The 72,089-nt window shown below is 42.5% G+C and overlaps 1 long non-coding RNA gene across 2 annotated transcripts; it reads left to right on the top strand.

Annotated features, from left to right (window-relative positions):
• Positions 1-35,579: 35,579 nt before the first annotated feature.
• On the top strand, positions 35,580-41,953 carry LOC110124312 (uncharacterized). Of its 2 annotated transcripts, XR_002309746.2 has the most exons (5): positions 35,580-35,839; positions 36,060-36,142; positions 39,593-39,726; positions 40,707-40,816; positions 41,081-41,953. It is a non-coding gene; the product is annotated as an uncharacterized lncRNA (long non-coding RNA). The 2 variants fall into 2 exon arrangements; XR_002309747.2 differs by lacking the exon at positions 39,593-39,726 and having other exon boundaries at positions 35,599-35,839.
• Positions 41,954-72,089: the final 30,136 nt, after the last annotated feature.

Below are 72,089 nucleotides of genomic sequence, written 5' to 3'. Positions count from 1 at the left end.
CAGCTCTGTCTGCGGGCAAAATTACCTAGAAATACATAGTGACCTCAACTGTTTGAGAAACTTGTTGCTAAGATGCAGATGGGACCGTAGAGATATGAACCGATTGTGGAGGGACCATCAGTGGACCATCAGTGGGAAATTATAAAAGAATGTTGAAGAACAGCTCAAACTATGAGATTATTTTCATAAGCATATATGGCCTAGAGGCCATTGATTGGTGTCACTCATTTTTTTTTAACATAAACTATAATCACAGTATATTGTGAATAATTTCCACATCTAGTTTCCTTAAAGAGTCGGAAGTTCAAGACATTAGTGATTTAATCTGAACACAGAAGCCTTGGATAATTTTTTTCTCTCCTGTTATTTCATAGTTGCCTTTTCCATATTTTATTTGAAAACAACTATTTTTAACAATCTAGCTTTGTAGTACTTTCTAGAGTACCAAAGAGTATTCAATTCAATTTTCATAGAAATAATTCTTTTGGGGGCTCATCTAGTATTGGTTTTTGTATTAGTTATTCAACTGATTTCAATTACAAGTTCAGCTATTGTAATCAAGATTGGGAGCATACACAATGAACTTTTTAGCATAAACAATTCAACTGGAGAGAAGATAGCAGAGCCCTGAACACTTGAATATATCACAGACATCAACCTGATTGTCTTTACAAGGAAATTGAGAGCATGGGTTTCTGGCAAGTCAGTTAAATGGAAGTTGATTAAGAATGGTTCTACTGTAGCAATTCATCTCTGCTGTATATAATGTGAGATACAAATATTTAGCTCCAAACACACTTTTATAAAGATCTGTTCTCAAAAGCATTCACAGATAATTATTTTGATTTTACTTAAAAAATGAAATGATTGAATTTAAGTAGTTCTCTAGTCTTCTAATGATTCACAAATCTTTATTTATTTTTTTCCTTATTCTGCTTTGTAAGCTTCTTTGAATCTTAGAAGTTAGCCTATGTATTAGGAAGCCAATACATGTGAAATTGGTTTCTTGTTTGAAGAATGCTCTCTTAAGCCTCTAATGTCACCCTCTGTGTGTGTTTGTGCATTTGTGTGTCTCTCTGCTCAGAGGACTTTGTCATAAAAGGCAGTTGTTAGGTGAGGACATTAACTAACATTTCACTCGTTAGGTGAAACAGACATTACATGGTCCTTGTTTCAACTGAGTGGCTTCTTTAATATTCTGGATAGTCTAATTTTTTTTTTCTCTTGGGTGAAAAAAGCATTGTTTTTATTGTTCATTCACTAAGTTGTGTTCAACTCTTTGGAACTCCATGGACTGCAGCATGCCAGACTTCACTATCCTTCACTGTCTTTCGCAGTTTGTTCAAATTCATGTCCATTGAGTCAGTAATGCTATCTAACCATCTCATCCTCTGCTTTCCATTTTGCCTTCAATCTTTCCCAGTATCCGGGTCTTTTCCAATGAGTTGGCTCTTTGCATCAGGTGACCAAAATTTTGAAGTTTCAGCTTCAGCATCAGTCCGTTCAAAGAAACAAGCATATCAACGTCTAAATGCACTGTGTTAGCTCATAGCTGACTAGTTCTTATCAAATGGTGCTCTGGTGTCATGCCATTGACATGGATTGATGGGTCTCAGAAGAAATACTGGCAAACTATTGTTGCATTTTTCATAGACACATTTTTGAGGACATAGTTCAATAAATTCAATAAGTCTTCTGTATGAGGGACTACATGTAAATTTCTTTACTATCCTAGTATGAGAAAAAAGCTGTGGTTATTTCAAAAGACCATCTCTATGTTTTTTTCCTATGATCAGGCACTCGGAGTCAGATCATTTACCCTCTGCTAATTACTGCAAAGGAGCTTAGCACATGTGTTCATCAGCTTCACTTTTTCAAAGCTATAGTTTTTCCAGTAGTCATGTCCAGATGTGAGAGTTGAGCCATAAAGAAGGCTGAACATGGAAGAAATAATCTTTTGAATTGTGGCACTGGAGAAGACTCTTGAGAGTCCTTTGGACAGCAAGATCAAGCCAGTCAATCTTAAAAGAAATCAACCCTGAATATTCATTGGAAGGACTGATGCTAAAGCCGAAGCTCCAATACTTTGGCCACCTTGTGCAAAGAGCCAGTTCATTGAAAAGATCCTGATGCTGGAAAAGACTGAAGGCAACAGGAGAAGGGGACGACAGAGTATGAGATGGTTGGATGGCATCATTGACTCAATGAACATGAGTTTGAATGAATTCCAGGCAGTGAAGGAGAGAGAAGCCTGGGATGCTGCAGCGCGTGATGTTGCAGAGTCAGACACGACTGAGCAGCTGAACAGAGGCATATTCAGCATATTTATTTTTAAAAACTTGCTACAACTTATTAACATTTTAATGCACATAACTTAAAGTCACTTTTGTAATGGACTAGAATGAAAATAAGCATGTGTCCTATTAACTCATGAGCTCTTTTTTTTCTCATTTTCATCTGCGTGTGTTTAGTTATTATTATCAGGTGCTCCTAAGGAAAAAGACCTGTTTTTCTGATGTTGGCAACTATGTTTCCTTATATCCACATGGTGCACATCTAAAAAAATGACCTTTCAGACATGCTTCTCACCTCGCTGAGAGGGAGGAAAGGAAAATATATTGAGAAAGTCGTAGTTGCAAAGCCCGGAGTATTGGTGTCATCAAAGGCTGCACAGCTTACAAAGTCTCTGAGGGCCCCAGGAGCCTGGCGTGGTGCCACCATCAGCCCTGTTATCCTGGGAGAAATTAAGTGCGTCTGACAAAATTTCCCATTCGAGTTACCCGCTCCTGGTGTTCCTGTGATAGGGATCCAGGCCTGGAGCCAACATCAGGGCCCTCAACATTCCGGTCATGTCTCTCGATAGAGTTCAGAAGTTCTGATGAGGGTCCTGTTTGCAATCTGCGGGCGTCCCCACTATGTACCACGTGTCATGCAAAGTGTCATCGGCATATTGTGGTTAATATTTTGCAAAGGAAACTTTTTTTGGATCATCAGCTATTAGAGGCTAGCTGAGGGATGAGCCCAAGGGCTTTCTATTTTAATGAAGCCTGCCTGGTTTTTATGCTCTATTTCCCACCACTTTCAAAATCATGAAGGCGCCAACACTGCCAGATGGGTCCGGCACTTGAAATAGGGAATTCTCCTCCAGAAGAATCTGAGTGGACGGACGATGCTACCAGGTGCGCTCCCAAGAGAGCAGACGTGGCCAGTGGGAATGACGGTGGGGTGGACATGCATTAAAACAGTTGACACTCTAAACACCTCGATTAGGCATTTCTGCCAGATGCTGTCCTCACAAAACTTTTTAGAAACACTGAATAAAGTGGAGAGATGGATCCTGTTGGACAGAGCATTTGTTGCAGTCCATCTGCTGATGGTTACCTGATTGATTGCATTATGGGCAGTGATGAGGCTATTGTCATTTAAGGTAAAAATGCCAAAAAAAAAAAAAAAGACAAATGAGCTCAGAGGAGGATGCAGCTGTCAGTTCAAACAGAGTTGTGTTTTGTCACCTTCTTCAGTGAAAAGGCAACTATTTGAAATGATCATGTGTGAAATGATCATTGAAATAGGAAAAAAGGTCTTCTGACTCACTGATTCCAAACCGCATTCCTACATTGATGTATGGAGCTTGGGACTATGAGAATTGGAAAAATTGAGCCTGGAGGTCCTGATGCAGTCACTGTATAGAATACTGGTTTGGGCGAGTTCCTGGGCTTCCCTGGTGGCTCAGATGGAAAAAATCCACCTGCAATTCTGAAGACCCAGGTTTGATCCCTGGATCAGGAAGATCCCTTGGAGAAGGGAATGGGTACCCACTCCAGTATTCTTGCCTGGAGAATTCCATGGACGGAAGAGTCTGCAGGGTTATAGTCCATGGGGTCACAAAGAGCTGAACATGACTGAGTGACTAACACTCTTACTTTCTTTGGGGACACATGGAGGTGTTGGCCAATGAGGACTGCGGGCTTCTTCTTTTCAGGTTGCTGTTTGCAAAGTAGGGATAGGAGATGGTGAACTTGGGCTCAACCGTCTGATGCGTCCAGCTGGCTTCCACAAACGTGGTGGGCAGGACCTGAGTGTAGAGTGAGTGAAATAACTCTGGAGCTCCCATGGAGTGAGGATGTGCATTCATACCTCAGAAAGTAAGGCCTTAAGTGGCCTCTCGGAGGGTTCCAGGATCTCCTGGCTGGAGACCCAGAGCAGGAGTTGGGTTCTCACACAGGCAGAACCCTTCAAAGGAGAGGAAGTGTGATGACTGGGTCACAAAGATGTTGGAAGCCAAAGAGCACATGTGCTATTTCACCAACACAAGGGATTTTTTTTTTAATGTTGAAAAGTTTTGATATCATCATCTTGAAGTGATTCTTTAAAGAAAAAAAAAGTTTGAATATTTCAATTTTCATCATTTTGCAATTTTAAATACAAATGAGTTTCAAACTGCATGGAATGAATGAGGTATTTTATGGAAAATGAAAATGGTTTATAATGCTATTCAGTTTATCCCTGAATGGAATCTTACAGATTGCCCCTAATTCTAATTTTTCCTTTTTTTTCCCCCCAGAGACTTAACATACCTACTTTTTAAACACCAAATTTCATAATAATTTTTTATCTTTTAATTTAAAGTCACACCTAAAGAAAAAAGACTTGAAAGATATATAATGCCTGGTAGTGATGATCTCTGGAAGGTAGAATGATGGGGGCCTGGTCACTCTTCTATATTTTTAAAATTATCTTCATGAAGCATGTATTGCTTTTATAATCAGAACTAACCAATGAATACTATTTACATTTTTTTCTAAATAAGAATTTTGTTGTTGTTCAGTTGCTCAGTAATGTCTGACTCTTTACCACCCCATGGACTGCCCCAGGCCAGGCCTCGCTGTCCATCACCAACTCCTGGAGTTTACTCAAACTTATGTCCACTGAGTCTGTGATGCCATCCAACCATCTCATCCTCTGTCATCCCCTCCTCCTCCTGCCTTCAGTCTTTTCCAGAATCAGGGTCTTTTCTACTGAGTCGGCTCTTTGCATCAGCTGGCCAAAGTATCGGAGCTTCAGCTTCAGCATCAGTCCTTCCATTGAATATTCAGGACTGATTTCTTTTAGAATATACTGGTTTGATCTCCTTGCTGTCCAATGGACTCTCAAGAGTCTTATCCAATACCACAGTCCAAAAGCATCCATTCTTCATCATTCGGCCTTCTTTATAGTCCAACTCTCACATTGGTACATGAGTACTGGTAAAACCATAGCCTTGACTAGACGGACCAAAATAAGAATACTCCACCAAATCTTTTTCAAGCCCATTAAGCTGTCTGCTTCCTTTAACGCACATAAACATCCTCACTGAAAACATATATATATACTAAGTCTTCAGAGTTTTGTAATTTATGTGTTTGTAAGTATAGGTGTTAGTTTCCATGTAACATTGGAGATCATATCACATCAGAATCATTGAGTAAAGTGCCTATTTCATTGCCTACATTGAAATGCCAAGGAGCAAAGTTAAATAAATTTCTGGCTTCCATCCCTTCTACATCTGTTTTTTTTTGTTTATATATATATGTATATAGTTTTGTAAATATATAAAAAGCTGAGAATAGATGTATATTACTCAGAATTTTGTATATAATTTGTATATAATTATGCATGTAATACACTTTTTAGCATTGCTCTTTGTATAGTCGCCTCACTAAGTATTGAAAGTGTCTTTCCAATTATTCTATTAATAAATCAATTATATATAGGATCAAAAGGGAGAAACCATTTAGGTAAAGTGTGTTAACTCTTCAAATGGTGATGAATACAGGCCCATAGTATTCTATAATTGGTCTCTGTACTAAACCTATCTTAATTAGGAATATTTTATTCCACTGTTGGGATACAGTTGGGAATTTCAGTAGCTGAACTACCTTCTTGATATTGAGAACATCTTCCATATGAAGCAGAAACACAGAACAAAAATGGTCTTCGGCTTGGTAACTGGCAATTTTGCTAGCAGTTGAAAAATGTGACTGTTATACTGAAGGGCTTTTAGTCATTCAAAATCATGAAGGCTTTTATAACTGAACCTGTTACTTAAATATCATTTTATAATCTTGTATTTTAAAAATTAAATGCTTAGTTCAGTTCAGTTCAGTCGCTCAGTCATGTCTGACTCTTTGCGACCCCCTGAATCGCAGCATGCCAGGCCTCCCTGTCCATCACCAACTCCCGGAGCTTACTCAAACTCATGCCCATCGAGTCGGTGATGCCATCCAGCCATCTCATCCTCTGTCGTCCCCTTCTCCTCCTGCCCGCAATCCCTCCCAGCGTCAGGGTCTTTTCCAATTAGTCAACTCTTCGCATAAGGTGGCCAAAGGACTGGAGTCTCAGCTTCAGCATCAGTCCTTCCAATGAACACCCAGGACTGATCTCCTTTAGGATGGACTGGTTGGACCTCCTTGCAGTCCAAGGGACTCTCAAGAGTCTTCTCCAACACCACAGTTCAAAAGCATCAATTTTTCGGCGCTCAGCTTTCTTCACAGTCCAACTCTCACATCCATACATGACCACTGGAAAAACCATAGCCTTGACCAGATGGACCTTTGTTGGCAAAGTAATGTCTCTGATTTTTAATATGCTCTCTAGGTTGGTCATAACTTTCCTTCCAAGGAGTAGGGGAAACAATTTTCTTCAATATATTGGAATGATATTATACTACAGGAGAAAGAAATATTAAGTGATATTTAGTCAGATCTCATTTTTTAATTTTAAGTAAAAGGTTGAGTTCTAAGCAAAAGGATAAAGAATTGCCAAAAAAAAAAAAAAATGAGTGCGTGATACACAGTTGAGGAAATTCAAGAAGATATTCAGAAATACATTTTTTTCAGGAAAAAAATTAATTTTATGATCAGTGGTTTTGGAGGGTGTTTAATAAAAAAATATTTCCCCCTCAAATCATGATGATATTGTTTGCTTTTCTTTTAGTTTCTAACTTTTTATTTAGATTATCATTTTTTTTTCCTCAAATTAGTTGGGTCTATAGTGTTGGGTGTGGAGATCGAGACATTTTTCCACTTCTAATTAATGGGCTACAATTAACTGTAAAGATCATTCTTTCCCAAATGGACTGCGGTGGACCTTTTGTCATAGATCTGGTGACTGTGTGCTTGGGACTCTTTTGTGCTCTCTGGTCTATTACAGTGGTCTGTGTATCTGTCCTCACCCACTACCACACCATACTGATGTCTGGGTTATATGTTCTCCAGGTTTACTCTTTATGAACATTGGCTTGGCATTGATCTTTCTTGTTTGTGTATAGATTTTAAAATTAAGTTGTTTTACAATTTCTGCAAAATAAACCTTCTAGGATTTTTATTGGAATTTCATTGAATCTTTGAATTAAAGGATAATTGAGTTTCTTAATGATATTGAGGTATCCAGTCCATCAACATGGTGTGCCTCTCAATTTATTTAAGTAATCTTTCATTTTCCTTAGTTATATTTTGATGTTATGAAATTTTAAAATTTTATTTAATTTTTCATTCTCTTGTAAGTGATATTTACAATTTTATTTTCAACATGTTTTCATTACTATATAGAAATAAAGTTGATTTTTATATATTGACCTTCTATTCACCAGCAGTGTTGTATACACTTGCTATTTTTGTTATTTTTTTAGTAGATATTTTTAGCTTTCTGCATGCATAAACATGTCATCTGTAAATAATGGCTTTTTTTTCTTTTTTAACTGTAATGGTGCCTTCTCCTTCTTTTTCTACTGGCCAGGATACAGTACAGTGTTCAGTGTTTTTCAGACATGTATATTATAAATATACACTTCTTGTCAATGACCTTTTGTTTTTACACTCACAGTGTTAAGTGGTGATGGTGGATATTCCTTTCTTGTTCCTGACCTAACAGAAGTTTCCAATATTTAACCATTAAGTTTGAAAGTTGTATGATTCTATTTGTAGACATCCTTTGGTGTAGATCACAGCAGTTTCTTTTTATTTCTAGTTTTCTGACTTTAAAAAAAAAAGACCTAAAATGGGTGTATAAATTGGGATTAATTAAAATTCAGAACTTGCATTGAATGTAAAAAAAGGCCATAGCCAAGAAGCATATATTTACAATATACATGTCTGAGAAAAGGCTTAAAGAAAAGACAGAGAGTCTAACTAAACTAAGCAAAGACAACTTGAAAGAATTTCCAGTAGCCAAAGCAGCTAGTATAAACTGAGGAACAACAAAAAAGTTTGTCTTAGATAATATCCAAATAATAATACATATCCTTGAGCCCATACTTCATAAAGAAATGATTCTGCAAAAAAAAAATGGAAAGGAACAGATTTTTCACAGAAGAATTGCAAGCGATATTCCTAGATCCTCCTCCTCCGGGAGGATGGGCTTAATCCCTCTTCTCTGATGCGGAGCGGACTTGGTTACTCACCCCCAGGAGTGGAGAACCCGGAGGCAAGGCAGTGCTGCGCAGAGGAGAAAGCACCTGGGCAGGCCCGCTCTGCAGGGCTGAGTTTTCACAGGGCTCTTATTTGCTCTCTGGGACGCTGCCATGAGATGACCTTTCACCTCTATGGGACTCTACTGAGAAAGTCACATCACAAATAAAGATAGAGCTAGATCATGCAAGATCTTTAAGGATGCAGTATAATTCTCAGTTTTGTTATAAAAAAAAAAAAAAAATCGGTGGAAAGGTATCCAGAAAAGAAAAAAGAGTTGAGATTTTTGCAGGCGCACAAGAAGCATAGAGGTCGGTCAGGGAGCCCTGAGCGGGGGAGCACGGAGGAACACGGCTGCAGGAGCCCACACGCAGGACTTCCTACAGACTCCAAGCGAGAGGTGATGCTGCAGATTCGTGCTCACAGGGGCTGGGAAAAAATGCTCCCATCGGGATCCATATGGAAGTGGAAAAGATCCCAATGTATTGTTTAAAATGATTATTTTTTAAATGCCAATTAGACATCAGGGGAGGGAGTAGTACTTTAAGGTCAAGTTTTTCCTCTGACTGTAAAAACCATTCCCTCCTAAGTAAGCAATGCTAATGCAGGAAGTCATTTCCTCAGCACACACTCCGTAATGAAGTGACTTCTGGATGGCATTGCTTGGCTGATTTATTGCTGCCACTAGTGATGGGAAGACTTCCACTGGAAGGCTTTTACAATTTATCAAGTTTTGTTGGCCTAAGGAAGGGTAATTACTCACCCGGGTTGATGTGATGTGTGAACCAATGCAAGCACTAGGGGACATGAACAATGACCAACCTTTTACTCAAACAAAATTAAACTGTAGCACATTTACTATAATGTAGAAGAGGCATTTAACAGTTTCCAGGGATGGCTGTGGGAAGATCCTAATCTTCAAATCCCCAAATACAATGTGACATATACATTTATCTTTCTATACACGTGACAGCCTGGAACTGGGGGCGGGGCATTAATTGGTCAAAGGATATGCTTTTGCAACTCAAATAAAATCACTCTCCAAAAACTGTAAGTCAATTCACGGCATGACTTTCAAAGTGACGCATGAATAATGAAAATCACAAAGGCTAACCAATGTATTTTTAAAATTTGTATGGTGATGTCAAGACTACCAAGCTGCTTTTTTGATCATAAGTTTTGTTATATGATTACACAACAATAAGACATGGGGATATTTAACCTGAATAAGAGAGGGTGATGAGTGCACATCTGTCCTCAAATAGTCAGATGTTGTCACGTGGAAGATGGAACATTTATTCTGTAATATTGCAGAGAGTAAAATAGAGAATGAGTGAGAAAGAAAAAGTAGATTTATCGTAAGTGGTATATCCCTAATATAATTATAGTTGTCTTATAGTAGACCATTTTTATTTTCTGTTTGTTTGCAAAGCAATGAGTTTCTCATCACTCAAAGTCTTCACACAGAAGCTGGGGTTAATGCTACAGACAAGCTAGCAGTGAGGACTACATGAGGTGCGGTTTGAGCTCAATTACCTAGGAAATGACTTAAGACTCTAAGCACTTGTGTTAGTTGCTAGATAAGATCAACAAGTCAGAATTCTAGTTTTAAGATTTCTATTTCTGGAACACAATGAAATTTATTGGAAAACCTTGTATCAGACTACGTATTTTAGGGGAAACAAAATACTTCCCTCAACCTCCTGAGCCCCATACACGGAAAAGAAGCGGCTTCTTTCACATGTACTGTATGTTTTCAAGTAGTCCTCCTTATCCCACCGACATAGGGGTCCTAGGTTGCTAAGAATTGAGGAGGGGATGCAATAAAGTGAAGTCAATGCAGTAAGTAGTTACCTCTGGGCCTCTGAGAGTCCTCTGACCTCTCTGACTTCCCCCTGGCAGGAGAAGTGGTTTCCCTTCCTTCCTGGGAACTGTCCTGTCCAAGTGCGTCTGTTCCAATCCTAGCTGCCCAGACCCCACCACTCTGGGGGTTTTTATCCCAGTAATTAGTTCAGGAATTGTTATGTGACCCAAGCTGACCCCAATCCAGCCACTTCTCTGAGATTTTCCTGACATGGAGCTGCGACTTGAATTCCCCTTCCCTCATGACCTCCTAAGCTGTGGCTTATCAGCTCAGTCACTGCAGGCCGTATTCCTTCTTCCGAGGAAACAGTCTACCTGGAGAGAAGAGAACATTCTAGACCCTCTCCATACTACCAAAGAGAAGTAGTTTTAAAACCAAGCTAGAGCTATTGTGACAGAGAAATGAGAGGTAATATCTACTGAAAAGATAACAAGAGCTCCTAAGAGCTCCAGGATGCAGGATAGTTCCAGGTCTAATGTCTTGGGATCTGAGGGTAAGGATTCAGTGATTATTGTGTCTAATCCAGCTTCTGTGTGCAGGTGGGCTCCGTCCTCTTTGAATTCAATATACTTTGTTGAGACCCTTTTATGTGTCAGGAACTGTGAACTGCAGAGATTAACACACAAAGGTAAGCCACATGAGTCCCTACTGTTCATGAACTTAGTGTTAGAGACACAATGTCAAATAACTAGGTAATCAAGAACGTTAAAATGCACTTCTGGGGTAGGGAGTAGACATTAAAGACACAGAGAAAGATCTAAGCCTATCTTGATGATCAGGGATTTATGCAATTTTGTGGTATATCTCAGGAAGCTTTGTATACACGTGGTTCATGAAAAAGTGATTTAACTTTAGTCCTGAATGAACAGGAAGAGCTAGCTTGGTAAAGGGGAAGGAAGCAGTTCCATTAGCTTAGAGGAAACAAGGTTAAAGCTGAGAGGCAATATTTAGGGAATATTTTATTTCCCAGGGAAATAAAGGCATACATTCACACAACAGCTCATCTACAATCCTCAACATAGCTTTATTCAGAACAGCCTCAAACTCGAAACAATAGAGATGCTTGTCAATGCATCAATGTCTAAACAAAATTTGTTATATCCAAAACATGCAATACTATTCAGAAAGTACATTTGTGGTTGCCAGGAGCTAAGGACAGAGGAGACAGGAAGGGGAGTGCATCAACATGAGGGATCCTTGTGATGATGAAAATGTTCTGTATCAACTCAGCTCTGTCCCATCCATATCTGCAAGATAGTACTATAGGGGAAACCAGGTAAAGAGTAAATGGAATTACCCTGTGTTATTTCTTACAACTGCGGGTGTATAGACAATTAAATAACAATTGAAAGTTCAATTAATAAAAGCCAGATGGCGACCTATTTGGTGGAAAACAAAAAATAGAATGTGTGCCAATGTGCTTACTTTATCAAGAGGAATGATGAAGTACAGGCAGGTAAATTAAGAAGTCACACGCACTCACAAATCTCTACCATTATTAGAATCTCTCAGCTGACAGAAGTAGAGGTGACAAAGGCCATAGTGGGTGTGGGGGGTTGTGTTACATCTCTTCCTTGAGTTGCGCTGAAATGAGCTTGAGATACTAGGCTAAACCTTGACTGACCTTATTCACAGTATGAATAGTTTCACACCCAAATGATTAATTTAAGGGTATCTCAGTCTCTTCCCTTCCCCTGCCAAAAAAAAAAAAAAAATTATTTCAGCAATAACCATTCTGTAAACAATTCTCCTTGCTAACTGACGCCTCAGTATCTACAAGATTTACATCTTAGGTTTGGCCTTAGGATAATATATATGAATTGATGGAAAATATTGCCTCTTATAGGACATTCCAAGAGTTAATAAAGCTTAGATATAAAGATACCTTATAGACAATAAAGGACTTCCTTGGTGGCTCAGATGGTAAAGCATCTGCCTACAATGTGGGAGACCTGGGTTCAATCCCTGGGTCAGGAAGATCCTCTGGAGAAGAAAATGGCAACCCACTCCAGTACTCTTGCCTGGAGAATGCCATGGCACAGAAGCCTGGTAGGCTACAGTCCATGGGGTCACAAAGAGTCGGACATGACTGAGCGACTGAACTTTCAACTTTATAGACAGTGAAAAAAGTGAACACAGGGAAGTACTTGTGTTGTGAAATGAAATGACAAGGTTTCAGCTTCTATGCAACATACTTTCATTCGTCAGCCGAGTGACTGTGAGCCTGAGCGATGTTGACCCTGGTTTTGTGAGATAATCCCTGAATCATCCAGATTGGCTACATTGCAAAGATTTGGGATAGTCTATTTGTTTTGGGGCTGCAAAAGCTACTTGCGGCTTCCCTGGTGGTGCAGACAGGAAAGAATCTGCCATGGAATATTACTCAGCCATTAAAAAGAATTCATTTGAATCAGTTCTAATGAGATGGATGAAACTGGAGCCCATCATACAGAGTGAAGTAAGCCAGAAAGATAAAAACATTACAGCATACTAACACGTATATATGGAATTTAGAAAGATGGTAATGATAACCCTATATGCAAAACAGAAAAAGAGACACAGATGTACAGAACAGACTTCTGGACTGTGTGGGAGAAGGCGAGGGTGGGATGTTTCAAGAGAACAGCATCAAAACATGTATATTATCTAGGGTGAAACAGATCACCAGCCCAGGTTGGATGCATGAGACAAGTGCTCAGACCTGGTGCACTGGGAAGATCCAGAGGGATCGGGTGGAGAGGGAGGTGGGAGGGGGGATCGGGATGGGGAACACATGTAAATCCATGGCTGATTCATGTCAATGTATGACAAAACCCACTACAATATTGTAAAGTAATTAGCCTCCAACTAATAAAAAAAAAAAAAAAAGAATCTGCCTGCAATGAGGGAGACCTGGGTTTGATCCCTGGGCTGGGAAGATCCCATGGAGAAGGGAAAGGCTACCTGTCAGTATTTTTGCCTGGAGAATCCTATGGACATAGAAGCCTGGTGGGTTCCAGTCCATGGGGTCACAAAGAGTTGGACATGACAGAGCTACTAACACAAGCTACTGTCTTTTCAATTTAACTTGACACAGACTTGGAGAGGAGGTGACTGAAGCATAGATCCTTGAGATGAGAGACATTTCAGTTTGTTTTCATGGTTCTAAAAATCACGCCACTTCCCTCTGCTTTCATTTTCATCTGAGCAAGGATAACAGTTTAGTAAATCCACAAACATATTTAAGCAACAGTATGTTGTTATGTTGAAGCTGAAAATAGAGATTGTTTTATTCAGGGTCAGATCCTGGTTTAACACAAATCTCCTCATTAATTCTTTGCTATGGAATTACAGGGAACCTTGTTAAATAGCCCTGGACACATCTGTATGGTTAATGTTCAGTGCTAACAGTAAGTCCGTACTTAGTTATTTACTGAATAATAGCTTCTGTATTCCCTGATTCTGTTCACAAATATTAAAAGATAATGGTTACATATTTATATTTCACTGGATTTAATTTGCTAGATTATTTGTCCCCCAGGAAATACTATAATTGTTATAATTATTATTTTCCAAATAATCGAATGCAAACATCTCAGGATTATTTAGTTGGAGACATGGAACTGAGAGTGGTTATTTAGAGAAAATCTACTTGTAATACAATTTGCAACTGCATTATGCCACTTGCTTTAAGCAAACGTGAGTAAATTGATTTGCAAGTAAAATAGTTAATAGAATTAATATTAGTGCCATTTTATATTGACTTATAAAATTCCAGTGGTGTTTCAGAGACCATTCTTGAGTACTAAAATTACTTATATATCTTGTTACTTAATGATGAAGAATTGTGGTAATTGGCTAAAAAAAATGTAAACTTGTAAATGACAGGGTCCTATAATTTAATTTTTAATTTCTAGAAAGGGCACACATAACTTTGAGCAACAGCATTTTTGCATAAAGTAAAAGTATTAGAACGTATCTTCATTTTATGTATTTTATATATACTTGCCCATGTTTTGTTCATGTTTTATCTTCTTGACCTTTTCATGTTGGCGTTTGAGAATAACATGTCTTGAATTTGCAAAAGTAGTTTTAACCATTGTCTAGCTGACGTGGGCCAGGTTCACACAGTAACACAAAATTCTTGAAACTGAAATTAGAAGACTGACATGTACCTTGGAAAACTGCACAGGTACATGTTTGTCTCTAGTTGTCTAGTTTGATACTGAGGGGGAACTTTACAATTAGAATTCAGGATCTGGTTTCAGGTCATAGAGAACTTTGTTTCAGTAAAGCTCCAAAAATAAGACGAAAACCCAAAAGTGGACCTCTGAGTGGACATTTTCACTTGTATTTAATTTGTGAATGTATTTTAATCTGTGTGCTGAGATTAGTATGCTATTTTGGATGTCTAAGGAAAGATACAGCATCAAGTCAGATCAAAAAGATAAGCTTATTCTATGCCAATTTTATAAACTAAAAGCACATGACAGCATTGTAAATCTGATACATTGACTTTTTAAAGCAAGTATGTTATGAGACACAAAGAGAGGACATAATAGATTATATAAAGTTAAAAGAAAAACAAACTTGTACTAAGGACCTAGTTTTTTAAAAATATTATTATTAATACTTAACCTAATCATTTTATGCCTCTCCCTGCATCCTGTCAAGAGGTATCCATTTTCTTGAATTTCATGTAATCGTTCCTTTATTTTTCTTATTGTTCTATTGCCATCTATGTATACATTTCTAAATAATAAATTCTGTTGAATGTGCCTGCTTTGAACTACCTGTAAATGGGATCTTACTACATGAATTCCTGTGTGACTTATTTTTCTCTACATATGTTCTGGAGATTTCTCCACAGTGATGTATATGGTTCTGGTTAATTTATTAATTTATTTTTTACTGCTTTGGAATATTCTACTAAAGAGATATTTTGCAACTGATTTGTCAGTTCTGCTACTGATAGGCATTCCAGTTATTTACCTCCTTTTCTTAAAAAGAATTCAGAGAACATTCTTATATAACTTCATGGTCACATGGGCAATATTTTCACTGGAGGAATATTTAGTCAAAAGCATGTTCAGTTTTTCAAGATAATCCCTTACTGTGTACCAATTTACATTCATGCATGTGTGCTTTCTCATTCTTCTATATCTTGTCCAACTTGATTTTATCAGACTTTAATTTTTGACAGTTTGTTGGAAGAGGAAGAGATTTAAATTTGGACTTCATTTCTATTTTCCTGATTCGTACTCTGGATGACTTTCATAGAATGCAGGCCACTCATATTCCACTTCAGAAAATACCTATTCATGTCCTTTTTGGGGGCTAATTTTTCCACTGGACTGTTTGTGTTTTTCTTATTGATTAGTGAAAATATTTTTTAATTCTATGAATGTCAGTTCTTTATTCATTTTAAGTGCTCAAAATATCCTCTCTTAATTTGTGGCTTGCCATTTTGCTTGATGGTATCTTTTAATGAATAAAAACTTTTTCATCCTAATGTAGTCAAAATTGTCAATTTTTCCTGTCTTTTGAAGGGGTCTTGCTTAAGAAACATTTTGCTACCTAAAGATTGTAAGACTCTCTCACATTTTTCCTAAAAATGTTCAGGGCAAACATCCTTGTTTTTCAAGTTGAAATAACTGTTTACTGCAGATGTCATCCATTTCCCACTCATCTGCCCTGTGCCCTCCAGGATGAATCTTTGCCACAGTGATGGGTTTGTTTCTGGGCATTCTGAATGTTTAAATCTGCTTTAGGGTTTATATCTGTTTTAATTAATCTTATTTAACGATTCATCTTTATGACTTTTTCTTTATTAAACATTTGTAATCTAATTAATATTACACTATAACATGCCTTAATATCTACTTGAGCAATTACTTCCATCTTATTCTTCTTCAAAAGTCCCTTGGTGATCCTTGGTCATTTGTCTTCCTTCTAAATTTTAGAAATACTTCATGAAGTTTGTGAAAACTCTGTTGGGAGATTTGTTTGAACTGCACTCAAATTATACACCTGTTTCCCCCTCAGTCAGTCTCTCCCATCAGGAAGCTTCCATAAGCCTCTTATCCTTATCCATCAGAGGGAAGACAGAGTGAAAACCACAATTACAGAAGTTATCAAACTGATCACATGGACCACAGCCTTGTCTAACTTAATGAAACTATGAGCCCTGCCATGTAGGGCCACCTAAGACAGATGGAGAATTCTGACAAAATGTGGTCCACTAGAGAAGGGAATGGCAAACCACTTCAGTATTCTTGCCTTCAGAACCACATGAATAGTTTGAAAAGGCAAAAAGGTGTGACACTGCATGATGACCTCCCCAGGTCAGTAGGTGCCCGATATACTACAGGAGAAGAGTGGAGAAATATCTCCAGAAAGGATGAAGAGACAGAGCTAAAGCAAAAACAACACCCAGCTATGACTGTGACTGGTGATGAGAGTGAAGTCAGATGCTGTAAAGAGTAATATTGTATAGGAACTTGGAATCTTAGGTCCATGAATCAAGGTAATTTGGAAGTGGTCAAACAGATGATGGCAAGAGTGATCATTGACATTATAGGAATCAGTGAACTAAAATGGACTTGATTTGGTGGATTTAATTCAGATGACCATTATATCTACTACTATGGGCAAGAATCCCTTAGAAGATATGGAGTACCTTCATAGTCAACTAAAGAGTCTGAAATGCAGTACTTGGATACAACTCAAAAATGACAAAATGATCTTTATTCATTTCCAAAGCAAAGAACCATTTAATGTTACAGTAATTCAAGTCTATGCCCTGACCAGTAATGCTGAAGAAGCTGAAGTTGAATGGTTCTATGAAGACATACAAGACCTTATAGAACTAACACCCCCAAACATATCCTTTTCATTATAGGGGACTGGAATGCAAAAGTAGGAAGTCAAGAGATACCTGGAGTAACAGGCAAATTTGGCCTTGGAGTGCAGAGTACAATTTTGCCAAGACAACACACTGGTCATAGCAAACACCCTCTTCTGACAACACAAGAGAAGACTCCACACATGGACATCACCAGATGGTCAATACCAAGATCAGATTAATTGTACTCTTTGTAGCCGAAGATGGAGAAGCTGTATACAGTCAGCAAAAATAAGACCAGGAGCTGACTGTGGCTCAGACCATGAACTCCTTATTGCCAAATTCAGACTGAAAGTAGGGAAAACCACTAGACCATTCAGGTATGACCTAAATCAAATCCCTTATGACTATAGAGTGGAAGTGACAAATAGATTCAAGGGATTAGATCTGAAAGACAGAGTGCCTGAAGAACTATTAATAGAAGTTTGTGACATTGTACAGGAGCCAGTGATCAAGACCATTTCCAAGAAAAAGAAATGAGAAAAGGCAAAATGGTTGTCTGAAGAGGCCTAACAAATAGCTGAGAAAAGAAGAGGAGCTAAAGGCAAAGGAGAAAATGAAAGATATACTCATCTGATTGCAGAGTTCCAAAGAATAGCAAGGAGAGATAAGAAAGCCTCCCTTAGTGATCAATGCAAACAACAAAAACAAAAACACAATAGAATGGGAAAGACTAGTGATCTCTTCAAGAAAATTAGAGATACCAAGGGAACATTTCATGCAAAGATGGGCTCAATAAAGAAGAGAAATGGTATGGACCTAACAGAAGCAGAAGATATTAAGAAGAGGTGGCAAGAGTACACAGAAGAACTGTACAAAAAAGATCTTCATGACACAGATAATCACGATGGTGTGATCACTCACTTAGAGCCAGACATCCTAGAATGTGAAGTCAAGTGGTCCTTAGGAAGCATCACCATGAACAAAACTAGTGGATGTGATGAGATTCCAAATGAGCTGTTTCAAATCCTCAAAGATGATGCTGTGAAAGTGCTGCACTCAATATGCCAACAAATTTGGAAAACTCAGCAGTGGCCACAGGACTGCAAAAGGTCAGTTTTCATTCCAATCCCAAAGAAAGGCAATGCCAAAGAATGTTCAAACTACTGCACAATTGCACTCATCTCACACGCTAGTAAAGTAATGCTCAAAATTCTCCAAGTGAGGCTTCAGCAGTACATGAACCATGAAATTCTGGAAGTTCAAGCTGGTTTTAAAAAAGGCAGAGGAACCAGAGGTCAAATTGCCCAACATCTGTTGGGTCATAGAAAAAGCAAGAGAGTTACAGAAAAATATCTACTTCTGCTTTACTGACAATGCAAAAGCCTTTGATTGTGTGGACCACAACAAACTCAGGAAAATTCTTAAAGAGATGGGAATACCAGACAACCTGACCTGCCTTCTGAGAAACCTGTATGCAGGTCAAGAAGCAACGGCTAGAACTGCACATGGAACGAGACTGGAAAATTGGGAAAGGGGCATGTCAAGATCTTCACCCTGCTTATTTAACTTGTATGCAGAGTACATCATGTGAAATGCTGGGCTGGATGAAGCACAAGTTGGAATCAAGATTGCCAGGAGAAATATCAATAACCTCAGATATGTAGAGGACACCAAACTTATGGCAGAAAGCTAGGAAGAACTAAAGAACCTCTTGATGAAAGTGAAAGAGGAGAGTGAAAAAGTTGGCTTAAAACACAACATTCAAAAAACTAAGATCATGGCATCTGGTCCCATCATTTCATGGCAAATAGATGGAGAAATAGTGGAAACAGTGAGAGATTTTTTTTTGGGGGGGGGTGGGTAGGGCTCCAAAATCACTGCAGATGGTGACTGCAGCCATGAAATTAAAAGACACTTGCTCCTTGGAAGAAAAGTTATGACAAACCTAGACAGGCTATTAAAAGCAAAGACACTATTTTGCCAACAAAGCCCATTTAGTGAAAGCTATGGTTTTTCTAGTAGTCGTGTATGGATCTGAGACTTAGACCATAAAAAAAGCTGAGCACTGAAGAATTGATGCTTTTGAACTGTGGTTTTGGAAGAGACTCTTGAGAGTCCCTTGGACTGCAAGGAGATCAAGCCACTCAATCCCAAAGGAAATCAGTCCTGAATATTCTTTGGAGGGACTGATGCTGAAGCTGAAATTTCAATACTTTGGCCACCTGATGTGAAGAACTGATTCATTTGAAAAGACCCCGATGCTGGGAAAGACTGAAGGCAGGAGAAGAAAGGGACAACAGAGCATAAGATGGTCATGACTCAATGATGAGCATGGTCATGACTCAATGGACATGAGTTTGAGCAAGCTCTGGGAGTTGGTGATGGACAGGGAAACCTGGCGTGCTGCAGTCCATGGGGTCGCAGAGTGGGGCATGACTGAGTCACTGAACTAAACTGATACATCAGTTTGTGCAGCATTAATTATATGTCCAATATTGAGTTTTCATTTTAAGATTGCCATATCTTTCATTTGAAAGTGAAAATGAAAGTTAGTCACTCAGTCGTGTCTGACACTTTGCAACTCCATGGACTGTAGCCCGCTAGGCTCCTCTGTCCGTGGAATCCTCCAGGCAAGAATACTGGAGTGGGTTGCCATTTCCTTCTCCAGAGGATCTTCATGACCCAGGCAGTGATTGAACCCAGGTTTCCTAGCACTGCAGGTGGTCTTTACTGTCTGAGACACTACAGTGGCCCATCTTTTATTTAGATTTTTTTAGTATTTGTTGTTAAATTTCTTATACATCTTTGATTTGACAGTATTGAAACTGAATGTTAATTTAAAAAAATTTTAGTTTATTCTAAAGTCCTATATGTTTTTCTTTTCTACTTAAAATATCTTCTTATTAATGATTTAAATAACTTTGCAGTTGTAGAATAGAAATGCAATTCTACCTTAGTGTATTGATTTTGTGTAGAGCAATTATGTCAAGTTCTCTTACTAGTTGTAGTAATTTCCCTATAGATTTCTTGAGACTACTGTAGACGATCATATTTGCTAAAAACAGCAATTTGGTTTATTAATTTTATCTTTAATTTCTTTATCTGTTTTGCTATATATTCCCTTATTTTTGCCTCAGTCTTAAGTAAAATGGTTGTAGCTTTTCATTCAATTGTCAAATATTCAGCCATAAATTAGCATTTGCCAGGAAACAAAACCAGCAAAACCCCGAGCGTGTATTAAACAAAAGTGAAGACAGAAAATAGCCACTCAGCATAATAAATAGCTAATATATATATGGTTGTAATAGTGACAGGTGTTATGGGGAAATAGTACAAAAAAAGGTGGGGAAGTTTTGGGGAGGTGTTGCAGTTTTCAATCAGGTGATCCATCAGGTAAATATCTGGAGTCAGGGCAATAACTGAGAAAGAAATTTCCAGAAAGAGGCAATGGTTCAGTTCAGTTCAGGCACTCAGTTGTGTCCAACTCTTTGTGATCTCCATGGACTGCAGCACGCCAGGCCTCCCTGTCCATCACCAACTCCCGGAGTTTTCTCAGACTCATGTCCATTGAGTCAGTGATGCCATCCAACCATCTCATCCTGTCATCCTCTTCTCCTCTCACCTTCAATCTTTCCCAGCATCAGGGTCTTTTCAAATGAGTCAGCTCTTCGCATGAGGTGGCCAGAGTATTGGAGTTTCAACTTCAACATCAGTCCTTCCAATGAACACCCAGGACTGATCTTCTCTAAAGGAGATGGACTGGTTGGATCAACGGTTAATCTTTTAGTTCAGAACATGCCAACATGGTGTTCAGACACATCACAGAAGCAAGGCAGCTCGTGCGGAAAGAGGAAGGCCAAGGCCTTGGGAGAGGTCAGAGAGGCTAGAGGCTGGACAATTCAGGGTCCGGGGTAATTTAGGGACTCGGGCTTCTAAAGGGCATAATGGGCATGGCTAGAAGGTCAGACAGACCAGGACCATGGCCTGCCATAAGCTTTAGAAAGACTACATGTATAATTGCTACTATATTTGGAACAGTTGGCTTGGCTGGAAAGAAGATGCAGGCTGTCCTCAGAAGCAACCCCAACACTCCAGGCGAGAGATGAACATGGCGCTGAAAAGATGGTAGTTAGAAGTCCAGTCCCTGAAATTTTTGGAGACAACAGTTAATGAGATTTCCTGATAGAATGTTAGATAAAGAGGCAGAGTAGAGTTTATTAACCACAGGAAGAACAGAGTTGCCAGCTGGCAAAGAGGAGATCAGGTTTGAAAGGAGCATCACATGTTTGATATCAGAACAGCTCTTTTGAGAGGCCTCTTAGACATAATTTACAGTGCCTCCTGAAGTTTCCTTAGGTTCTTTCCTCCTGCTAATACATAGGTAGGGCATTATAGGTGCCCACAGACTGTTACCCTCTTCACCATCTTAGGTCGTTTAATACTGAACACAAGTCTCAGGGAGGCAACTATCCCATGAAGGGGCTTTAAATCCTGGTCAAAAAGTACCCACATCCCACCATGTTACCCTTCACTATCACATCCCAGACTTTCTAGCTGAAGTCACCCTCCTTCTGCTTCACACGCATCTTTGAGAATGTCCTTTAGTGAGTCTACTGGTGACAAGTTCGATTTTGACTAGCTGGATATACTTTTATTTTTCCCTTCTTGAAAGACATAGGAATTTAGATTGACAGTTATTTTCTATCAGCACTGTGAAGAGGCCAGTTACTCTGACTTGTGACAACCACTCCAGTCCTTTTTCTTGGGATACCCCATGAACAGAGGAGACCAGTGGTCTCACTAAGCGTAGTGACCATGGGGTCACTAAGAATTGCACATAACTTAGCGACTAAACAACAACAGCAGCGTTTTCTGTTCTAACCATTGAGAAATCATTCATCAGCTTGGTGGCTAGTTCATTGTCTTCCCTCCTTGGCTGCTCCACAGTTTCACAAAAACAAGTATGGATTTTATGAATTTCATTTATGTTGACTGCAACTTAATAGGTTTCCTGGATATACATCACAACAACCCTGAAATTTTTCCACTGCTGTCATTATCTTTTAAATAGTGATTCTTAACCTTTCTTTATTTTCTTCTTCTGGAGTTCTAGTTGGATGAAATCAAAACTTTTTACTTTCTTTCCTGTGGCTCAATCTCCCTGTCATAGTCCTCATCTTTTTTTTCTCTCTGGCTACATTCTTTATCTGCCAGTTCACTAATTTGTCTTTTTTTTTACTTTCTTCAATTTTCTGTCTAATGTATTCATTTAATTTTAATATCACTTGTAGAAGATAAAGTTATGATGTTATTCTTTTGAAAATGTTCATGCTTTTAAATAAACTCTTGCTGCTTGTTTATATTTTCAGCTCTTATTTCTTTAAACATATGAGACAAAATTTATATTCTGATAATTCCCGTTTTTGGATTCTCTTTTGCTGTCTACAGTTTCAGCTGGCTCTCCTCCATGGTGTCTTTCTGTCTGAGTTTTATACTTATGCAAATGTCAGCTCTTTCCCCTGGATTTGCGTGTGTAAATGTCTCCTACCTTGTTGCACTCAGCTAGGATTTGGACTTACTTCTGCCAGTGGCCTGGTGTCCTGCCAACTTGTAACAACCTTAAATTCATTCTTCCTTTCTTTTCTTCCTTCCTTTCTTCCGCACAAATATTGTGACTTGGGGCTATAAATTGTGTGAAATTACAAATACTTTTCCCTCCAACCAGACAGTACCAAAATTGCAGTCAAGCAATCTCCCTTCTGGACCATGGTTCGATCCCTTGAGGGTCTCAGGTTTATGAGGAGAAGCAGCCTAGGAGACTCCTCACAATGGTCAGGCCTACGTTTTCATTCTTCCTTCATATCGAAGCAGAAATTCAAGGCCTCCAGGTTCCTGATGAAATCCCAGGCAAAGCCAACTTTGGTTCCTGCTTATTCCCCAGGTTTCTGCTTTCATTTTCATTCAGAGCTCTGCAGATTCCTTCTTCTATGCCAGTGCAACAGTGTGACTTGATATTATCATTATCTAGTTTCCAGTATTTCGTTTTATTAAAAAGATCGAAGTCATCCAGGGTACCTAGTCTACTAGAGATGGAAGTCCCTTTAAGCCTTTTGAGGAAATAATTTCCGAGTATCAGGCATTTAATAATAAAAGTCATAATGAATGATATAATTTTTAATACTGGCCTGAAATTAGCATTGAAATGTGTATTTTCATGGCTTACGGACTAAGAACTATCTACATCCCATCTTATTATATTTTGGCTTATTGATACACATCAATTTCTTTTAAAAATGATTTTTAGAGCCTTAAGCTGGAGAATCCAAGAAAAGTTGTTCTAGAATAACGGCACTTAAGAGGTAGAATTGTGGGTAGGAAGGGATCAAAACAGCTTTTACTTGTATTATTTCTCTTTGGATTTTGTTCTATAGTTGCATATAGATTATGCCTTTTAAACATCCAATAGACATGCAATTTTAAGCACTAACATTTTTCTAACAGCATTAGTATCTATATCTATCTAGACTATCAAACATCTATGAAGTACTTGATACTAGTACTTGATAAGAAAAGAGAAGATTCTAAGGATAACAGAAGTACTGGAAAGATAAGGTGTAGAAATTCGATCCAGTTTGTAAGAAAAACAGTCTTCTTGGTGGAGGATGACATAATGAAGAGAGAGGCTTCAATCCTTTTTTTTTAAAGTAAGGATATTTAGGAGGCAAATGTAATTTATGGCATAACCAGATCTAATGGACTGTCCTTTGAGCTTGCTGAGTGCCATGGACCCCTCTCTGAATCTCCCTGAGTCCCCCCGAAACATCTCCAATACAACATCTCATATATAAGAATAATGTTAAAACAGGGAGACTTTAAAAGCAAAGGGAAAAGAACGAGTTGTTGTGTGTTCACCACCTAGTGGGATAACATTCATTCCCCGGGTTGGGAAGATCTCCCCTGGAGAAGGAAATGGCAACGCATTCTAGTAGTTTTCTCTGGAGAATCCCATGAACAGAGGAGCCTGGCGGGCTACAGTCCATGGGTCACGAAAGAGTTGAACACGATAGTGATTAAAACAACAAAACCAACCTCATCTGCAATCTCCTAAGTGCGTCATGAAAGCAATATACACTGTGAAGAAATTTCTCCCCACGGCACACGAAGCTCTGCGCAATTAGGCCATTCCTTCGTGGCTCTGAGTTCCTCGGGGCACAGTGTTATGGGCTAGGACTGCTTTATTTATCACACCACTCTGTGTATGTTTATGGGGCCAAATAAATGTTAAATCATAATCATGGGGATTTTAATGTCTTCCTCAGAAGCATCCTCCATGAGTCACTGTGGGAGACAGTCTAGCAACCATTTCATTTTTCCCCAGTTTTGTATATTTTGAGCAGCCTAGAAGTTGTCTAGTCTGATAATAATCTAAATGTGTTTTACTTAATGCCAACATATATTTTTTTAAATTGGTAGAATGCCTTTCATGAGACTTGATGGGCTCTTAGTAATTTTTTTGTGATGCTGCCAACATGATCGATATTCCTTTAGTGTTCCTTTGCCATCCTTGGGTTGATACACATGCATGCACAGGGGAGGACACATTTTATATTTTGTGTGCATATAATTTATTTTATGAAATCTAAAACACACAGATGTTATTCATTTATTTCAGACCTGATACGACCTTGAGCACCAAACTCACGAGTGCACATGGGGAATAAATAGGTAAGCAAGTAAGCAAACAAACTAAATAGAAAGAAGGGCCAGCTCTTCTCTGCAGCAGAATGTCATGTGTCAATAGGAAAATGTGGAGACTATGGCAGACTTGGAAAGTTAACACCTTTTCAAATATCAAAATGAAATTTAGATCATGCATCACTCACCAATGGATGAGAAATATAGGAGGACATTTCAATGAGAAGCATCAAGTAAGTCCTTGCAACATTCTTTTTCATTTCCAAACAAGGTAACGATGCAGTGGAGACTCTGGACACCACACTGGTTGAGTGTCCGCAGCTGTCATCTCTGAGGGACAGACAGACGGAGGCCATGTGCCCCCAGGGACGAGGCCTTGAGAAGGACACAGTGCTCCTCTGTACTGTTCTAGCTGAGAACCAACATCCTGAGTCCAGTCCTGCAGAAACATCACACAACAATGAGAAGAATGTTCTGTTTAAAAGTGGAGAAGGGACACTGTAACAGAAAACTTCAATGTAAAACCAACACAAAACCATAAAGCAATTTTTCTATCAATTAAAAAAATAAAAAATTAAAAAATTAAAAAAAAAATTCAAGGTCATAAAAAAATGTCTGAGGAAATGATCTGGATGAAAAATGGTTGAAGACACCTAAATACAATAACTGACTTATGGCTGGATCCTCTCTTGGATGGAACAGTTTGAAGGACATTACTGGGTCAATTTCAAAAATTGGAGTAGGTTAGATAAAAGTGTTAAATCAGTGTTAATTTCCTAAAGTGGATAACTGCTGTGGTGTTGGAAGAGTTCCATCTTATCAATGTACACTTCAGGGTTTAGGGTAAAAATACTTTCTGCAAAAATTCATTTAGTCCGCTTTTTGTATCCTTTCATACATAAAATTACTATATATGTATATATAATTCATTTCTTCACTATTCGGCCTTCTAATTTCAATTTACAAAACCCCAGTTAAGTAAATATTAGCCTCTTAAGAAATGAAGAAAATATTTCTATCTAAAGGCCTTTTGGGGGGTGGGGGGCGTGGATATAGAGTTTTCTCACTTCCTTTTCCTAAAACATGCTACCACTAGAGCTGTAAAAATATTTTAACATTCACAGATTTTATTTTATTTTATTTTTTTTACAGTATGTCTGTATTTTGCTCCCTCCCTCCATTTTAATATTTCTCCTCTTGTGATTCGGAGCACAGAAGCTGTACCTGCCAACACCCAGGATGCTGTGAGGGCCTGGAGTGTCTCATGTTGGGGATGCCGGGGTCCCAGGCCAGTGGGGAGTCAGGAGAACCCAGTGTGTGAAGCAGGTTTTATCTGCATGAATAGAAAGCCAGAGCCCTGGCCATCCATGCAGACTCGCCTCCTCCCTCCTATTCATCCCTCCGTCCCGCGCCCTTGCCAAGGGCTCCTTTCTCTGACCCCGGCTTTCTCCGTTCCCCAGCATTCCGGGGACTTCATCCAGCGTGCATAACCCGGGCCCTTCAGTAACCGTGCAAACCCAGTGCAATGACGTCATGCCCTGGCACCTCTGACCCAGCGCCCTGTGGTTTCCGGCTGCGCCTCCGGCAGCATCACTGCCCACGGATGGACCCGAGCCTGGCTCCCCACCCGCCTTCTTCCTGAGGAGTCCCACGGAAAGGCGGTGCATGCCTGCCCAGCCCAAGCTCCTTTCCTCGCTGTTCATCCGCATGAAATCTCCCAGTCATCTGCAAAAGGAATGCTGAGAGGCTTTGTTGGCCTAAAGCACCGGAGAGGGAAGAAGATGACAACCGGTTTCAAGAAAAAAAAGAAGAGACTTTCCTAAGATGAAAAACTTCTGAGAACATTCACAGATGGTTGCTGTGAGCTCCCAGCATCTGGCCACAGCACTCCAGTGCACCAGGGCGGACAAAGCTGTTGATGTCATGCTTTAAAATAAAGTGACCCAAATGTAATTATTAAAGCTTATGAATTTATTTGTTCTGGGTCATTAACCCTTCAGTGGCTCAGGGGCTTTTTACATAAGGGCCATGAGGATTAGCACTCTCTGTTTAGAATACTCTGATTCTTCTCTAGAAGTAGGAAAAAATCACCAGACTAACGGCTTGCTTTAATCATTGTGCTCTGTTAAGAACCACTGGATACCTAATTTTTAAAGAATTAACTTAATTTTGCAGAAGAAGTAGAATCAAAGCAATACTGCACATCTCCTCAGCACTTGACCACTGGGGAGGTGATATTTTAAAAAGTCATATTGTAGTGGAAAAGCTCGTGGTTGTAGTGGAAAGGCTAGTGTTTTGGAAAAAGTCTTCTTTCTTTCTCCTTTGTTGGTTAAACAAAAGACCACGGTAGGAAGCAAGAGAGAGTGAGTGAGGGTGAAAGTCACTCAGTCGTGTCCGACTCTTTGTGACCCCGTGGACTATACAGTCCATGGAGTTCTCCAGGCCAGAATACTGGAGTGGGTAGCCTTTCCCTTCTCCATGGAAACAAGAAGGAAAAGTTTAAAAAGAAATATATTTAAAATTTTATTTGTGTACAGATGAGAAACTGTCTTAATTTTATCTCTTTAGAAACTTTCATCAAGTAAAAGAATGTAGAGAGTCAGGTGCTAAAATTAAGCTTTTTCCTAGAACAAATTTTCGATCTGAGAAGTTTGGTGAATTTATCAATTTAAAAGCAGTATCGAGGGAAGGTGTTTACTTCCATGAAATTCTGAGAACCCATGCCTAGAAGCGTGAAAAGAAAGAAAGTTGCTAGGTCATGTCTGACTCTATGCAACCCCATTGACTGTAGCCTGCCAGGCTCCACCATCCATGGAATTCTCCAGGCAAAAATACTGAAATGAGTCACTATTCCCTTCTCCAGGGGATCTTCCTGACTCAGGTATCGAACCTGGGTCTCCTGTATAGCAGGTGGACTCTACTATCTGAGCTACTTCTTAGTTATTAACAACCTTTCCTTTCCCTTTCTTGCTGCCTTTTGTACACGTAGGTGTACTCTGCTAAAATGCACAGAGAGTGACTCTCAGCTAAATTTAGGCTCTTTTTTCCATGCAGGTGGGGATCTACATTGTTGAATCTGTTGTTATTTTTCTCTTAAAATTTGTGTTGACACAATTTCAAATTAGTTCTTGAGACTACACATATTTAATGGCTTGTCTAATCTTGCTTTACAATCAAATGTGATAGATGAAATAATAAGCAACATTTAAGCATGTGAATGTATCTTTCACTGTTAGTATCTTTTGACTGCTTTTATGCTACAAGAAAACACAGAACGAAACCACAGATGAGAAATCTTTTGAGAATGAAATCTGACTCTCTTTGAGGGGACCATCTCAAGGCATGTTTCGGCTCTAGGGCAGCATTGTGCTCAGTGCTTCTCCTGTAACTGAGGATGGGATCATGCGGACTTCCAGAGTCTCTCTCTGGGTTTATCCTTGAAAATGCTGTGCCACACACTCTCTTCCTCATTCTCTTTCACTTATACTCATTTAAAAGTAATGTGGAGCATCTACCCTATTGTACCTGCCCTGCTAAGTACTAGGATACAGACCAGCAATGCCACCAGCCCCTGCTTTCAAAGGGTTCCAATCATGGAAGGGGAGAGACGACCATCTAGTGGATAATCCTGCATGCAGAGCCTGGAGCCTCTGGGCTGGGTCAGGACCCCAGACTGTGCCTCGTTGTGGAGAAAAGTCCTTCCAATCTCTGAGGACACACATCCCTGCCCTGTTAGCCTTGCACTTTACCCAAGAATGGACCTGTTCTGCAAGCTTCTAGTTCTGCTGAAATGATAGCTGTGAGTGCCTTGAATAGTATAACCATTACTTTACATTATGGATTTTGGTAGGGGAGTGTAAAAGTAGTTCCTAAAATTTAATTCCCTTGGCTGTTTCAAAAGATAAACTTTTCTCCTCAACTCCAGAATGATAGGTATCCAAGAGGTGACTGGTAATTTCAACCAGGAATAGAATTTAGGAAAGTTTATTGAAAATTTTGACCATAAAACACCATAACAAGAAGTTTGTAAAACAGTATTGTTTTTAAGGTTCTAATGGGTGAAATGTTTCAGCTAAATAAAAGGCCCACTTTACTCTTTTCCCAAAAATGGGGTATCGGATAAGGAATGGGCATAAGGCTTTCTTTTTATTACAGTGAAGCCGATATACTTGTTTATGGGTAAAAAGGACTTTGTGAAGAATTCTTAGGTTATACCTCATCATCCTGATCAAATTTGACAGTCCTGCCAGAAAGTCCAAAGTGAAGAACTAGAAATGTCTAGAGCAATCCTTCCCAGGATGTGCCTGGAATCATTTAGAGTACTTATTAAAAATGTCCATTACTGGACATCACTCCAGACTTACTACATCCGAATAGTATGTACATCCTTACTGCATCCCTGGAAGGGGCCGGGGAAACTGTTTTTGTCTGTGAGTCTGTTTCTAGTTCATAGGTATATTCATTTGTGTTGTATTTTGTTTTATTTTTTTCAAACACGTTATTTTGTTCCGGGCTATAGCAGATTAGAAACTATGTTTTTTAAACTTTTGCTTTGGAGATAATTGTAGATTCACAGGAAGTTGCAAGAAAAAGCACAGAGTGGTGTTGTATACCCTTCACCTGGCTTCCCCCAATGGGACATCGTGCATGACTGTGGTATGGTATGACAACCAGGCTGTATGCGTGAATTGTGTGCGTATGCATTTAGTTCTACACAGTTTCATTACATGAGCGGATCTGTGCAAGCATCAGTCAAGACACAGCACTGTTGCGTCGCCGTAAGACCTTCTCCTGCTGCCTGTAAGAGATACACGCCCCTCCCCTCCTCCTCACCCATCACGTCCCTAAACCCTGCGGTCACTAACCTGCTCCCCGTCTCTATAACTTTGTCATTTCAAGAATGTTCTATGGATGGAATCATGTGCTATGTAATCTCTTGGGATTTCCTTCTGTTTACTCAGCGTAATTCTCTGGAGTTCATTTAAGTCATCACTAGCATGAATAGTGCATTCTTTAATGCTGAGTAGGATTCCATGTGTGGATGACCACTGTTTGTTTAACCATTCACCTATTGAAGGACATCCGGGTTGTTTTCAGTTTGGGGTTGCTAGAAATAAAACTGCTATGACTCTTTGGTGCTTTTATTATATTTTATTATTATTATTGGTGTTCTATTTCAGTCATTCTGGGAGGTGTGTAGTGATATCATATTTGGTTTTAATTTGCATTTCCCTGATGCCTCATGATACTGAATGTCTTTTCATGTGCTTACTTTTCATTTAAATTCCTTCTTTTGTGAAATGTCTATTCAGGCTTTGTGTCCATGTTCTAATTAGAGTGTTTATTTACTGTTGAATTTGAAAGTTTTTTAATATATTCTAGTGAGGGGTCCTTTGTCAGATATGTGGTTTGGAAAACCTCCTTTAACCAGCTAGTAGCATGTCTTTTAGTTCTCTTAACAAGACTGTTGGTAGAACAAAAGTTTTAATTTTGATCAGGTATATTGCCTGTGTTTTCTTTTGACAACATGTGCTTCACGTGTCAAAACTAGTCACTTTTTATGTAGCCTTGGGTCCTATTTTTTTACTTTTGGGGTAGCTCTGTAATTTTTCATTTTACACTTAAGTTTATGATTCATTTTGTGTTCATTTTTGTATAAGATGTGAGGCTTACATTGAAGCTTCTTATTATTTTTTTGCCTATGGTTATCCAGTTGTTCCAGTAGGAGTTACTGACAAAACTAATCTTCTCTTGCGGTGTGGATCTATTTCTGATTTCTTTATTCTGTGTCTACCTCTCATGCTGATTGCTGTAACTGTTTCGTAAGTCTTTAAATTGAGTAGATTAATTCCTCCCATTTTTCTTTGGCAAAATTTGCCTTTGTCTTTTCATATAAATCTCATTTTATTTATTTAATTTCTTATTGAGGTATAGTTATACAATATTATATGAATTTCAGGTGTACAACATATTGACTCACAATTTAAAGGTTATATTCCATTTACAGTTATTATAAAATATTGGCTATATTGTCTGTATTGTACTATGTGTCCTTGTAGCTTATTTACTTTATACGTAATGGTGACCTCAAAGAGAAAATATGTGAAAATGCTTGTATATTTGTACATACACAGAAAATGATTAAATAAAAACAATAAAATCAGAATGAAGATTATGAAGAGATGAAAATTATGATGGGGAAAAACAGAAAATAAAGGTAGATATAGGTCACATAAAACAAGGACATTTAGTGAAATGAATAATGTTTATAATGTCCTTTTCTAAATATATAAAAAGGAAAACAAAACAAAACACTTTACCATTCCTGGTGGTATTTGCTTGAGTGTTGGTTAAGAGAAGCTCAAGCCTGGAACCTGCAGCTTCTTTGTAGTTGGTTGGGCAAGCTGGCCTAGTATCTTTTGACCAGACCACCACAAAATTAAAAACAAACAAGCAGATAAATAAAAATATAAGCAATCAAGTAAGTGTTCATTTTTAAAAAGAGACCATCCTAAAATGCCACATTCTCTTATGACCACACCGTTTCCTTTAGAAAGACACTTGGTTTAAATAAAGTCTAAAACTGTGGGACTTTTTGCCTGTTTTCAGTTCTTTTTCTAGTTTGACATGTCAGTGTCAGTGAACTCCCAGGTAACCAACAGGCTTCCTGTCCTAAAGCATGCTTTCTCTTTTCTTGCCAGCATCAGTGAGAGTTCCATCTGGATTGAGGATTGCTCTTCTTTCTTATTTTATTATCAAATTCCTACTCCTTTTTCAAGGCCTATATCAAAATCTTCTGTTTGGCACACAAATCTCTTTCTCTTTGAAATTCTAATTTTAGTTCTTTGGCCAGTACCTTTGTAGTCTACTTGAATCTGCTGTGAAACGTGCCCCAACTAGGGGATAATTCTTTAATTCCATGAGAGCCTCACACGTTTCCTGGCAGCCATGATACCCACGTATTTAGTGGGAAAGCGCTTAGTCAGCATTTTTTCCTCCTGACAATGTTAGTGATTACGGTAACCAGCCCTTCTCTTCATCTGCGTTCATTAGTGCTGTTTTCTGCTCCCCTAGTCCCCAAAACAGTTTTCCTGGGATTGCAAGTGGTGCTTTCAGCCTCATTGTTTCCAAATTTGGTGTAAGGAAATAGCGCATACCTTTCTTAAGCATGGGCTTCCCTGGTGGTTCAGCTGGTGAAGAATCTGCCCCCAGTGTGGGAGACTCAGGTTTGATCCCTGGGTTGGGAAGATACCCTGAAGAAAGGAATGGCAACCTACTCCAGTATTCTTGCCTGGAGAGAACCCCTGGACAGAGGAGCTTGGTGGGCTACAGTCCTTGGGATAGAAAAGAATCAGGCGTGACTGAGTGACTGAGCCCGCATCCACGAACCCACGAATTTCCCTCTGTGAGATTTAGAAGACTAGAGGGTAAAGAAATGTCACTTTCCTATTACTTTTTATCACACAGAGCAACATGTCACCAGAAAGCAATCAAAGAGAAAGCTGGCTGTGGACTTTTCTACATCATTTAAGCTGACCAATGGCAGGAGGTATGGTGCTTGCTGCCACTTGGCAATTTTAGATTATTTAAAAAGTGCAAACGGAATGCCATCTCTCTCTCTCTTGTTTTTACTTTCTTGAGCTGGTACACACAACCCTAGTATAATAAGGAACCCTAGAAGTCAGTGCGTGACCGCAGTCCCCAAGGAATCTCTGGTTGCAGCCCCAGTTGGAAGCTGCCCAATTATATTTTGAAACCTGGTTGATAGAACTAGTCAAGAGAACTCAGAAGGTGGGCACAGCTTGTTAATCTGGTTGTGTTCACTTCTTGGTGCTCTGAGCCCTGGAGTGTTAGCTCTTTCTGTGTATTTCTGAGTGAGTAAATCAAGAGAGGTGAGATCAGTTTTTCTGAAGCTTAAAGGAGTTTGATTTACAATGAGATCCTTTTTATGAGTGACAGTGTTATAGGAACTCTTTCCTGGGTTAATTCAGGTCCTCTGAGAAGCAAATGCCAAGAGAACATCACTTCTGCAGGAGATGAACATGAGAGTGTCTGTAAGGGGAGGGGAAGGGGCGGGAGAAGGTGAGGAGGCTTTAGACAGTGATGCCCTTCCGACATCTGCCAGAGGGGAGGGAGGAAGCAAAGTGGCTGGAGGAGCTTCAGACACAGGCAGTCTGCGACAGGCTCAGGGGCCGCTGGGAGTCCTGAGCAGAGGTCAAGTCCAAGGGGCGAGGAAGCCTGTGGTGGCAGAGATGCCCTCATCCTGGGGCCGGGCCGTGCCCTGTCACCGTCTGGGGGGTGGCCCAGGACATGTGACCTGGACAGTCACGAGGGCGGGTCTGAAGGTGGAAGACTGGAGGTAACTGTCAGCTCTGTTCCCGTGTTCCATCGACACTTGGTGGAGGGATGCCCCCCACTTCTTCGTGTGTGTCTGGGGGGTGCCTCTCACCGCTCCTGTGAGCTGCCCCTCCTGAGGGGACGCTTAGAAGAAGGGGCTTCCTGCGACCAAGAGCCTTGGCCTTGCGGTGGATCCTCGGTCTCACGGCCCCTCCGCCGTTGCCTCTCATCTCCCACCCCGCCGCCGAGCTGGCCCGTCTGCAGCCTCAGAGGCTGCATTCGTTTCCTGGGGAGCAAAGCCCCAGAACCGGGTCACCCGAAAGAACAGAAATCCCCTTGGGTTGTGGAGGCCAGAAGTCCAATACCAACATGGCGGTCGGTCAGTCTCCAATCTCCCACTTACTGCCTGTGTTTTTTTTTTCTTTTTCAGACACTCTTGATACCATAAGTGTGACTTCAGATCTTCCAAGAAGCAGATTTCAGAACAGAACCAGGCTTGCATAGTAGCCTACTAGGGCTGCCGTAAGAATACCACAGACTGCTGGCTTCAACAACAGCAACGGATCATTTCACCACGCTGAGGCCAGAGGTCCAAGGTCAAGGCTTCTACAGAGTTGGCTCCTCTGAGATCTGTTCCCATCCTCCGTCTCTGGTTTGTAGATGGCCCCCTCTCCGCTGTGCCTCTTTATATTAACTTCCCTCTGTGCCTGTCTGTCTCCAAATGGCCCACCTTTATAAGGACACCAGTCATACGGAGGTAGGGCCACCCTAACGACCTCATTTAACTTGATCACCTCTGCTGAAGTCCTGGGTTTGAATGCCCACACATGACTTGGAGGGAAGAATTCAGCCAATAACAGCGTGCAAGGAATTATGGGGAAATCCCTGCAAAGAACACAGAGAGAGGTACAGGACGAGCAGCCCAGGGGTAACTTCAGGTTGTGGTGAGGACTCCAGGCTCTCCAGGGACACAAGAGAAGAAGGGGTTGGTGGGAAGGACTTAGACTGCCAGGTGGTTGGCAGGGAGTCTAGGCCAGGCCTTGGGGCAGGCCCCTGAGCAGTCATGCCCCACTGTTAGCAGATGCCCCCAAACAATCTATCCCCTTTTGAGGGCTCTACCTTCTTTGACCAGCCTTTCAGCTTTTTTTTTTTTTGAGGGAGCGGACTCTGGGTCCGATAGATTGTGTCTTCTACAAATGGAGAACATACTGTTTAAACCACAGCTGATTAAATATTTGGGAAGTAGTAGAAGAGAAAATTAGAAGCAGTGACTACGGAGGACCCAGGGATTGGATGCAGGCTCACACAGATCAGGAGGCAGACATGGAACAGGAGCCCTGGGTGACCGGCTGGTCCCTTCACAACAAAACAGCCCAGTTTGCTGGCCTGGTTTTCATGGGAGCAAGAGTTTGGGTTTTCTAGGAGCTGCTTTCTTCAGATTGCTTAATATCTGCTTTTTGATTGAAGGGACATAAAGCATATCAGAGAAATGATGTATTTATTCTCTTGTGGGAGTTCAAGGTAACTATTCTCTGGGAGAAGAAAGCAGAGGAATGAAAGGCTCTTTCTATTCCCCACCGACTATTCTGAGTTGACCTCACACAACAGCACCTTAGAGTTTCTGTCTGCCGCTCTTTGACACCCAGGGACTCCAGAGCCTGGCGCATCCTCGAATGCATCAGCCTGTCTTTGGCTCTCTCTCCACTGGGTCACACATCATGTGAGACTTTTCCTTTCCTGTCTTTCTTTCTGAGAAAACTAGATGAAGTTTTGAAAGCATCCTCTACACCATATCATTGCGTAAGTTTTCAAAAGCATGACCTTATTTCTTGCAGAAGCTCTGTTATTCTACCTCTCCATTTCTCCATGCCCATCAGAAGCACAGATTTTCTTGTTTTTTAAGTTTTGGATGCAAAGGATTGCAGATCTCTCTCCCCAAAGCCCCTGCATACCTTCCTCCTCCTTGTCTGTCCTGTCGTGGCCCACACCACCCCTGGGGGGACACGCTGGCTTCCTCCCCGCTTTCACCCTTGCCCTCCCTTCCAAGCACTTTCTACTTTTTATGCCAAAACTGAAGTGTAGAAGCCCCAGTGTTGCCATGGCAGCCGTGTTGTCATGGGCCTTTGCTGGGGTTTGAGCTCTAAACTTTGAAAAAATAAAATGGCCTCAAAGAATCCAGAGGGAGACAGCAAGAGAGAGAAGGAAGAGAAAAATAAAGCAGGGCATCGGCCTGCGAGGGGGAGAGAGAGCAGGGGAAAGCAGGGCAGAACCCTGAAAATGCATTCGCGGTGACATCACTGCCTTTCCCATAGAGGCCATTGACTTGGGAGGCCCAGCGTCCATTCACTGTCCAAAGCCAGCTCTCTGGGGCCGGGGCGCCATCTCTCTCTTCCTGAATGCCTTTTTTGTTGGGAACAGTGGACTGCTTCTGAAGGGCTGCATAAATGACTGCGTAATTCACTGCCGTTGCCAGGAAGTCTGAGGCACTTGTGTGCTGACAATGGGGAACTTTATCTCCCGCCCCATGCTGGAACTTCCAGCTGTCGGTCTGAATTCTAATAAGGGCTTTGCTCCTGCCTCTGAGGTTATGGTAATATTTTATCCATCTTCTTTCGTGAAGACACAGTCATGGCCGCTACTGGGCACTGGAGGCCAGTCCTGAGGAGTGAGGTGTGCTGTGGGGGCGAAATCTGAATAAAAATAAGAGGCAGGAAGAAAGAAAGTAGCTCCCCTATTAGCTTGATGGTCTTGCTGCTTATGATGAGTTTTTAAACTGACTTAGAGGAGAGAAGATAAAAATTTCACACTGACCCATAAATCTCTGAGCCAGGAAGATCACTTTGGGGATTTTTTCAGGTTGTAAATGCTGCCTCTCTTGTCTCCTTTTCAGCAGAATCATCAACAGCTGAGTCGGGTGATGTGCTCAGAGTTTGCGTGAGGCCCTCGGGTTCCTCTTCACTTCCGTATTTGCAGGTAAATGACTTTATGTTTTAGCAAGTTCCTGTTTCAGGCATTCCAATCCAGCAGCAGCCCATCATCTGTGCTTTCACGTTCTAAGGTTTCAGATGCCTGCTGTTAACCAGTGTCCAAAAGCATGAAATGGAAAATTCCAGAAAGAGGTAGTTCTAAATTGTGCACCATGGTTCTGAGTGGTGGGATGAAAGCTCATGCTGTCCTGCTGTCTCGGGAATTGTCCCTTCATCCGGTGTGTCTGACTGTTGGTCATGTTAGTAGTAGTTAGTAGCTCAGTTATCAGATCAGCTATTGGGTATCACAGGACTGGTGCGCAAGTGACCCTAGTTTCTCCTAATTATGGTCCCAAAGCACAGAGGAGTGATGCTGGCCATTAGAATCCGCCAACGCCTGAAAGTCCTTACTTTTAGTGAAAAGGTGAAAGTTTTCATCTTAATAAGGAAAGAAAAATAAGATATGCCGAGGTTGCTAACATCTACTGGGACTTCCCAGGTGGCACTAGTGGTAAAGAACCCATCTGCCAGTGCAGGAGACATAAGAGACCCAGGTTTGATCTCTGGGTTGGCAAGATTTCCTGGAGAAGGAAATGGAAACCCATTCCAGTATTCTTGCCTGGAGAAATCCGTGGACAGAGGAACCTGACGAGCTACAGACCACAGGGTCACAAAGAGTTGGAACTGACTGAAGCAACTTAGGGCGTGCGTGCACGCACACACACACGCACACACACACACACAGACTTAGAGTGATCTTCTATCTGTGAAATTATGAACAAGGAAAAAGAAATTCATGTTAGCTTTGCTGTTGCATTTCAAACTGCAAAACATCCTTACAGCCATAGTGTGAGGTAAGTGTTTAGTTAAGAAGGAAAAGGCAGTACTTTGAGAGAGGGTGACCATATTTACATAACTTTTATTACAATATTGTTATAATCATTCCATTTTATTGTTACTGGGCAACTCTTTCAATGTGGTTAATTTAGAAATTAAACCTTATCATGGGTATGTAAATACTAGATGCAAACATAGTACACGGTTTCGAATCATCCTTGGTTTCAGGCAACAACTGAGGGACTTTGAACAGATCCCCCATGGATAAAGTGGGATAACTGCACTTTATTTGAAGAATGGTTCTTAGCTAAGTGAAAACTTGAAGCAATTATCAACTTCTTGCCTCTTAGATTCTAAAGACACACCCCTAAAAAGTGTCAGCCAAGAAAGTCAAGGTCATTTATCTTCTGGGAGACCCTGGAAGGATACTTTCTAGTGACTGGCTACAGTGAAGACAGATATTTTCAAGAACTTACTCTGTTTCAGATGCTTTCAAGCTTCCTGGCTTGGTTAGTTTCCATCAGTTCCCTGGGATAGGATATTATCCCATTTTGAGTGCATACAAACTAATAGTTGCTAATGGATAGCTACCTTTGTAGCTGAGCTCCATTCCCTCCATCCAGTTCAGTTCAGTTCAGTTGCTCAGTCCTGTCCGACTCTTTGCGACCCCATGGACTGCAGCACGCCAGGCCTCCCTGTCCATTGCCAACTCCCAGAGCTTGCTCAAACTCATGGCCATCGAGTACCTGGTGATGCCATCCAACCATCTCATCCTCTGGCGTCCCCTTCTCCTCCTGCCTTCAATCTTTCACAGCATCAGGGACTTTTCCCATGAGTCAGTTCTTCGCATCAGGTGCCCAACGTATTGGAGTGTTTGAGAAAGTATTGAGAAATCCTGCATACAGATTTCTCAGGAGGCAGGCAAGTTGGTCTTACATTTTTCTTCCATTACTAAAGTTTATATTCAGGTTTCTTACTATCTTATCTTCTTGCTGGGAGAAGCTGTCCTGAAGCACACCACTAGGGCAACATCATCCATCCAGGAAGCTGTACAGAAAAAGTGTGCGTGTTCAGGCATTCCAGTCATGTCCCACTCTTTGTGATGCCATGGACTGTAGCCTGCCAGGCTCCTCCGTCCATGGAATTTCCCTGCAAGAACACTGGAGTGAGTTGCCATGCTCTCTGCCAGGGGATTGTTCCAACCCAGGGATATATTGGACGAAAAGGACAAAAAAATCTTACAGAAATGTGGATGCAAGTCATTCAAGAATAGAAAAACTGACAGAAAATATATTAAAATAACATTTATTTAATGCAAAAGGTATTTAATTTACTCATAATAAGAAAAATGTAAATTAAAGCTACACGAAGATATCATTTCTCACTCATCTATTTGGACACTATTTACGAGCTTGACAATTTACTCTGCTGTTAAGGCTATGTCACATTCACCACTGGTGGGAATTCAAATGACTCCTATGGAGGGGGATTTGGCAAAATCACACACAGCTACATATGCATGCATTCTGCAACCCAGAAATCCCACTTACAGAAATTTACCCTAAGGATATATTTCTAGGAATACAATAGAAAGTAAACCTCTCTGAGATTACTTTTCTATATAATTTTGAGATTTGAAAATAACTTACTATTCTAAATATCAAAAATTAAAAAGAAATTGAAACAAGGAAGGGGGGGTAATAGAATTGCAAGCAAACTGAGGCAAATGGATATAATATTATTTAAAATGAATAGCAAAGCCACGGTGGGGGGAAAGGAAGAGACTGTCAAATCACCTATGAGCCTGTTGACTGCGCATCCTCAGTCTAGAGGCATGGGTGGGGGTGGGGCATGGAAGTAACTGCCAAGGAATCCTCAACTCTTCATTCAGTTGCTTGCTTCTAGTTGTTGCATGGCTGAGCGCACTTATTATGTGCATTTGCTAAGCTGCTTCAGTCATTTCCGACTCTTTGTGACCCCATGGACTGTAGCCCGCCAGGCTCCTCTCTCTATGGGATTCTCCAGGCAAGAATACTGGAGTGGGTTGCCATGCCCTCCTCCCGGGGATCGTCCCAACCCAGGGATCGTCCCAACCCAGGGATCGAACCTGGGTCTCTTACATCTCTTGCGTTGGCAGGTGGGTTCTTTACCACTAGCCCCACCTGGGAAGTCCCGTCTGTTATAGGACTGAGCAAATCAGGAAATGAAAAGATGTTGGAAACCAGGGTTCTTAATGTAAAAGGATGAAAATATATATAATATAGTACAGAATGTGTATATATATAATTATGTACTGAAAGTTTCCATTATAATTTATAATAATATTTAATGTTGATGGAATAAGATACTATATATATTAATGAGCACATATATGTATTATATACACATGATACACAAAATATATCTGCAATGTGTTACACATAATACTTGCAGATACATGAGAGTTAATTCGAATTCGACTGGAGTGAATTCAATGGCAACTTAAAACCTTGGTATAAGCTTAAGATTTCAAAGATAAGAATATAGAAATGCATACATATGTGTTATATAGGTATATGAGCATATGTTTGTGTATTGTGTGTGTTTTTATATATTCCCCCATACCTCTGTCTCCTGAAAGGGTGTAGAAGCACTGGCAACCCAGAAGCAATGTGCACACTTGGAATGCAGGGCTGGGTGTCTAGTTCCAGTCTCCTCTGAAGGGAACCCGGGCTTCCCAGAGAACTGTCTGACTCCAGTGCCAGGTCAAGGAAGGTACAAGATGAGCCTGAGATATATCCTCAGCTCAGAAGATAAAGATTTAATAAGCAATGGACAACTTGTTGCAAAAACACAGAAAGCATTTTGTAAGATGTTTCTCTGATCAAGCTGTACAGTTGGAGCACCAAAATAATTGAGGATGGTATTGAATTATAAACATGGAAGAAAGCAGAATCCATAAGACTAGGTTGATAATAGATAAATAAGTAAATGATCTCATAGAACTTCTCTAGGGCTTCCAGAAGATGAAGATGAGGCAGCCCCGGGGCTGAGTTTGTTAGGATATCTTGCTGCTACTGAAGGGGCAGAGTTACATACCTAGCTTCATTTACCTGTTTAGAAAATAGTAGTTTAAAAATATCGGAGAATTTAATGCAAATAAAAATCCCTAAAGTGTACATGAGACATTTTAGGGTACACGGTGATTTTGTGTGTTACAACTTATTGATCTTCCCAACAAGCACTAAAAGGAGGGGACTGTCACCTTCACATTCAGACCTGGGGGTGGAGGCGTGGCGAGGATACACTGACTGTAAGACCAGTCACCATCGAATGCACAGGAGCCTGAAAGTCACTCCGAAGCCTACAGGACAGTCAAATGTTCATAATAGAATGGGAGCATGTGTGCATATATTGTTTGCATATTTTATCATGCAACTTTATCAGGTTCCCAGGACCTGATAAAATAAACCACTTTATTTACCTCTTAGGATTTACTGATGTAAACAGTTGTAAATGTGGTCTTCTCCATGGCAAAGCTTATATGAAGCAACTTGTGCCCTCCTGGCCAATCCCCTGTAACATGGTGACCCCGGGGGACCCTAGTCTCTGGGAAGAGAAAGAGCTGGGATTGTGTGCATTTCTGTGTGGGTGTGTGTGTGTGCGTGTGTGTGCAGATGCATAATTACCTCTTCACTCACACTAAGGGTGTGGGGATGAACTTGGACAATTTTTTCCTTTTCGTCTACAAACAGGAATGGGCCATATTCCTGTCTGGAAGCTGGGCGTCTTGCCCTGCGTGATGGTCTCGCTACCAGAGAAACCCAGCAGGATTAGGCATTCTTTGAAGGAAAAAAACTGACCTGTAAGTATTGCGTCGAGTTTATTTCCTGGGAGAAGAGCCTCCCTGCCAGCCTCTACCTACTGCTTTAAGAAGCACCCTGATCCCATAACTAGGTGATCCTGATTCACTTTTGAATTGAAAGCCTTGATTAGCTGACTTATGCTTTAGGATCTTGGAATTCTAGAGGTGGATTGCCTCATCCTCTATCTTCTAAAGTATTGGAACAGATTATCTCTTCCTGAAAACTCAGTATTTACTGAGCTTCGTGTCTCCATGTACTGGCAGGTCACTGGAATACACAGAAAAGTGTCTCCTCAGAGGATCCCCTCCAAAGTGGGGAGGCTCTCACCGAAACTTCTTCCATCCTAGTTCGAGACTGCAGCTCCACACAGCAGGAATGGGTCCTTTTAGGATGATTGTGAACTGATCAAGAAGTATCTCCTTTAAGGACTAAATCAACTTCGGAAATCCACGGAATTGAGGAACTACTAGCACCAAAACAGCTTTACAACCCCCCATCCCCCAAGAATTTGAAAGAAGATTGCCGCTGTTTGAAACTAAAGATGTATCAAACTTTGACCTCCCTTCAGGATGAAAAGAATTAACTGACTCCTTTCTCCCTCCTAAATGTGGAAAGGCAATGAATAAAGACCAGGGGAGAGAAAATCTTTTTATTCCCCCACCCTCTCATCAATTCCCACATAATACCCTTTTGATTCTACCATGTGTAGAGTCTTGAAGTAGTAAGCATGTGAAAATGGCATATGGGCATCCATGGCACGTGGTCCGGGCCTCGGTGACAAGCCGTGGCAACCATAACATTGTCAGACTCAAGGTCAGCAATCACAAAACTCTTTGCTGACTCTTCAGAATTTCTGATTCTAAACTGGGCAATTCCATAAATGATTTTTGATTTTCAAATCTCACTTGTGCATAAAGAATAACATATGTAAAGCGTCACACATTTTGTGCCCTGCCATGACACCAGTATGATCTCTTAATTCCCTAGTATTTCTGTTATGATGAAAATGATCACAAATCCTTCCTCTCTTTGAGAACATGCACACCAGTGTGAACACATTATGTTCATTAACTCTACAGTAAGGGGTAAGGCCTTTAGAGTAGAATGGAAAAAAAAAATTAAAGTTTGCAAACTCTGCCAAGAATACATCTTGTTTTGTGTTTCTTGTGGGAGGACATATTAAAGCATAGAAACCCTACAGTTCAGTGGTTTGCGCCCAAAAGGTAATATTATATTAGCTCTTGTTGTCTGGATCTTTGTCCTTGCCTTGGATATCCTAGGGCTTCGCCTCCTCTTATCAATGTTCCTTTTGACTTCCTTTCTCCATCTGTTTTCAAGATTTCGTATCTTTCCAGTTCTACTTTTTAAATAGCTTAAGTGATTTTTCTCTTGGTTGTTTATCTTTCTGCCTTTGAATGTAGTCAAAGAAACAGTTCTTCACAATATTCCCGCGAGTCATAAACAGGTTTGGTGTATTCCGTCTTCCTGAGAAAATCTTTTTCTATCCATCTACCTATCTACCTACCTATCTACCTTTCTATGTATATTGAATGTATGTTCATTTTCTTGGCATATTTTAGATGAAAATGAGCATTTTAGTAAAATAGCCAATTGATTGTCCAGGAAGCTGAGGTGTCATAAAATAGAAATTTGGTCTGCAGGAGTTAATGGAGAAGTGGGTTACCAAATGGAGAAGGGAGAAAGATAGAAATAGAGGAAACCGCACATTATTCTGATTGGCATAAATTCACATGAATGCAGACCACAAATATTTGCTATTTTTTAGTCTTCCAGTAGTCAGAACCGCAGAGGAGTCTTAGCATGTTAGGAAACATTACTTTTGTCAGCTCTGAAAGTGGCATTCTCGGGGCAGAAAAGCATGCAGGGACTGGAACTGAATCACTTGGCCGTGGCCTCAGGATCCCCAGCACTGAGCTGGAGTTTATGATCTGTCATGATCTGATCTTAGTTCCAGGTCCATCTAGTCACCAAATAAGATTCCTCCTCCTCATAGGAGGCTTGAAAAAGGTGACAGATCTTAGAGATACTTAGAAAGAAGAAGACAACCCTCAATAATTTATAGTATGTGGAGAAGAAGAGGGGCTTGAGGATGACTCACCACTTGGATAAATGGAGGATAATGGAGCCACCGTGAGATGGACTATGGCAGATCAGAGGAGGTAAAGAACTTTGTTTTGAGCTTGACAAGTGTGAAATGCTGCTGAGATTTCTCGGCAGAGGATTCTAGGAGGTTTTCAGACACATAGAGCTGAAGCTCTACACAGGAAGACAGCAGTTGCGAGCAAATAAATAATCATTAAAACCAAAAGAGTGCATGCATCTCTGTACGTGAGTAAAGACACAGCTCAGATGCGACCCTGGCCCGCATTCCCAAAACCATCTAGTAAGCGGATGGGGAGAGAAAAGCCTGTAGGTGAAGACATAGCCAAAGGAATAGAGAAAAACCAGGAAAACGGAATTCAGGAAGGCCAGGCGAACGATACAAGAGTATTCTAAGAATACAGGAATGCCTAACAGTGCAAAGGTTTCAGAGGAACCAACACTTTAAGGTCCAGAAAGGATCCGTTTAAGAACTCAGGTGTCACTGATGATCTTGCAAGGAGGGATGAAACCCAAGGATCAGGGGTCACAGCGCCAAACTGGTCAATGTTAAAACACACAGGTCTGTTATGGACAAGGGCACCCTGAGAGGGAGTATTACTCTCCAATCTTTTGTTCATTAGCCAGAAATTCCTCAGGCTGCTTAAAAAACAAGGGAAGCTGGTTGTTCACTAAGACAAGTTCCAGCAGGTTGACTTTTAACTTCTTGTATTGATCTCTTCTGCTTCCATGTCCTTTATAAACTTTCCTTTCCTTTTTATTTTGTTGCTGTTGTTCAATCGCTCAGTGGTGTCCGGCTCTTTGTGACCCCATGGGCTGTGGCCCGCCAGGCCCCTCTGTCCATGGGATTCTCCAGGCAAGAACACTGGAGTGGGTGGCCATTTCTTTCTCCCGCGGATCTTCCCGACCCAGGGATCGGATCACATCGACGTCTCCTGACTTGGAAGGCAGATTCTTTACCACTGAGCCACCAAGGACGCCCACTTGTTTTGCATGTTGCATTTGTGCCATTCTGCTCCATTCTGCCTTTCTTTCCAACCAAACTTGAGCTTTGCAAATTCTAACTGGTCCTTTGTGCTCAAGGATGTTATTTAAAAAGAAAGAGGCCTCTCAATGAACGCCACTGTGGAAGTCTTGGAACAGGACTGAGCATTTTCCACCCACGTTTGACTGCTTCTTCACTGCTCTCTGAATCACCTGTGAGCTGGCATTTCGCTCTGGGTTGGCGCAGATGGCCCAACAAGCACGGGCTTTCTCTGAACGTCAGCCATTCAGGATTTGCCGAGAGTCGCTTTTGATACGATTGTAGGAACGGGAAACACAGAAGTTCAGGCATCCTTTTCCTATTAACTTCTAAGCTCCGCGCTCCAGGCTCCATGCTGGGCCCCCTGGCCCTGCCCTTTCAACCCTAGAAATCTCTGCCAGCAGGTTTCCTCGTGACTCCGCAGCACTTCCTGCTTCCCTCAACAGGAAGCGCCGCGAAGGGGCGCCTCCGCTCTCTCCTGGCTTCTGCTTCCGCCCAGGAGGAGGAAGCGCGGTGACCAGAGCTGAGGCTGGGCAGAAATGAGCTCCTAAGTCTGCGGCACACACCACACACCTCACACACCACACACACCACACAAACACACACACACCACACACAAACACACCACACACACACCACACACCACACACCACACACACCACACAAACACACACACACCACACACACACACCACACACACACCACACACACCACACAAACACACACACACCACACACACACACAAAACACACCACACACACAAACACACACCACACAAACACACCACACACACCACACAAACACACACACACCACACACACACACCACACACACACCACACACACCACACAAACACACAAACACACACAAACACACCACACACCACACACCACACACCACACACACACCACACACACCACACACACCACACATAAACATACAAACACACACCACACACACACAACACACACCACACAACCACACACACACCACACATCACGCACCACACAAGCACAACACACACAAACACACCACACCCCACAGACACACAATACATACCACATACACAACACACACACAAACAAACCACACACACACCACACACACACAAACACACACACAAACACACACCACATACACAACACACACACACCACACACACAACACACCACATACACAACACACACACCACACACCACACAAACACACACACACACCACACAACACACAAACACTCACACACCACACAACACACACACACCACACAAACACAACACACACACACACCCCACATACACAACACACACACCACACACACACCACACCACATACACAACACACACACACCACACACACACCACACCACATACACAACACACACCACACACATAAACACACAGCCCCAAAACCTCACACAACACACACCACACAAACACCATACACCACACAAACACAACACACACACACAAACACACCATACACACAAACACACAACACACACTGACACAACACACACCACACAGCACACACAACACACACCACACAGAAACACACACAAACACAACACACACCACATACACACACCATGCACACACACCACACACACACACAGCCCCAAAACACCACACACAACACACACCACACAAACACCACACACCACACAAACACAACACACACAAACACACACACCACACCACACACACCACACACACACAAACACAACACACACACACCACACACACAAACACACACCACACACACACACACACATACACACACACACACACACACACAACACACCACATACACAACACACACACCACACACCACACACACACCACACACCACACAAACACACACACACCACACACCACACACCACACCAACACAACACACACACAAACACAACACACACACAAACACACACCACACACACAACACACCACATACACAACACACACACACACCACACACACACCACAAACACAACACAGACCACACACACACACCATGCACACACACCACACACATAAACACACAGCCTCAAAACCTCACACAACACACACCACACAAACACCACACACCACACAAACACAACACACACACACAAACACACCATACACACAAACACACAACACAACACACACTGACACAACACACACCACACAGCACACACAACACACACCACACAGAAACACACAAACACAACACACACCGCATACACACACCATGCACACACACCACACACACACATAGCCCCAAAACACCACACACAACACACACCACACAAACACCACACACCACACACAACACACACCACACAAACACCACACACCACACAAACACAACACACACAAACACACACACCACACCACACACACCACACACACACAAACACAACACACACCACACAAACACACACACACCATACAAACACACCACACACACATACACCACACACCACACAGACACAATACACACCACCCACCACAGACACACAAACACAACATACACCACACACACACCACACAGCACACACACCACACAAACACAACACATGCCACACACAAACACACAAACACAACACACACCACACACACACACCATACACGCACACAAACACACAGCCCCAAAACACCACACACAACACACACAACACAAACACAACACACACACAACACGCACCACACACCACACACAAACACACAGCCCCAAACACACCACATAAACCACACACTGCACACACACACATACCACATACCACACACATACCACACAAAGACATTCAAGACCCACCCCCCCATACACCCCCCACACACTCACGATACCATACACACCACACACACACACACCACATAAACCACACACCGCCACACACACGCCACACAAACACATCCCCCACACACACACCACACACACCACACACACCACACACACACACACCGAGGAGGTTTAGGAAGTCTCAAACACACTCAAAAAGCTAGGACTGCTGGGCCTAAAGTGGGTCTAATCTTCCAGAAGATAGAATGACGGAAGAATAAAGGCGGTGCGGGAGCCACGCTTCTGTAATTCTGCTCAGCGACTTTGTGCCTGTCATTTAAACTTCCCTAGTGGCAAACGTCCCCTACAGTAAATGGGCGTCATATCTCACCAGTTGTGGAAGTGAGATAACTCATGTTAAAAGTTTAGCACAGTGGCTGACACACAGCAAATTGCTCATCATTTGAAATAGTAATTATTTTTTATCATTAAGCGGTATGGGGCTTCCCCCCTGGCTCAGCGGCTATAGCGTCAGCCTGCAATGCAGGAGACACAGGAGATGCAGGTTCGATCCTTGGGTTGGGAAGATCCCTTGGAGAAAGAAATGGCAACCCACTTCAGTGTTCTTGCCTGGGAAATTCCATGGACAGAAGAGCCTGGCAGGCTATAGTCCATGGGGTCACAAAGAGTTGGACACAACTACGTGACTAACACTTTCACTTTTCATCATTTTTACATGCATGCATTCATAATCTGAAATTTTAGTTGGCTATATTAAAAAAAGGGGGGGGGGTGGTGCAGACTTCCCCGGTGACTCAATTGGTAAAGAATCTGCCTGCAATGCAGGAGACCCATGTTCAATCCCTGGGTGAGGAAGACCCCCTGGAAAAGGAAATGGCAACCCACTCCAGTATTCTTGCCTGAAAAACGCCATGGGCAAAGGAGCCTGGTGAGCTACAGTCTATGGGGTCATAAAGAGTTGGACATGACTTAGCAATTAGACCACCATATGTAAAAAATACATCTGGTAAGCTTGAACTGGAAAATGAGACAGAAAATTGACAAGCCCAATGTTCATCCAGACACTTTCCATCTCACCGTTACTCTCAGAACCATCGTCTCTCCTGGGACCACTTCCTCTTCTTTCATCTTGCCTTCCTACTACCTGGACTCCATGTGGAGCCAGAGAAGTCTTTTAAAAACGGAAAGTCATGATATTCCCTGGCTTTAAATCCTCTCCTGAAAGTAAAGCTGTAACTTAAAAGAGATTTAAGTGAAATATTCAAGCCAACCAGTTTCAATATATGAACCTTATTTGGATCCTGATTCAAAAAAAAAACTACAACAAAAATTATACACACATAAACTTTTATACAGGGACATGTTAGTTGATAATATTTATTTGACACGCTTTAGGAATTATTCTTCAGTGTTCAGGCATGATACATGCTCTCATACTTATGAGAGAAATGCATGGATATCTGGAAGTTTCAGTAAAACCTGGTTGAGATGGGAAGGCTGGGTGGAGGATGGGAATAAGAACAGGGTGAGTTGTTCACTGTTGAAGCTGATGATGCCTGTCTGAGACCCATGATTCTCTGCTCTACACTTCTGAGTATGTTTAAGATCATCCATACGCTTCAAACAAAATAGAGGTGAGTAAAGCCCTCCGTGGTTTACTGCTGCACTCGGGATAAAAATCCAAGTCAGGTGCCTGGCCTGCTCTGAGGACTCTCCGTCCTCATCTGTAGGCTCCCTGGGGACCCTTACCCCACCATGGCTTCTTTGATCCTCTCCAACAGAAGAGAGGGTAGTCCTTCCTCTCAGGGCCTTTGAATTTGCTTTTCCCTCAGCCTGGAACCTGATTCTTCGGCTCTCCATGTGCCTGATCTGTCACATCCCTCTGGGCTCTGATCGGATATCACTGCCATTCCCCGACCAGACACCAAGGCCAGCCAAACGTGCTCTTCCAGCATCTTGCCTCTGCCCGCTTCATCTCCTTCCCCTGCATCGTTTTTATTTGTTCTCAAGTTTATTACAATCTCCCTTCACCAGAATATAGCTCTGTGAAAGCTGAGACCCTGTCTGACTTCTTCATTCCTCCTACTCAGGCCTAGAATAGAGCCTGCCGCAGGGTGGGCATTCAACAAATACTCACTGAATGAATAAATAAGTGGTATCATCCCCCATGACAAAGCAAAGTATTCTTGTGTATTTCAGACCCTTTCCTTTTTCTCTCTTTCCAATATTAGATTGATCAAGACAGAAAGAAATGTCAATTACTTTCTTATTCTCTCTCTCATTGAAAATTACAAGAGGAGGAATAGACAGCAGACAACCAAATATGCATTCTTCCCCTAAGGACACATGCCCATGAGTGGCAATCCTGTTGAAAGGAGAGAAGTGGAGGATAATGATCACAAAAGCCAAGGGTCCTGATCAGAGACTAGCAAGAGACTCCCCATATCCCAGTGTGGTCTGCAACCCTCTGACCAACCTGTCTCGCCTGCCCCCCCTCTTTCCTCCCTTCCTGAATCTCTCCTCCAGGAGTTCATTTAACTATGATTCAAACCTTCCAGTCCAGTTGCAGATAAGCTCTTCATTTGTTAGGGCATATGACACTACTTTGGCCACCTGATGCAAAGTGCTGACTCATTGCAAAAGACCCTGACACTGGGAAAGATTGAGGGCAAAAGGAGAAGAGGGCAGCAAAGAATGAGATAGTTGGGTGACATCACCGGCTCAATGGACATGAGTCTGAGTAAGCTCTGGGAGATAGATAGGACAGAGGAGCCTTCCGTGCCGCAGTCCCTGGGACAAAGGGGCAGACACGACTTAGGGACCGAACAACAACAGCAACACCTTGAATAACAAAAACAGACTTTTTTGTTTCAAAAAATATTTTGCTGTTTTCTCTTGTTCTCCAGACCCCATAGCCCTCTTTTCTAGCCCCGCCTCTCGGATTCCCTCCCCAGTTCCCCTTTGTGTGACTATAGGGACATATCAAAGCTGTATCCTGATGTTCTACCAAATACTGTTAAGAATAAAGCATGTGTTAGTTCAGTTTTACATCTTGTTAGTCCAAAGCATAGGGCACATTCTGCCTAAGGGGACCAGGTCACGGAAACCATGGGGTTAAACTCATTTTTAATTTGCCTACAGATGGATGCACCCAGTTGCTCCTTTATCTGAGAAGCTTGCATCCATAGGACTGCAATAACAAATATTCAGGAAGCTGCATTCACTGTGAAATTTAACAAAGGGAATTAGCCACAGTGTGTGAACAGTAACTTTAAATAGCAGGAGCAACAAAGAGAACTGTAGCTGATAAAAGAAAACTGGTAATTACAATATTAGTGCCCTTTCCCCATTAAGTCTCTAAGCTATATTAAAAGGTTGCTTGCAATTCCACCTTTCCTTTTTCCTATCAAAATAGAGCAAAATATAATTGAGACAAATCGCTTTTCTGGGTCAATTTTTTACAAAATGGCCCAATCAGGGTAAAATAGTCTCTCCCATAATATACTTTTTAATTGTAAAAATTAATTTAAAAAACTTTCTAAAAATTTAAAAAATATTTCTATAGAGACTCTTTTGCCATGCCAGCCTCAAGGGAGGAAGAGTAACAAACCTCATTTTTCTGAGGCTTCATCCAGGAAGAATGAACTACATCTTTTCTCTTTAATATTTAATCTAAACTTTATTAATTTTTTTAAAAACTAAAAGATTCTGTGTCTAATTTATGCTCACCTCCAGGACTGCTCTAAAGCATGGTTCATGTGATATAAAGCTCGCATAAAAGGCTGCGTTATCTTGAGCTTTCTTTATTATCGTTTTAGTTCAGCCATATTTTTCTTTTTAAGCTTTAAAAAGCATTGATCTGAAACGAGCCCTTCGCAGTGAAACTCTCATTGTGTAAGAACAGGAGGGGGAAGTCCGTGAACAGAAGGGCTTCCATCCCCCTGAGACTCATATCCAGGAGCCAGAGTCACTGTCTCTCCTGGTCCACCACCCAGCTGAGAGAGGAGAAACAGCAGCCCAGGAAAGTTTTGCCAGAATAAAGTACATCGAGTACTTCTCATGGAGCCCATCCTGTTTCCTTCTGCTCATCTGGTGCACTGTTTTCAGTTCTGAGTGAAACATTTCAAGGTGGCCAGGAAGAGTTGTGTGAAAATCCCAAGAGAGATGGCCAGTGTCATAAATGAAATGAAAATCAGCAAGCTGGGCATGCTGAGATAATGAATCACTTTAGGGAGACAGGGTGGATCTTCTCTCTGATGGTCAGTCAAGTGGAAGAAGACATTCTGTGAGATTCTAGAAGCAGAGAACAAAGGTCAGCAGATGGAAATTGTGTGATGAAATATCATAACTCAGTATCAGCACTTTCTTATCATTGGTTGTTACTGTTGTTTAGTTTCTAAGCTGTGTCTGACACTTTTGCGACCCTGTGGACTGTAGCCCACCAGGTTCCTCTGTCTGTGGGATTCTCCAGACAAGAATACTGGAGTGGATTGCCATTTTCTTCTCCAGTTACCCAACCCAGGGATGGAACCTGCGTCTCTTTAATTGGAAGGTGGATTCTTTATCACTGAGCCACCAAGGAATCTATCATTGGTTAGTGCGTCCAAAAAGTTAGAGAGAGTTCCTTGCCAAGTAGGGAGCTCTTGGTCTCTGGCAGGGCTCCCAGGACACTGACTGATGGCCTTGTCTTGCATGCTACTGCACTGTCCTGGCGTGGGGTCAACCCCAGCACGGGATAGCCACGTGGCCGAGACTGCTACCCAGCCGCCAAGATGCAGCCCCTTCTGTGCACAGTGAAGACTTGTCACGAAGAAACAGCTGTCCAGCTGGGGGCTACAACTCTCAGCCTCCTTTGTATATATTTGAGGTCTTGTGACTAGTTATGACTGACCATTGGAATGTGAGCAGAAGTGATGCTTGTCATTTCCACCCCACAACAGTTAGGGAGCCAATAAGTCTTCTTCATCCTTTCTTTCCCCATCTGTGGTCTGGAGGCTAAAGACTGCAAGGCCCTAGTGAAGCATCCAATGTTAGGGGAAGGAGACTTAAAATCTGCTCACAGACCAAGAACTTACCTGCTGACCTGATACGTGCATGAATGCTTAGTCATTCAGTCGTGTCCGACTCTTTGCGACCCCATGGACTGTAGCCTGCCAGGCTCCTCTGTCCATGGGATTCTCAGGCAAGGAGACTGGAGTGGGTTGCCATGCCTGCTCCAGGGGATCTTCCCAACCCAGGGATTGAAGCTGTGTCATTTCCTGCTTTGGCAGGTGGGTCCTTTGCCACTAGAGCTACCTGGGAAGAACTGATACATAGGCCAGTGTTAAGCCAGTGAAATCAGGGGGAATATTTATTTTTTTGACAACAGCTGGTCTGTCCCTACGGAATGTATCCACTAAGTTTTATTCCAGATGTAAAGATATGGCTGATGCAAAATCAATATGGGTTATTTCTGGAACATACAGGCTACTTGGGAATTCTAGAAATTTCTTTTTTCAGACAATAATTTCCCCTCAGACCAGTGGCGACGAATCTGTTTCATTCCAATCCTGTGTAAGAGCTGCTGTCCTGGGCAGTTTTAGTCAAACTCTTCCAAGATGTCAGGGGAAAGATGTGACTCCACAGGTGAACTGTTCTTCTCTACTTGCCTCTGGGCCATTTTCTAGGGTAGCATATCATTTGGAGGGGGGTTTTTCTGGTGACTCAAAGGTAAAGAATCGGCCTGCCAATTCAAGAGATGCAGGTTTGATCTCCGGGTCGGAAAGATACCCTGGAGGAGGAAATAGCAACCCACTACAATATTCTTGCTTGGGAAATCCCATGGATGGAGGCGCCTGGCAGGCTACAGTCCATGGGGTCGCAAAGAGTCAGACACGACTGAGTGACTGAACAACAAGAACGATAATTTGGGGACCATTCTGGGGACACTCAGTACTAAATTATTTCTGAAATAATTTAGGTGAAAGACTGAGGCCACAGGCCCAAAAGTGACCCTAAACAGAACTATAATAGTAACTGCACTATTGGGCTAGAACTGGGCACATTAGCCAGAAGGCAGAAACCAGTTCATTCAAACGAGGCTCCAAGGCCCCCTGAAGGCCTGGTCTGTGACACTGGATTTCCTCTGTGCACACACCATTCTTTTACTTCCCCTTCAAGGGGTATTTAATTTCCATGTAACTGTGCAGGCTGGAAGCACACTTAGAACCAAAATAGCACCGATTGTGAAAGAGTGTGACCTTGGCAAAACACTCCCATCGTTAGCCTGTGCTCTGTGGCCATTAAGTATTAATGCAGAGAAGCTGTTTGGGCTGAAAATATGGGTCATCTTTTGTGGGGCAGGGCCCCGAGGCAGTAAGAGGTTAATCCTTTGTTAGTGGCCATGTCAATCCACGGCACGACCAGGTTCAGAAGCTGATGTGTTTATTTCCCTTGGCTGCACGCAGCTGGACACTGAGAATGTTATTACTAAAAGATCAAACCTTCATCTCCAGCCAAATTCCTGCAGAGGGTGGGGAAGGGTGGACAACGGCCTGTTTTTCTGTTGGGGCTGGGGCTGGTCTGCCCGTGCACACAGACCCAGTAGGCCTGTGCAGTCAGGGTGGCATAGGCGCTGAGATACCGTTGTGAAAACACTGGTGAGGGCGGGGTTCAGTCCCCCCTTCACCCCCCATCCCCCCGAGGTACTATCAGGGGCCCTTGTTTTCTGTGGTGTCCTAAACCTGCCAGGGAGGAATCTGCCGGCTCCGGAAATTGATGCTGTCTGTCAAGGACGGTGGGAATCTGCGTCTTTCTCTTGGGCTGGGGGGCCGGGGGGGGGGTTCCTGTCACATCGGCAGGCAGAAGCATGACTCACTGGGGGGCCATGATGGGTCAATACTGTCAATCTGGTCTTGAGTTTATGTTACGCTTTTCTTTGACTGAAGAGGTGAGTATAATGCATTATAATTAATAATAATTGAGGCTTGGGAGGTGCTCCCTTAGAGAATGCAGTAAGCTGAGGCCAGGAGCCGGCGGGGCTGAGCCACATGACTTCTGAGGTCGCTGCTTCTGCTCTAACAAGTCTCCAGGGGCCCCGTCTGGCCACCCTGCGCCTGGGTAGGGGGAAGTGCTCCTTATTCAAGATGGAGCCTGGATCCTTCCCGGGGACACCTGTCTCCAGGACACATAAAGATGATCCAGCGTTGGCTTGGTCGTGTGTGAAGGTGTGAGGGGGTCACAACAGCTGTGGGGCAGTTCATTCCACCTAGGTCCGGGGGCCTTAAGAACGTGGGCACACTCAGAACCCAGGCTCCCCCTGGTGGCAGGTGGAACCCCATCCAGAATTTTGCTTCCTAACCCCAGGCCGAGTGTTTAAGACCTCAGATCACCCTGGTTTCTCTAGAACCCCACAGTCCAGGGGGCCTGGGGGTATCCCCCCTGACACTGGCATCCTTTATCCCATCAGCCAAATGCACCACGGGCTGCCCGCGAGCTCCGGCATCTTGGAGAAAATGCCTTCTTCGTCTCCATCTGTAAGTCAGACCTCCCGACCGGGAGCTCACCCTGGCCTCTGGTTTTCCAGACTGTCGTCGGTGTTTCTTGGCTTGATGAGGTGTCTGGACACAGAAGGTGAGGAACAGACGCCTTAACTCCGGGACTGGAATGGGCGCCCATACCCTCCCTGGCTCTGGTCTTTGACATCTTGGTTTGAATCTTACATCAATGTCGGGAAACAGATTTTCACCCTCGTAGCTCTCCAGCAACCGTAAGAAACAGCGCTAACAATGAAACAGGCCAAGATGACAAAAGCAACGATAATAACCCCCAGACTGAACAAGGAATACCATCGCCCCGCACCTGCCTTACTTTTATTGAGAATTAAAAATGACTCATTTTCAAAAAAAAAAAAAAGAAATGACTCATTTTCTTTTTTTCTCTTGAACGCAGTTGCTATTATCAAAGAAGCAGAGATGTGCCCTTACTCACGAAGACATGATCTCTGGGCCCTCCGCTGGGTTAAGGGGCCCGGGAGGGATAACAGGGTGGGCTGGGCCCTCCGCTGGGTTAAGGGGCCCGGGAGGGATAACAGGGTGGGCGATGTCTGCTCTTGCGCTGCCTGGGCTCAGCAAGTTGCTGGACCACTGTCCCTCGGGGCCTGCATCTGTGCGATGTCCCCACCTGAGAGCATCTCTGAGGATTAACTGAGCCAAGACAGGGGCCCTGCCGGGAACAGTTCGTCCTGACACTCCATAACCATTAGCTGCTGTTAGGAGGATTAGGAGAGCACGGCAAATGTGCACTTCCCTGAGCTTTTGTCTTGGGAAGGGAATGCTTCAAGCGTGTGCCAAAGTCAAACTGATTTAGTTTTAGAGCTATAGAGAAAGGCATTGCTATCTGCTGAGATCTTACTCACCAAGCACCAGCTTGCGGTGCGTGTTTACGGCTGATGCAACTGTTAGAAATAAGAGGCTCTGGAACAGTGGATGCCTCCGCAGTGGAGTCATGGGATGTGCTTTATTTGTAGGGGGCTGGATAAATTCCGACCTGAGTTATCTTGGGACGGCCCTTAAGTGGCCTGTGTGAGCCGCATTTCAGGCTCAAGCCCAGTTCCTAGAGGACAGGTGTGCGTCCGAGAATGTTGGCAGTGGTCTCGGAAACTTTGGTGGGAGACCAGTCCTCAGATGGATAGGTCCTAAAGATGTCCCAACCTGGACAAGGGCCACCAAGCAGTGGTCTCAGACATAAAAGCAAGGAAGCCAGCTGCCAATGGTTGGGTGGAAAAAAACAGGCACTGATGATTTTGGAAGCTTGCCGATATCTGACATTTCACAAACATTAAATGCATTGACGAGGGAATCAATGCGTCCAACAGAAACTGTGACCCTGAATTTGGTGCTGTGATGATATGGTGTCGAACATCCATCCATCTGAAAACAGCCTCTTGAATCGTGGACTCCCACGTGGCTGGGTCCTGATGGTTCAGGGGCACGTGTTCGTCGCAGCGTCACTGCCGGCCGTGTCTTTCCCCTTTGCTCTCCTGACCCCCTATTATTTTTCCCTACCTGCTTTATCTCTGGATGCTGAGATGACATATTTTTTCCCATGGCACAAATACACCCACTTGTATTTTTCAAGGGGACTAATCGTCAAGTGCAGTCAGACTTGGAGACACAGCTACTAAATTTATCTACAGGAAGAGTGCATCTTGTCTATTTGATATGAGATGGAGCGGTTCTGTTTCCTAAGTGATTCACCTTTGGTAAAAGAAAGTAAGTTCCTGGGAGGAATGAGAACGTTTCCTGTGACTTCGCTCTTTTCCTTCCTCCTACCATCCTTGACATTGATACAAACTCAAATGCATTTAAAATAGAGCTAGTTTGGGGAGGGCGGAGGGGGTTGGACTCCAGAGTTCAGTGAACAACCCCAGCCACAGAGGGCCGGGTTCTGTGCCCTAATAAAAGCAGGCTCTGCGCAAAGGCTTGAGGGGCTGACCGTCCTCCCCACAGGACGCACCCAGACGGACTTGGCGGTTGCAGTCTCTTTCCCTCCCCTCTCCTCTGCGCCCCCTTCCTTCCCGTCGTCCTGCCAGTTTCACGGGGCGCCAGGAGCCTTGGGGACACTTTTCCTTCCATGCCTCCCTTTGGGGGGCTGTTGGCATTGGGGTTGACACCCGGCTCCCCTGTGGCTGGGCTTGGGGTGCTGTTAACTGTAGCACTTCTCAGGCACTTGGCCTCCCAAATATGGCACCGCGGCAGCTGAAGCTCCTTATGAAAATAGCATTAAAATGTGTAATGTGCCATAAATAAACAGAGGGAGACAGCCAGGAAGCTGTGCTAATCACTGCTTTGATGTCGCATGAATTACTGTATTTTTAAGGGCCTCAAGTTTCTGACTGCTTGTTTTGACTTAGCTGCCACGGCTCCACTGAAGGGTTGGACCCAGTTTTCCGACCTCCTCTGCCTCCGTGGTGACAGCTGTTGTCCCTTGACTCACAGGAAAACCATTTCTCCACCCTTCCCCTGCTCCCAGCCCTTTCCTGGCAGGACTCCTTGTAAACCTCCCCCCGCCGCGCCTCCCCTTCCCGGGGGGTGGCCCAGCGCGAGGACAGCCGCCTGGCAGAGCTCCAGGTTCTCCCAAGGTCTTGTGTCATCTGCCAGCCGGCCAGGCACCCGGTGGCAACATCCTATTTTTAATCTTGGGTGCCCTGGCGCTCTCTTAGTTGGTCTGCTGGGTCGGGAAATGGAGTTTGGCTGGACGGTAGCACTGGGAGCGTGGGGGACTGGACCCTTCTCTGAGTGGAGCTCACAGGCAGAGACCAGCGTATGGCCTGGTTTTGGGGGCACAGGACCTCCCTGCTTTGCCTACACAGTGACTGGTCCCTTTAAAACAAGCCCCAGTCCTGACGTGCCAAGCATGAGTCTGAGAGGCCTTGGGTGATAAGGGTTCCAGGCCTTCTGTGATTTCAGGATGACATGGATGCCACAGGCCACGGGTAAAGGCCAGGAGCGGTCCCCACTCTGCACTGCCCAGGCGACCCCTTTCAGACCTGACTCCAGGCAGCCCTCTGGCTAGTTCCTGGGCTCAATCTCTGCTCTGCTCCTGGAGCCAGCAGCACCCTCTTGTGGTCGGAAGAGCTGTGGACAGACTATTTCCTTTTCCTCCTTGCTTTTTTAAGAACTATAGTATTAACATTTTCTCTGTTTTAGCCTTCCCCACTAATCCCTAGAGGGAAAAATGTTATCTATTTAGTTTGAAGATGAGTTGGGTAGAGAGAGAGATGGTGAAGGTACTTTTATCACCATCATCATCCTTGTATTAACCCCTACCCCCAATCATGCCACATACATCCTCTCAAACCTGGACTTGGAAAAAACATCTCTTTTAATGGTCTCTCCAGGATTCTATCCCCTCATCCTTGTTTAATTATCTGTCTTAAAATTAAGCTGAACTCTCTTTAAACTTTTTTTGTGTGTTTTTTATTACTGCTTTGTTTCGGAGAATGTTGACAACTGCCCTCTAGGTGTAGCTGGAAGGCGGAGCCCTTCATGAAACACCCATTTCTGCCTCTGCTGGGGTTTCTTAGTCTCTTGGACTAAATCGGAGCTGAGCCCACCCTCTCTGACCATGAGCTGGACTCTCCCCTCCTCCCCTCACTCCTGTTCTGCTTCCCTGGGAGGTGTCAGACCCCGTCTTGGGTCTTGTCCTCTGCCCGCTCACCTCCGCCCATCTTCACCAGAAGGCCCTTCTGCCTTAGCCCTGGTGGACACTTCCTCTTCCTCAATCCACTAGCACTTGCAATTCATGCTAATTAGCACCTTGTTATCCTTTTGCAAACAACTTCAATCCATCTCCCCAAGGAAATTAGTATTTCTTGTGAGCAGCGACCAGCCGCGTACCTTTGTTCCTCCTTGGCTAATGCAAAAGTGACAGTGAGGGTCACCGTGTATCTGTGTGGACCGCTCACTGCATGTTGCTCCTGGGTGCATCAGTGTACCACATCCTCACAATGACCTTCTGAGGTCAATGTCGTTACAATGATCAGGGGACTATCACACAGCAGGAGGCATGGAGACTCGGAGAGCACAGGGCCCCTGCCTTGGTTCCAGTGAGGATGGGATGGACCCAGGACTGTGATCCTAAACACAGATTGCTTTCTCACCACAGTCAGTCAGCCCCGCCGTCTTGACAAAGACTCTGTGATGTAAGTTCTGTCTTAATGGTCATAACTGCAAGCTATGATGAAAGGTTCAAATCTCTGTTTTCGATGTTTCCCTTTTGTCTCAGTGGTAAAGTGCTTGGCTTGCCTGCCAAGCAGGAGATGCGGGTTCAATCCCTGGGTCGGGAAGATTCCCTAGAGAAGGAGATGGTAACCCACTCCGGTATTCTTGCCTGGGAAATCCCATGACAGAGGAGCCTGGTGGGGTACAGTCTATGGGGTCACAAAGAGACACAAGTTAGGGAATAAACAACAACTCTGTTTTCAACTATGAGTATAGTGAAATAATCGGAAAAGTCAAGTTTATTTTAAAATACTGCCTATTGTGGAACATAGGAGAAGATATATGGCAAATGCAAATGAAGATCTGTCTCACTGATGTTCTCTCTCTGCAGAAAGTGATCATTACAAATCAGTACGGATGTTGCTGCCTCCAAGTATCAGAGTTCAGTTCAGTTCAGTCGCTCAGTCGTGTAGAACCGGACCAAACTGGCTTCAACAGGAAGGTCATCGGCCACGTGCAGTTGGCAGGATTCAGGTTTGCTCAGTCTAAGACTCCAGCTCCAACAGCCCACAGCTCTGGGCTTGCCCTCCTTCCACAGAGGGTTTTACTTGTGGGTGGGTGGTGAGCAAAGACTGAGTAGTCCTGAGGCCCACTGGAGGCAGGCCACCTTTAGCGGAGAAGGGAGTTATTGCAGAAGCCCTTCCGGAACCTCTGGGAAGAACATTCCTGGAATCCCCAGTGGAGGCTCCTTTGTCTCAACGCTCCACCTGTGAACCCAGCGGTAGCCAGGCCAGCCAGGTCCACCGCTGGATCAGGGCTTAGGTCACTTCCCGGAGGAACACAGATGGCAGGCGAAAGGATCGCAAAATCCCCGGGTCCAAGAAGAAGAGAGGAGAGAGCATGCAGCGCCAGGATCGCCTCCTGGCAGGGCGTGCTAGAACTCAGCGGTTAAGTTTCATCTTGGTTCTTGACCTGTTGGGATGAATTTACTCGCGGATGACACGAGCATCTTTTATTAATCAGTGCCTCACCTCGGCAGGATGACTGGTGTTGGGGAAATGAGTCTGCAGCCGTGGCAGGAAGCCCAGCTAACATCAACTCCTCTCCGGGTGTTTTGCACTCCCGGCCGTAATTTTAGTGTTCTGCCTTGGTCATTAATTCACCATGTGCTCCTGAGACTCACCCTCCTCCTGGCCCTGTTCCAGGGGCCGGGGACCTGGTGGTGAGCCAGGCTGGCGAGGCTCCTGCTCTGCCGGAGCTCACATCGTCGAAGGGGAAAGGTCAGTAAACAGATTAACCAAAGGGATCACTTTGAATAATGGAAGTGCCACGGAGAAAACCGAATGGGACGGTGCAGTCTGGAGCGAGGGAAGGGCTGGCAGCAAAGCTTGCAGAATTAAAAAAAAAAAAAAAAGCAATGTAGAGCCCTTGTTCAAAAGTTGTGACAGATTTGAAGATGATCAGACAGAGCACAAAACGGAGTGCAGGGCCTTCTGAGCCCCCGGGCGCTGTCCCTGGGCTGGTCGTACACCAGTGATGCTGGCCATACACCAGTGATGCTGGCCATGAGCAGGGAACTGCTTTGGGTGGGATGATCAGGGAAGGCTTCGTGGAGGAGGTGGCATTTGGATTGGATTCTGGTGAGCCCTGGGATAGAGCATTCTGGCTATGGTCCTGATGGGATTCGCACCCTGGCTTTTCAAAGACCCAACAAGAAGAGGCAGCCAGTGGAAAGTTGCCCAAAGTGAGGTTGAAGGTTGGATGAAGATGTTGTCGGTCTAAATGGTGTAGGCTATTGGGGTCACTTCTCAGCTAATGATCTTCACAGATTCCTGATCACACAAGTGTGGGTCTTCATCTTTGTTAGTGAGAGACTACAGCCTTGAAGAAAAGACAGTGACTCCTTGGAAGAAAAGCTATGACAAACCTAGGCAGCATATTAAAAAGCAAAGACATCACTTTGCCAATAAAGGTCCATAGAGTCAAGGCTATGGTTTTTCTAGTAGTCATGTACAGAAGTGAGAGTTGGACCATAAAGAAGGCTGAGTGCCAAAGAATTGATACTTCTGAATTGTGGTGCTAGATAAGATTCTTGAGAGTCCCTTGGACAGCTGGGAGATTGACAAATCAGTCAATCCTAAAGGAAAGCAATCTCAATATTCACTGGAAGAATCAATGCTGAAGCTGAAGCCCCAGTATTTTGGCCAGCTGATCCGTAGAGCCGACTCATTGGAAAAGACCTGGATGCTGGGAAGGATTGAGGGAAGGAGGAAAAGGGGACAACAGAGGATGAGATGGTTGAATGGCGTCACCAACTCAATGGACACAAATTTGAGCAAACTCCAGGAGATAGTGAAGGACAGGGAAGCCTGGCATGCTGCAGTTCATGGGGTCACAAAGAGTCTGACACGACTTAGCAGCTACAACAACAATGAAAAGCTTTAAGAAAAGATATACCCCTCCCCCGAAAAAAAAGGAAAGATATGTCTTAGTTGGATTTTTTTGCTTCAAGAAGTTCACTCTGGGGTCAAGATAGGAAGAAAGGAGATTATAGTTAAGTGGTTCTTCCAGTTACTCAGGAAAAAGTTGAGCCAAGATAAAGCAAACATAACCAAGAATCTTTGTAGAGATCACCAATTGAATGTTTAGGTACATACGGCCAAATTTGCTATATTTATTCAAGATAATCTAAAATGTTCCTGAAAAACAAGAACTTTTTGGCCAACCGAATAGATTATATCTTGGGATATACATGGACTTTACATACCTGTCATATTGGTTACACTGAGGTTAAATACTCACAGGCATAAGAAATACAATATTGTACAGTGGTGTTTATTTAATGTTGGAGTACAGTGGATTTGCAATGTTGTGTTAGTTTCAAGTTTGCAGCAAAGTGATTCAGTTATATATACATATATCCATTCTTTTCCATATACGTGATTACAGAATATTGAATAGAAGTCCCTATGCTGTACAGTAGGTCCTTGATGATTATCTATTTTATATGTAGTAGTGTGTGTATGTTAACCCCAGACTCTTAATTTATCCCTTCCCCTTTGGTGCCACAAGTTTGTTTACAAAGTCTGTAAGTCTGTTTCTGTTTTGTAAATACAAAAGTTCATTATCATCTTTTTAGATTCTGCATATATAAACCTATAAGTGATATCATAATATTTGTCTTTGATTTATTTCACTTAGTATAATAATCTCTAGGTCCACCTATGTTGCTTCAAGTGGCATTATGTCAATATTTTTTATGGTTTAATAATATTCCATTATATATATATATATATATATATGTACCACATCTTATTTATCCATTCCTCTGTTGATGGACACAGGTTGCTTCCATGTCTTGGTTACTTTAAGTATCACTGCTATTTACTAGTGAATATTGGGGTGCATGTTTTAGAATAGTTGCAATAACTTCTTAACTGATGATTTAAAGCCCTTATTACTAATGAATTTCCTTGCAGTGGTTTGTGTGTGAGTAAGAGATGAATTGTTAGACAGTTTGTTGAAAAAATAACATTGTAGTATTAGTCACTCAGTCATGTCCAACTCTCTGTGACCGCATGGACTGAGACCTGCCAGGTTCCTCTCTCCATGGAATTCTCCAGAAAAGAATACTGGAGTGGGTTGCCGTTCTCTTCTCCAGGGGATCTTCCCAACCCATGGATCAAACCTGGGTCTCCTGCAATGCAGGCAGATTCTTTGCTGTCTGAGATACCAGAGAACCCTAACATAGTAGGGGCGGATATAATCTAGGGAAAAAAAGAGTCAGTAACAAGCTATTTTGTGTTGGGTTGGAAGTTGAAAGGAGGATTTAAACCCAAGTAAAGTCCCAAGGCACCCATTAATAGCCTATTTCATGTCTTTGGTTCTTGCAAAGCAAAGCTATTATGCTACAGAGTCTCTTAAAATTAAGGCGCTATGGGTGAAAAAATATCACATTTGATTTATACATTCTTTAGTTTTTCCATGAAGTCTAGTTCTTAAGCTTGGGGCTCCTCTGTTATTTTCTTGTTTGCACTGGTGTCTGGAGAGATATTTGCCTACGTTTTTACTTGTGAGAATGTTATTTTTCCCCCCTAGGCCAGAAAACAAACTAAATGGTCAGATATTCTTGGTTTTCTACCTCCAAAAATTCTTGGTTAAGGTCTCTTGCTCTCCTTACTCACAATTTATTGTATCAAAGGAAGACACGCTTGGGGAAGTGATCCCCAGGGGCGTCTTAACCACATCTGCTTGGATAGTCTGGGCCCAGAAGCTGAAAGGCCTGCTCCACTCAGAGACCACAGGGCTCTTTCTTTTCCTCCTACGCAATCTCTTTTTAAAGCCTTTCTCCTGGTTTTCCATTTCTCTGTTGAGAACTGGCCTTCTTAGTTCTTTTTCACCTCAGGCCACTCCGTCTCACTCCTCCCATTATGAGAAAGTCTCAAGTGTAGAAAAAGCCCCAAGTCCCATTTGTCAGCATCATTCGTTTATGCATCCCCATAGAACAACTTTTCTCAGCAAACCCACTTCTTTTTCTGGAAACTGCCAGTTGCTCACTGATCATGGATATGTTTATTTCGTTTGAGCTGAAGGAATCATCATCCCAAAGCCCTCATCCAAGTGGAGGGTCATGCATTTTTGACTGATTCTTTAAGGGTTTTTTTTGGGTCAAATTCCCAAATTTTTGTGTATGCAGACCTGACCTCTTACTATGACTAATTCAAAATGGCCAGAATAGGTTACGACTGAAGCAAAGTTGACATGACTTGAAGCAGTCAGACTAAATAATGGGGGAAACATTTAAAAAATTCACGTTAATGAGCAGACATCACTGACTGTCCTGTTTAGTTTGTGCTTTTGATGTCAAAGATGGAACTTCAAATCTGAGTTCTTAATTCAGCCCTTTAGGCTCCTCTAACAAACGCTACAGATTGCATAGTTCACAGGCAACAGACATTTATTCTCGTGGCTGTGGGACCCAGAGGTCAAAGAGCAGGGTGAGTAAAAGAGTGCTAAAGTGTTACCTAAGAGTGATACTGTTCATTTGCTTTAACAGGGCAGAGTGAAGGGCAGCATTTCAAAGGACATTGTTGGGTTAAGGATATTCAGGACCAAGTCTCTGTTTGATCAATGAACTAAATGTGTTGATGCACAGGACCGATTGTGGTAACTAGACTTCAAGGAGACCAAGTGAGGAAATGCCAGCTTCCCTGAGATACTTAAAGGACCGCCACATGGAAGATGGATTCGAATCATTCTGAGAGTTCCAGAGGGTAGGACTGGTATCAGCAGGGAAAGTTGTAGAGAACTGACTTCGATTCATTCTAGGGAAGAAGGATGTTCTCACAATTAAAGCTGCCATGACTGAATGGGCTGCCTCGTACAGTAGTAATGAGACCATGACCTCCTTGAGGAAATTTAATTACCGGAAAGTGCTCAAGTGCTAAATTTTATTTTTAATCCCCTCTTGAGAAATTAAAAATAATCTTGAACTATGTTGCCCAATATATTATTATATGATAATATCTTTCTCACATTGTATGGCTGGACTTTTTTTATCTTCTTTTTTTATTTTTATTTTTTATTTTTTCCATTTATTTTTATTAGTTGGAGGCTAATTACTTTACAATATTGTAGTGGTTTTTGCCATACATTTACATGAATCAGCCATGGATTTACATTCAGAAGTGACTGATGCAACAGATTAAAATCCCTGTAGTTAACACCGACTACACTGGAAGGGGCCTATAGATATTGAGAAGTGTAAGCTGGAGCAAGGAGCTATCTGAAAATGGTTGGATTTTATATTATCTTTGTGTTACCTTTTTTTTCATAAAGGTAGCAGGAAGTTGGTTTTATTGATTGATACATAATTATGTTGGATGTTTGCCATAGAGAGACACCAACATTTAGATGAGTTTACATCAAAATGGAGTCAGCGATAAGTGCTTCTCTCTGTTGTCAAAAGTTGATATATCAACATTGGAAATAATGCAAACTTTCTAACGTGTGTAACATGTGTCTCAGCCTATTGCACTGAAATTGTTGACTTGTCTGTTACTATCACTAGGCTACAAGTTTCTTGAGGACAGTAGTTTTGTCTTGTCTTTTATATTCTCACACATTAGGTCATAGTAATCATTCAGTGAAGTTTATTTGATAATGAGTAAATGGCTTGCCAGAATATTCAAGCAGAATCTAAACAAGTGAATTAGTGAGTGAATGAGCAACTGAATGAATATAACTGGGATTTTGCAAATTGATTTATATACCAGGCCACAGTTTGACTGCAGACTAAAGGGCATTTCACTTCAAAGATGATATAATTTTGTCCTCAGAATTCATTCTATACACACATGTGGAGAGAATTTCAAATAAAAGACATAGAGACGTGTGTGGAACGGTTGAAAGAATAAAGAACGAGAGGAAAGAGCCGTGGAAAGGGTTTGTGGAAGCTGTGAATGGTGAGCTATGCCAAACAAATGTAGAATTTGAGTTGGTGAAGAAATTTGGGGGACAAGTAACATAAGTGGATTGTGTGGAATTAGAAAGGTGCAGGACATATTTTTGTAAGGACCTCTGACTTCTAGAGCAAGACTTAGGGTGAGTCAGGTCTAGGGACTTGTTTGCGTCTGGTGAGGAGATCACACTTCAGAGGGTTTTCCTGATAGGCGATCAGTCTCCTTCCTTCAGCAGCTGTCTGCACTCAACGCTCTGGCTCTACCCCGTGGACCTCAGAAGAGACTGAGGTCACAGGAACACACCCCTCCTCGCCCTCGTTTGCAGTCTAAGGAAGAATCCACACCCTTGCCTCCTCTATTTCCTTGTAGGACACGGGCCCCTTCACCGTGCACACCTACCCCTCTGCAGGCTACGGTGAAGTTGTAACACTGAGTCACGTGATTGAAGCCTTCTCGGTGATCCCACCTCCTTTTCTACACTCTCTTCCATCCCCTCCCCATCTCCCTTCTCCAACAGGACGGGGCGCTGAGCAGGGCTGCAGAGATCCCATCGTCTGATCCTCACCTGATCAGCTCGGGGTTCCATTCCCCGTGGTATTGCTTATTTTATGCTGCTTTGTTCTATAGCTGTTATTTCATTCTCAGCAGCCGAATCAAGTCTTCAGTGCATTCTTTAAACCACCTACCTTGAAGAGGCTAACTCCCCTTCTGCCTCAGCATCTGATCAGTGATTCCGACCAGGGCCACTCAGATCATTTGTGGAGACTCCCATTTAAGACTCAGGAAAATGTACCAGGGCAGGTCCTAAAATGCAATGCTTTCTCCTTCACTCTGTAGTCTCGAAGTGTTTGATGGTTTTTTATATGCTATCTGATGACATTCTAAGTGAAAAAATATTTTAAAGCATTAACATGAATTTTACCATTCATCTTTATAGTGTGCAATCACAACGTTACAGAGAAGAGCATTTAACTTTCCTCTGGGGCCACGGAAACCACACACTCATATTTCAGGGCTGGTCCCTGCATGAGTTCTTACCACAACAGGGAAACTCTGCATTCACTCACCTGATTTTATTTCACCTCTTGGTACACGCATCCTCCTGCACTCTCTTCTTTGGCTCGGGAAGGTGATTGGGTTAGGGTACCACCTTGAGGAAGATGGTGTGGCACCCTCCCCAGGGCACAGGTAGATATCAGTTCAGTTCAGTAGTTCAGTCGTGTCTGACTCTTTCCAACCCCACAGACTTCAGCACATGAGGCCTCCCTGTCCATCATCGACTCCTGGAGCTTTCTCAAACTCATGTCCATCAAGTCGGTGATGCCACCCAACCATGTCATCCTCTGTTGTCCCCTTCTCCTCCTGCCTTCAATCTTTCCCAGCATCAGGGTCTTTTCCAAGGAGTCAGTTCTTCACATCAGGTGGCCAAAGTTTGGAGTTTCAGCTTCAGCATCAGTCCTTCCAATGAATATTCAGGACTGATTTCCTTTAGGATGGGCTGGTTGGATCTCCCTGCAGTCCAAGCAACTCTCCAGAGTCTTCTCCAAAGACTTGTGCTCCAATTGAGCACAATTCAAAAGCATCAATTCTTCAGCACTCAACTTTCTTTATAGTCCAACTCCTACATCCGTACATGACTACTGGAGAAACCACAGCTTTGACTAGATGAACCTTTGTTGACAAAGTAATGTCTCTGCTTTTTAATACGCTGTCTCGCATGCAAAGAACTCTTGTGACAAAAAAGCACCAATGGAACGAAGCCAAAACCTGTAGCCTGTGACTTGCCATTCAAACAGGTACATAGCACCACACGTGTGGAGGAACTGCTATCGCTTGTCTTCCGTGTGAGTCCCCCATTGGGCTTTGCAGGAGGCACTACTGGTAGAGAGCCTGCATGCCAGTGAAGGAGATGTAAGAGATGGGTTTGATTCCTGAGTCTGGAAGATCCTCTGGAGGAGGGCACAGCAACCCACTCCAGTCTTCCTGCCTGGGGAATCAGGAGTCAGGTGGGCTACAGTCCTTGCGGTTGCAAAGAGCTGGACAAGACTGAAGTGACTTAGCAGGCACGCACGGATGAGTGCCCCATCAGCCACTGCTCACACAGACCACATGGGTCATCAGAAGACATTTCTCTCTGTTGCCTGAGAACATGAGCATCCCGCCTCTCCCCGCTGTTCTCAGGGCCCCAGCATCTCAGGAAACATATGTTCCCTTGACAGGAAGATTTCTTGACCCTCTTGAAAAGGTGGAAGGAAAATGTTTTGCACTAGAGTTGAATGGGAGTAGACAGCTGGAAAATCCATATCTCTATCTGTAAAAAATAAAATCACTCAAATTTCTTATTTCAAAACTCCCTTGTGTCCTAACTGTGTTACAGGATCAACTTTTAGATTTATTCTACACAGCTTCAGTGTTAAGTCTGATTAGTTCTCCATTTTACTCTGCTGGGCTATTCCCATTCAAGTTAAGAGTCGCTTTGTTGTAAAATACTTGATCCATTGTACTAGAACAGAAAAGGATATGTTTTTTCTAACATTCTTTTGCATAAGTTTATTATTTTTTGCAATCTTGAGCATTGAGATTCCAAACTTTCTTCTTGTTCATGTTTAGATTTTAGTCAGTACCCTATGGATTTCAAACTGACAGTAAATATTTAGATACATATGGGCTTTTTTTTTTTTTTAAGCTGAATATTTGTTTAGTTCAACCAGCTTACAATTCTTAATTATTAGGATAAATCTCCTGACCCAACACAAAGGATTATACTAGCAACAAACAAACCAAAAATTCCTTCCTTTCTAGAGTTATTGGCAAACTTTCTCCTAGAAAAATTACACTGTGTCTGCCTTCTACACTTTCTTTTAAAATCTAAAATAATGCAAATACAAAACATTATGGAAGGAAGATGAGATATTAAAATAATATAATGAAACTAAAACACTAAAGGAGCAGATTTCACATAGTTTCCTTTAAGATGACCACACACAGCTAATTTTAAGAGAACTATTTTATTTCTAAATTGGACGGTTTACATTCGTTGTTGTTTAACTCACCAAGTCATGTCTGACTCTTTGCTACCCCATGGACTGTAGCCTGCCCGGCTCCTCTGTCAGTGGGATTTCCCAGGCAAGAATATTGGAGGGGGTTGTCATTTCCTTCCCCAGGATGGTTTATATAGTTTACTGTTCAACTTTAATTTTCACAGAAACAAAGGCCAAAGATCATTGTGTTGTCATACATTTATCACCTCCTTGAGAACATTTGTAACCCTTCACTTCATGAATACAGGGATTCCCTAAAGTAGAAAGTGAGGTGTGGAGGGCTTCTCTCATCCATCACTAACGGATCCGAGACCTTGGGCGAAGCTTTTGATTACCTTGGGTTCCCTAATCTGCTGAAGCAGTGGGCTTTGATCTTTAGGGTCTCTTCCCAAAAGAGGTGACTCTAAGACTAATGATATTTTAACACTTTGATATGATAGGACATATTAGCACCTATTTATAAAATGGCTGGGCAGAGTGATCTCATACCTGGTCTTCACATGTTGTCTCCCCGAGATACAGCCACTTACTTGGTCTGTATAGACTGGCTTTGAGTCACCACTGAAGACACACGGATTTCTAAGTTCTGTTTGGAACTTTAGACACAGCCCACCTGCTCATACTGTAGGGAGGTCAGACCTGGCCTTGAGGGTGTGTGACGCGTGCAGTAGCCCAGACCCCACTGCTCCTGCCCCCACAGATGTTCAGAAGAGTGTCACTGTGGCTGGCTGAAAGTCTTAACAGTTTTGTCTTGAACTTGTGTTTTGTGTATGAACAGAGGAAGTGCATGCATACTTCCTGACCTACGTGTGCGTCCTTCCTGACCCACTCCTCCATTTGCATATGGCATTTGTATCTTGGTGTAAGAATTACTGTGGCCTCACTACAGGTGGGGGTTCAGAGAGAACCCAGGTAAGTACCAGGTCTGCCTGTGAAGTCTGTGAATGTGTGAGAAGCGCTTTTCTTTTGAGCCAGAACTTGTTTTGAAAACAAAAGGAAGGCAATGGTGAGGATTTCCCTGGAGGGTCCAGTGGTTAAGACTCCACGCTTCCAACACAGGGAGTGTGGGTTCAACCCCTGGTCATGGAACTGATCCCACATGCCACTCACTGTGGCCGGAAAAGTTTAAAAAATGAATAATAAAAAAGTATACAGTCTGACAAGTTAAAAAAAAAAAAAGAAGGTGGCAATGACATTTTACGAAAAAGAGCAGCCAAGGAAATCTGACATATTCCTTCCTACTAGCATTGGTTTCCTGTGTTAACCAACCACTAAAACTGCAAACAATGACATAAGAGAGAAAGAAAAGGGAATCCATAATTCTTTCCCCTTTCCTCTGCACGCACTGAATTCAGAGAGTGTGGTAGAAAGGGCATATAGCAATAAGTGAATTAAACACAGTTGAGTTCATTTCATGAAGCTTTCGCTCTGTTCTGATAAGAGCAAAGTACATTCTATATGTTGGTACTTGCTATGAAACACATAGAGTGTGCAATTTTGATAATTCTTACTAAACATGTTTTTACTTGCAATTAAAACAGACATTGTGTGATGTAAAGATAAATGGTGAAGTCTGTGTTAGTGATTTTACTTTTGATGTCATTAAAAACAAGCAGCATGAACATCACGGCTATTCCAGAGAGGTCACCGGGGAAAGGACGAAAGTTTATGTTTTAGGAATTTTCATAGATTTTTCCCCAGCCTTTTGAACGATGGATTCCTCATTTCCACTTTGTACTGAGTCTACCAATTATGTAACCCTTCCTAGAGAAATACTGACTGTTCCCTGCGAAACAAATTTATGACTCATACAAAGGTGGCCACATCTTCCATCCACACTCACTCTCTTTGTCACCTGGCTAGCAGACATGTGGTCCATAAGCCATCTGGTCTGTGCCGTAGGTCCCTGATCTGGGTCCTGTCCAGAACCATTTGGCATGGGCCCAATAAGCTCACGGGCATTAGGATAGGGCCCAGTTACTGCAAGTCTGCACCTTTGGTCTAAAACGCCTGGAGGGAGTACAGATACTAGACCGAGGGTGGAGGTAAACCCCACCTCCATGCTCGGAGGACCCTGGCATGGCCCTAAGGTAGAGCAGAATGCCTGGAGGTAAGACCCAGTCTACTTTAGCTGGCTTGATTCTTGGGACCTTGGCCATCCCTAAACTGGGATTAGATTATGAAGATCACTGTCAATTCTAAAATAGCCAATTTTAGATTTCTCTGAGTGACTGACACATGAAAAAAGTACCTCTTCACCCCCAAGCCATCCCAAACAAAGAGACAATATGGGTAACTGTATGTATATATCATGCAAATGGTGCTGTCACCAAAGTTCCCTTATGTACCCCTAGAACCAGATTGCTCCCAAGATTCTCCCATGTAGAGTGTCTCCTTTCTCTTGGGAGAAATATCAACAATCTCAATGGCAGAAAGTGAAGAGGAACTAAAGAGCCTCTTGATGAGGGTGAAAGAGAAGAGTGAAAAAGCTAGTTTAAAATTCAGCATTCAAAATATTAAGATCATGGCATCTGGTCCCATCACTTCATGGCAAATAGATGGGGGAAAAACCAAAAACAGTGGCAGATTTTATTTTCTTGGGCTACAAAATCACTATGGACAGTTACTACGGCCATGAAATTAAAAGACACTTTCTCCTTGCAAGAGGAGCTAGACTATCTAGGCAAGCCTAGAAAAGTCTAGACAAACTTAGACTGTCTGTTAAAAAGCAGTGACATCACTTTGATGACTAAGGTCCATATAGTCAAAGCTATGATTTTTCCAGTAGTCATGTCTGGATGTGAGAGTTGAACCATAAAGGAGGCGGAACACTGAAGAATTTGATGCTTTCAAATTGTGATGCTGGAGAAGACTTTTGCCTTCAAAACTCTTGAAGTCCCTTGGACTGCAAGGATATCAAACCAGTCAATCCTAAAGGAAATGAACCCTGCTATTCATTGGAAGGATTGATGCTGAAGCTGAAGCTCCAATACTTTGGCCACCTAATGTGAAGAGCCAACTCACTGAAAAAGACCTTGATGTAGGAAAGATTGAGGGGGCAGGAGGACAAAGCAGTGACTGAGGATAAGATGGTTGGATGGCATCACCAACTCAATGGACATGAGTTTGAGCAAACTCCTAGAGATAGTGAAGGACAGGGAAGCCTGGCGTGCTGCAGCCCATGGGGTCGCAGAGAGTTGGACATGACAGAGAGTGGGCAATAAACAAAGGGTTCATCACTGCCTTTCTGAAATGTGGGGATGGGGACAGAGATTATACCCAGTTATTTTGTTTTACTCATTGCACATATAGATAATTGTTGTCCAGACGTCTTTAACACACACACACACACACACACACACACACACACACATTTCATGCTTCAGACATAAATAATGCTTTGTGTCATGACAGACACATACCAAACAGAGCTCTTCTGTCTTCTTTCAAGAGGTCTAGTCTTTAGGGAGGGGATGGCTTTCTCTACAGCCCTCCACTATTGAGAGATGCAGGAATCCTAAGAGCACCTAGGTGGGAAATCTCTCACAGCCAGAATGGTCCTGAGCTGCACTCCTGGCCTTGACCCTGGGAGGCTCCTAACAATTGCCTTTGAACTGTTTTCATTCTCAATCCCCAGAGTGCACTTGCTGCCTTCAAAACAGAGATCAATATTTTTGCTTCACACAAGTTTCCATTTGGTGGTTTTTAGCACACCCATAAATTAATAGATAGACTTGTTAAAAACTCAAGAAAAAAATAATTAGTTTGTTGATGTAAATTGTTCCTCAGCTGGAAGTCCAGACAAAAGAATCACACAGTTTTAATTGTTGACAGTTGCATTTTCTTAAATCAATTATTTCCACGAGCTTTCTACAAAAGCAGCTTACTGTGACTACTGGTTTGTTAGAGCACCATTTAATTGTTTTCTATCTTATTACTGATCATACTGGCTTTGCTTTCTTCTAAAATACTGTACAATTTTCTGAAATAGGAACATTAACTGACCTCCAATTGAAAAGAAACCTTCCTCCGCGTTCCATCTCCTTAATTGAAAAGTGCATTTTGAATGCAATAAAAGAAATGAGACAAACACTGCCTCCTATTCATTTAGCTGAACATAAAATGGATAATACCCGATGGGA

The sequence above is a fragment of the Odocoileus virginianus genome, chromosome 34 (genome assembly GCF_023699985.2).
Source record: "Odocoileus virginianus isolate 20LAN1187 ecotype Illinois chromosome 34, Ovbor_1.2, whole genome shotgun sequence".
Lineage (NCBI taxonomy): Eukaryota > Metazoa > Chordata > Mammalia > Artiodactyla > Cervidae > Odocoileus > Odocoileus virginianus.
This window is presented reverse-complemented; position numbering and strand designations above follow the sequence as displayed.